Source organism: Vipera ursinii (genome assembly GCF_947247035.1).
Source record: "Vipera ursinii genome assembly, chromosome: 2".
Lineage (NCBI taxonomy): Eukaryota > Metazoa > Chordata > Lepidosauria > Squamata > Viperidae > Vipera > Vipera ursinii.
In genome coordinates this window covers 136,474,001-136,546,089 of record NC_139513.1, presented here as the reverse complement: position 1 = coordinate 136,546,089, position 72,089 = coordinate 136,474,001, and the positions used below count along the sequence as shown (strand labels likewise).

General features: G+C 39.3%; 1 protein-coding gene across 3 annotated transcripts; it reads left to right on the top strand.

Annotated features, from left to right (window-relative positions):
- The first annotated feature begins 27,293 nt into the window (after positions 1 to 27,293).
- Positions 27,294 to 68,507, top strand: IKZF4 (IKAROS family zinc finger 4). Of its 3 annotated transcripts, none has more exons than XR_014491584.1 (8): positions 27,294 to 27,664; positions 42,626 to 42,730; positions 47,204 to 47,464; positions 50,970 to 51,137; positions 61,009 to 61,158; positions 61,918 to 62,049; positions 62,279 to 64,325; positions 64,715 to 68,507. XR_014491584.1 is itself a non-coding variant. In XM_083355455.1 (8 exons), the coding sequence occupies exons 4-8, from the start codon at positions 47,224 to 47,226 to the stop codon at positions 63,025 to 63,027; spliced, it is 1,440 nt and encodes a 479-aa protein (XP_083211581.1). In that variant the 5' UTR covers positions 27,642 to 27,664; positions 37,647 to 37,792; positions 42,626 to 42,730; positions 47,204 to 47,223; the 3' UTR covers positions 63,028 to 68,507. The 3 variants fall into 3 exon arrangements, 2 of the variants coding, with proteins under 2 accessions (XP_083211580.1, XP_083211581.1); XM_083355455.1 differs by adding an exon at positions 37,647 to 37,792 and having other exon boundaries at positions 27,642 to 27,664; positions 62,279 to 68,507; XM_083355454.1 differs by having other exon boundaries at positions 62,279 to 68,507.
- Positions 68,508 to 72,089: the final 3,582 nt, after the last annotated feature.

Genomic DNA, 72,089 nt, shown 5'->3' with positions numbered 1-72,089 from the left:
TTGGAGTCAGTGGAACTTTATATTTAGTAATCTATAATATATATGGGGTTGATCTATAAACATTTTTATTGTAATTGTTATTCAGTAAATGTTTCAGTTTTATTTTTTGTACACTGTTTTGGACAAAGGATGATGGAAGAATGAAGCCATGTCAAAGACCCAGAGGGTAAGTTATAGGTAGCAGCTACAAATCTGAATGTCTGAGATTTTACTAGAATCTGGATTCATGCAAAGAATGAGGGGTTTTGTGTGTTTTATCTATGCTAGTCTCTCAGTAGTATCCCTATTATTATGCAGAATGCGGCCGCGCGAGTTGTGATGGGGGTTTCCCGATACTCCCATGTAACACCTCTACTCCGCGAGCTGCATTGGCTTCCGGTTGCCCTCCGGGTGAGATTCAAGGTGCTGGTGATGACCTATAAAGCCCTGAATGGCTTGGGTCCGGGATATCTGAGGGAACACCTGCTGCCGGCATCAAGCTCCCTTCGTCCAGTGCGCTCCCTTCTCAGGGTGCCACCGATAAAAGACTGTCGGCGGATAACACACGTGGGAAGGGCCTTCTCTGTGGGTGCGCCTGCCCTTTGGAACCAACTGCCCATGGAGCTTAGGACTGCCCCCAACCTTCGCACATTTTGCCGGGACCTGAAGACCTGGCTCTTTGAGCTCTCCGGCCCAGGCTGAGAATTTTTAACTGGGGTTTTTAATTTTAGGGATGATTTAATCTTTTTTAAAATTTGTTTTTAACTTTTGTACTGGTTGTTTTAAATGTCCTGTAAACCGCCCTGAGTCCTTCGGGAAAGGGCGGTATATAAATTTAATAAAATAAAATAAAATAAAATATTCTGTAGTCAAAACAAAGTTATGAAAAAAGAGGGAGATAACAGCGAATTCAGAAAAGAGCAAAGATTTACAGAAACCAAAAAGGAGAGGAAGGACACCAATTTCCCAGAAAATAACAAACCGAGGACTTGAGCATGTTATGTGACCATGGAATGCTATCTTCTAGTGACAATGCATCTCACAAATGAGAGGGAATAAAATATCCTGGAACAGGAGTACTGGTGTTTTCGTCTAACAGTTTCTGCTTGTGACATCTCAAAATGCAAGAGCTTTTGTAGAACCTTGATAATTCCATGTAATGCTGTTTCATTTTTCTGCTTCTTACTTTCTTTCTTCTAGTCACAGTGATAAATATGACAAGATGCTTGTTGAAAACAAAAGTCTGAGCAGAGATTCCCTACCATACTGACCATGGTCAGCCAACGGCCCCCATTTTCCCCAGATTGCCACCAAAATGTGTTGGGACAGTTATTGGAAAAGTACTTTTTTTTAAAAAAATGGATAAATTAAGAGAGAGTATATTTTACACACTTACACATAGTGTCATTACTGCCACTTCCTTTCAGGGCTTGGAGTCCCAAACAAAAGAAAACAAAATGGTTAACCACTCTGCAGTGTTCAGTTTTTCCCAAGAATCAGTGAATACTCAGAATTGTTTATTTTGTATTGCCCATTTTTCCGGTCCCTGAAAGCTTCAAATCTTAGTTGAAATCACATGATCTATGCCTGTCATGATGCCTAGACCTAGTGTGTGTAAACTAGTAGAGCTGCCTTCCAGTTTACAAAATCCTTTTAGCCATTGGCCTGCCTGCCTTAGAGAGCTGTCTTTTCTGCCTTCTACATAGGAAAATTTTACAAAACTGGCATTTCCCCCCTCCCACAGGATTGCTAACCTGTATTTTCCCCCTACCTGTCCTTATACATAATTGCTTTGGAATTCTCACAGAAATAATCCAATAATTGATCAGAGCTGTTATTATATAGACATAATACAATGACTTCTTGCTGAATTCCCTTTATTATATACCCTAAGGTATAATACTTTTGTGAAGGTATAATACTTTCTTTTTCTGAGTATTTGCAATGTTCCTTGCTGGCGTCCAGCAAATTTTCTTCTTTGTTTTGGATTGGCCCCATTTTTGTGACACAGAATTTAGCTGGTGTGGGTTTCCTGGGAAGATGAAAAGAGCATGAGGAACTGGGAAGGTGAACTACCCTCCTTTTAAAAAATTCTCTCTTTCTGGGAATTGTGTCTTGCAAGTTGATGGGCAAGTCGCAAGAAAAGATGAAGTGTGTGTTTGATATGGAAATGCCTGCATGAATGTTAAAATAATGCATTACTTTGGCAGTGGTCCATGCATCATTTTTAAATCATTATTATTGACTTTATTCTCCATACGTTTTTCACTTCTTACAGAAGACCAAGACATTCGGTGCTTAATCCTTTAGGAATAAACGTATCTTGTGCAAGTGATTTGAAAAATTTCTATGTATTTTTCTTCAGAGAATAACTTTTTAGTGTATGAATCTACAAGGCAGACCTAAGGGAGATACTAAGAGCTCTCTCTGAAATAACCATAAGTGCTAAATGAAAAAGGTTCTTTTTAATATTAAATGCTTGAATTTTCAACAACTCTTAAAGTCATTCGGACAAATGAGCATATCATAGGTGTGGGTTACAACAGCATATAGTGCAGACATGTCAAACTCGTGACGTCACGTGACATTGCGCGACGTATCAGAACTTTTTCCCATTGCCGGCAATGGGATGGGCGCGGTTTCTCCGTGACGCTCCGGCCCGTGGGCTGGCAGTTTGACACCCCTGATATAGTGCTTTTGAGGTCTATAATTAATATGCATGTAATTTTTAATTAGTTAACTAATGAAGCTGAACATCTATGGAAGAGAGCTTTTGATAAAGATTACTACCACTTGGCCATAAACCATGTTAGTATCCATGCGGTTAACTAAGTATTCAGTAATGATTCACTCTTTGGGAATTATAAAATGTGTTAAGAAGAGCATGTGTTGCTGATACTGAGTTTTTAACACAAAGTTAGAAATAGTTGTTTAATTGAAACCTGAAGTTTGAGATTTTTCAGAATACAGGTAGTCCTTGACTTACATCACTTTACATAGTTACCATTTGAAGTTACAGTGGCACTCAAAAAAATGACTTATGACCATTTTTCACATTTATGACCGTTGCATCATCCCCATAGTCACATGGCAGACACCTGGCAACTGGTTCATATTTATGACAGTTGCAGTGTTCTAGGGTCATGTGATCACCTTTTGCGACCTTCTGACAAGCAAAGTCAATGGGGAAGCCAGATTCACTTAATTATTGTGTTACTTACTTAACAACTGCAATGATTCACTTAACAACTGTGGCAAGAAAAGTTGTAAAATGGGACAAAACTAACCCCCCTTTGTGTCAGAGGCACACTTTAAGGTGCTTCCTTGTTGAAGGGATTAGCTGGTGACATCACTGTTGCCTGGGGCATGCCCGTGGGGGCTCCTTTCATGTACCCGTCAAGGAACAGGAGCGAATGATGGGAGCTCAACCCCGCCACACAGCAGCACTCAGGTCTCAAATGCGGCTTGCTAACCTCCAACCCAGCATCCTAACCATGTCAGCCACTGCACTCCTGGCAAAACTCCCTTAACAACTGTCTTATTCAACAAGAGAAATTTTGGGCTTAATTGTGGTCATAAGTTGAGGACTACCTGTATAAGTGATGGGAGGCAGAGAAAAAACTTATCTACATTTGCGGTCATGTAATATGATTTGTGGTCATGTAGTATGAGCCATTGATGGCGCAATGGTTAGAATGCAATATGACAGGTTAATTCTGCCGACTGTCAGCAGTTTGATCCTGACCGGCTCAAGGTTGACTCAGCCTTCCATCCTTCCGAGGTTGGTAAAATGAGGACCCAGATTGTTGGGGGCAATATGCTGACTCTGTAAACCACTTATAGCTGTAAAGCACTATGAAGGAATATACAGGTAATCCATGAGTTATGAACATTCTGTTAGTGTACGTTACGCAATAAGCACCTCCTAGTGTTTACGAGCAAATCCCAAAATTATGAATGTTTCATACCACGGCAGTCATTTCATCCTTATGAACGACTGCAGAAGCACTGCAACATTAACCCTGGCTATTCCCTCCCCCCCTCCCCCCATCTGTGTCTCCTTAGGCACTAGGCCTGTGGATACCTACCTTGAGAAGATCTAGACAGTCTTCGTTTGCAGAGAATGGAGGCCTAAAGTACTGCGAGATCAGTAGCGTGAGATCTCATGCTACTGATCTCGCATGATCTCACGGTACTTTAGACCTCTGTTCTCTGCAAACAGAAGGCTGGATGAGATCTGCAGCAAAAGACTGGACAATCACTTAAATATGAGCCAGCAGTGTGCTGCAGCTGCCAAAAAAGCCAACACAGTGCTAGGCTGCATTAACAGGGATAGAATCAAGATCACGTGAAGTACTAATACCACTTTACAATGCTTTGGTAAGGCCACACCTGGAATACTGCATCCAGTTTTGGTCACCATGATGTAAAAAAGATGTCGAGACTCTAGAAAGAGTACAGAGAAGAGCAACAAAGATGATTGTGGGACGAGGCTAAAACATATAGGGAACGGTTGCTGGAATTGGGTGTGTGTAGTTTAATGAAGAGAAGGGTCAGGGGTGACATGATAGCAGTGTTCCAATATCTCAGGGGCTGCCACAAAGAAGAGGGAGCCAGACTGTTCTCCAGAGCACCTGAGAGCGGGACAAGAAGCATTGGATGGAAACTAGTCAAGGAGAGAAGCAACCTAGAACTAAGGAGAAATATCCTGACAGTTAGAACAATTAATCAGTGGAACAACCTGCCTCCAGAAGTGGTGAATGCTCCAACACTGGAAGTTTTTAAGAAGAGACTGGACAGCCATTTGTCTGAAATGGTACAGGGTTTCCTGCCTTAGCAGGGGGTTGGACTAGATGACCTCCAAGGTCCCTTCCAACTTCTTCTTCTTCTTCTTCTTCTTCTTCTTCTTCTTCTTCTTCTTATTATTATTATTATTATTATTATTATTATTATTATTATTATTATTATTATTGTTATTATTGTTATTATTGTTATTGTTGTTATTGTTGTTATTGTTGTTATTGTTGTTATTGTTGTTATTATTATTATTATTTTGCAAATGGAGGGAAGGCCTGAAACATTAAAGCCTTCCCGCTGTTTGCAAAGCCTTTTGCTATCTTTGCAAAAAGCCTTTGCCGCTGAGAACAGCCCCGGATTGATGTGCGCATCACTCCTGGCCTCTTCTTAAAGGCCTGTGCTGCCAAGAATGGAGGTTGGAACAACGCACATATCAAGGCAGGGTTCTGTTCTCGGTGGCGAAGGCCTTGAGGAAAGACCTTTGTTGTCAAGAACGGAGGCCGGGAGCGATGTGTGTATCAAGCTGGGGCTTCATTCTTGGCGGTAAAGGCCTTGTGGTTCTCAGTGGGTCGAGAGGAGGCCTTGGGAGTTCTGAAGCAGGTGACCTGTTCCATCACTAGGCCACCCATGGCCTTCTTCACCCTGAGATACCCCATGTGCACTTAACAAATCTTGCATTCGATTCGATTAGCGAATGCGTGGGCAAAAGCAGGGAGTGATCCAATTCAAGATACGCCATTCACCCCTACGAATCCTTGAGTTATGAATGGAATGGGCAGGCTCCATTGCATTCATAACTTGAGGACTACCTGTTATATGTCTAAGTGCTATTGCCAGTGCTGCTATTCTTCCATGTAACAAGAGTTGAAAAACCCTGGGAACGTAATCTTGAAACATGGAAAAACAATTCAGAACTCTAATAAAAGTATGTATTCATCTTCAAATTTATACAAAGTCCAATTCCAATTCTCTTTTAATATCAGTTCGATTCATAAGCATTTCCATGCATACAAGTGCCACGCTGGCCATAATAGGATGCCTCTCCTCCTTATTTCTTTCTCTTCTTTTCACTAAGATTCTCTGTGCCACAGTTACAAGTTCATAGTGAAGAGAATCAACACGTGCTAAATATTGGGAAAACACTGTATTTGGCACCGAATATTTATTTACATTAGCTTTTTGTTAATTTACAAATAAAAGGGATATTTTTAAGCTAGAAATATTTCTACTGATCCAGATTTCCCCTTCCTCTGAATAGTTGGTTCATCTGACTAACCTCCCTTTGCAACAGGAGTGGAAAACCGATATTCATAAAGGAAACTAGGCTTCTGCTGATGGAAATGATGGTTGAGGAAAAACCAGTAGAATCTTCCTAGATCTGACTAAGTTTTCCCATAACTCATTAACCTTCAAGGTGTTAATTATTGTCTCCAATTCCCAGGCTGCCACCAAGTCCATGTTTTCACTGTTCTACACAGTTTTTGAAATTCTTGTTTTGGAAATAAGCAATTGGCTTTTAATGGGAATTGGGCACTTAACTCCTTCTTTTCCCTGCCTTTGTATCTCAATGAAAGCAGCATATGACAGAAATTTGAAGGAAAAAAAGTTGCTCTACTCCTCTTCCCAAATGCACAATTGTCAGCCTTTTTGGTTCCACTCTTGATATTTTTGTAATCAATTTCTTCGTTATGTTCTCCAGTACATATAGATGAAGAGGTATGTGAATGTATGAAGATGTAGAAGTGACCTGGAATAAATTTAAAAATGCAATAGTAGAGGTAACAAATTCAAAACAGAGAGAGGGGTACAGAGATACAACAGTGGATGACTTGGAGGAAATTCTTCTTCTCATGGATGAAAGAAGATCTTATAAAAATAAAAACAAAGAAAAATACAATGAATTGCAGAAAACAATTAGAAGAAAAATTAGACTGGCAAAAGAAAAGTGGTTTGCAAAGAGATGCAAGGAAATAGAAGAGACAGAAGGTATACATGATAATTTCAATTTACACAAAAAACTGAAAGAAACAGCAGGCCTCTACAAAAAGAATACCAACAACTTAGTTGACAAAGAGGGGGAAATTATCTTAGATGAGGATGAAAAACTAAAAAGATGGAAGGAATATATTGAAGAACTTTTTGAGTACACCAGGAATGATATAGATATGAGAAGTATAACAACTGGACCAAACATCACTATGGAGGAGGTTGAACATGCAATAAAAATTCCAAAAACAAGAAAAGCCATAGGACCTGATGATATCCCAGTAGAAATTTTAAAATTGCTGGAAGACAATGGGAAGAATTTTTTACTGCAGCTCTTCAGTTGATTATGTGAAACAGGAAAGATACCAAATGATTGGCTAAAATCAATCTTTGTGACAATCCCCCAAAAAATAAATGCAAAGAAGTGTACCGAATACAGAACAATAAACTTAATGAGTCATGCCCTGAAAATATTCCTGAGAATAATTCACACAAGAATATACAACAAAATTGAGTGTCTAGGTAACACAATTTGGTTTCAGAAACAATCTGGGTACACGAGATGCGCTATTTTTTTTAAATCCCATTTATATCCCGCCCTTCTCCGAAGACAGGGTGGCTTACAATCTAAGCACAAATGTGCTTAGCAATAGCTTTCATTCTATGTATATGCCTGCTTATTAGGGCTTTTGCCCCCCCAAGCGGCATTATTACAAAGTCAGCTTATTGCCCCCAACAATCTGGGTCCTCATTTTACCTACCTCGGAAGGATGGAAGGCTGAGTCAACCTTGAGCCTGGTGGGACTCGAACCTGCACTAATTGCAGGCAGCTGGTGTTACTTAAGGAGGCATTAGCCCACTGCTCCACCAAGGCTCTTATATATTCAGCATTCAAGTTCTTATACAGCATTGTAAAGATGTCAATCACACTGTTTACATGTGCTTCATTGATTTTGAAAAAGCATTTGATAAAATAAGACACAGCAAACCATTAGAAATCCTGAAACAAGGGGGACTAGGTGACAAAGACATCCAAATCATAAAGAATCTATATTGGCATCAGGTAGCAAATGTGAGACTAAGCCAAAAATACTCAGCTGATGCAGAAATACGAAGAGGGGTCAGACAGGGATGCATTCTGTCTCCACTGTTGTTCAATATCTACTCTGACTCAATCTTCAACGAGGCACTGGAGAACATTGATGCTGGTATCAAAGTAAACAGTGTTTGGATCGACTATTTAAAATATGCTGACGATACAGTTCTGCTTGCCAGTAAGCATGAATACCTTCAGCTCCTCATCAACAGAGTCACAGAAATATCTGAAAAATACGGCTTAAAGCTTAACACCTCAGAAACCAAGATCATGGTCATCAGCAAACAACCCATTAATTTACCACCAATAAATTCGGAAGGAATACCATTAGAAAAAGTTGAAAGGATCACACACCTCGGTTCTAATTTACATGAAAGCTGGGACATGACCACTGAAGTAAAGACCAAGGATAGAGAAAGCTCGAACAGCATTCTTCAAAATGAAAAAGGTCTTCTGCAGTCACGACATAAGCCTAAGATTGAAAATCAGGCTTGTCAGATGTTATATTTTTTCTGTCCTGCTCTATGGAGTAGAGAGTTGGTCTCTTGACAGAAGGCCACCTGAAGAGACTAGAAGCATTTGAAATGTGGATTTACAGGCGGTAGGATGTTACGTATAAGCTGGGTTGACAAGATCAGGAATGAGGAGGTGATAAGCCACCTGGGAAAGCCAAGGGAAATCATCAAAACAATTAAAAAAATGAAAGTTAGAATATTTTGGACATGTGATGCGACACCCAGAAAAATACGGCATACTCCATTTAATCCTCCAGGGAAAGACTAAAGGCAAACGAGGTCCAGGCAGAAGAAGAACATCATGGCTTCAAAATCTAAGGGACTGGTTTGGACAAAACTCAGCAGCAGTTTTTCATGCGGCTACTGATCACCAACGTCTGATAAAGGATATGGCACAACAAGAAGAAGTATGTATAGTAATTCTTTATGGCTAAACTGAAAGCACACCACTTCTCAGCCTTGCTGTGAAGAGCGCACTAATAGGATATCTTAAAAGCCTTGTGTGGAGTTAAGGGAATTTGCTAAATGCCACCACCAAGACTAGGACCCTTTTGGAAACCCAATGAAAATGTCATATTTTGAGAATTACTTATGGTCTGGACAGGGGTCTGTTGGGAAAATTGAATTATGTGCCTTAAGTTAAATAAACTTTGATCAGCCAATCCCTTTTAATTGAAAGAAACAAAGCTCTGGTTGAGGGCTGACTATCATATTATATTTTGGGGCTAGATAATTTATGTGACATAAGATTAGAGAAGCTGATTTTAAACGTGTATTGGAACTGGTAATGTGTAGTCTCAGGAAAGAGTCAAAACTTGGACTTTCTCGGTGTAGCAAACAAGCTGGATTTAACTTGCTGCTATTTTTTGTGGAGCACTTATATTGTTGCAAATCTGTGACCTTCAATAATGGTATTGAACATTATAGTATATCAAGTGCCTTCCTAGGCCATGAAGAAAACAGCCAAGTATCTGTTGATCTGAAAAGGCAAGAGAAAACCTAGAATTTAAAATGCAGGAGCATAGATTTATATATTTTATTTTTTTTATTTTAATTCCATTTATATCCCGCCCTTCTCCGAAGACTCAGGGCGGCTTACAAGCTTAGCAGTAGCCTTCATTCTATGTATATGCCTGCTTATTAGGGCTTTCACACATACCCCAAGCGGCATTATTACAAAGTCAGCTTATTGCCCCCAACAATCTGGGTCCTCATTTTACCTACCTCGGAAGGATGGAAGGCTGAGTCAACCTTGAGCCTGGTGGGATGCGAACCTGCACTAATTGCAGGCAGCAGGTGTTACTTAAGGAGGCATTAGCCCACTGCTCCACCAAGGCTCTATAAAGGTTTGGTATTTGTGTTCTTCAGTCGACAAATATTTTCTGTATATATTGTTTTATTCTTGGCTGGAATAAAGATACTAATTAAGCCAATTCATGCCTGTGGGCCTTTTGCTGATTAATTCAGTTCCTGAATAAGGGATTAAGTGTCTGGAAAGCCCAGCTTTATAGCTGAGTCTACTGTAAGCCTGTCACTTGCCTTTTCTTCCAGCCATTCAATTATTATATTCTGGTAATGTCATTCATCTCATCAGGTCTCCGTTGTACTTATCGTTTTAGCACTTCTCTGTTAAGAGCACAACCTCTTACGATTCTTTTCCCATACTCTGAATGTTAGTGCGTATACAATGAAGGCCACTAGCTTTATGACCCATGTTCTTATTTTTCTTTGACATATTTAAGAGGCCCCATTTCAACAACACTCCCATTTCCCAGAGGGCACAAGTTCTTATTTGACTTTTGGACCAGAGTTTTGTTTCTGCTTCTACAGACGTGTTTAAAATTCTCGTAATCAAGCTTACCATGTGTTGTTAAAATATTTTTACTAGTGAGGCATAACCCATTTCATGCCAGCTGTCTATTAATTAGGTAATTCAGATGATGGGCTTGGAAACCAAATCTTCCCCACCAATGCTATTTGCACTGGTAGTTAATATGCAGGACAGGTGGTCTTTATTTAACAACCACACATTCATTGACCAGACTTAAGACAGTGCCGAATGAATGGTAGCTATGACTGGACCTTGTACTGTACTTATGACTGTCACAGTGTTGTTGCAATCATGTGGTTATGATGTGCAACTTTTCTTGTCAACTACTCACAAGCAAAATCAGTGGGGAAGCCAGCCGAAAATCAGAAGTCACGGTCATAGGAAGTCTTCACTTAATGTCTTAGGTAGCCTTATTTAACAACAGCAACTGGCTGCTGCAATTTCCATTACTGAATAGTACAGTCATGTGCTTTTTTTAACTTATGACAATGTCATTTAACAGTGGAGTTTCTAGACACAGTGCTGTTAAACAAGGCTACTTACAGTGTATTCTTTCCCTTTTTATTTCTCCTCTATTCGGTAGAAGAATGGTTATAATAATTACTTGGAACTCCCAGAAAACTTGTGTGAGCCTTACTATGTAGAGCACATTAGAGAATCAATTCCATGGGAAGACTAGAACTATGATTTCTTGACATAGGCTACATTAGCAGAATCTTATTTGTGCTTTACCTTTCCCCCTTCTTACACTCCAGTGAATCAGGACAGTATTGATTTCAACTGCTTATCTTGTTGCCAGGATTTACAGAACATTTCAGCCCTCTTTATCTAGGTAACATTTCTTGGATATTTCCGTCAAGGTCCCTTTCCCATATTCTCTCTAGGCATTAGACCAGGATGTTCCAGTCACTGTAACAGTGACTAGATTTTAATTGATTGCTCTGCCAAGGAACAAATACCGTAGAACATTATGCAGGAGTAGGTGAAATATGTAGCAGTTGAACTTTATTGAGTCTTGCTTGCAGTTTGCAGTAATTGTTTTTATTATTTTCTAGTATCTGTAGTACAACTGTTAAGAGCTATGTCCTTGATTCTCTCTCTGCCTACACACATCTTCTGTTTCAAGTATTCTCTGGTTACAACTGACATAAGGTCTTGCTTGAGCTTCCTTCTGAGATTTTCAGAGTCTGTGGTGATGTAATGTTCTTTGCAATATTGCTTGTCTCTCCAGGAAACGTTCATTTTTATTCCTCATATAAGTGACCATGACTCTTCTTTTTGACTTTTTAATAGGGCAATTTGCTTCCGCTCTAGAGGTACACCAGCCTGTTTTCCATTCTGCAATATCTGTTTTTTTTCTTTGCCAGAACCTCAAAAGCTGTTTCATCTGCAAAGACTACAATTTTTTCCCCATTAGTACAGAATATTTTCTACATGTCTTGGATGTGCTTGTTGTTATTAATAATAATAACAACATATGAAGGGACCTTGGAGGTCATCTAGTCCAATCCTCTGCTCAGACAGGAAACCCTATACCATTTCAGACAAATGGCTGTCCAGTCTCTTCTTAAAAACTTTGAGCGTTGGAGCATTCACAACTTTTGGAGGCAGGTTGTTCCAGTGATTAATTGCTCTAACGTTTAGGAAATTTCTCCTTAGTTCTAGGTTGCTTCTCTTTTTGGTTAGTTTCCATCCGTTGCTTCTGAGTATTCTGGACCAGATGAAGTTTCTGGATGATCTTTAAGGATAGCCTCATGGAGCGCATGTTGCAGTAGTCCAAACAGGAAGTGAGCAGAGCATTGTGACCATTAGTAAATTCTTCTGGTCTAGGAATGGATGCAATTAAAGCACAAGAGTAACCTCTGCAAATGGCTCCTCGCCACAGCTGCTACCTGCTTCTTCAGCAGGAACCACAAGTCCAGCTGGACTCCCAAAGTGGTTGCTTCTACTACCCTGTTTCCTTTGTGGAATTTCCTTTTTCTGAACTGATAAATCCCTATCCTTTCTTCATAGCTCAAGTGTGGCTACTTGCTGTTGTCAGTCTTTTGACTTTTTCTTCAAAATCTGCTACCTTGCTATCAGTTTGAAGAAAATATGAGCCATGTTTTTCAGGCTGGAAGATGAACATATCTCATTGCGGGTCATAAATTCAGACTTTATATATATATATATATATATATATATATATGTGTGTGTGTGTGTGTGTGTGTGTGTGTGTGTGTGTGTGTGTGTGTGTTTTGGGTTTTTCCCCACGTAGAATTGGAGGTATTAGGGCAACGTTTCGACGAAATCTCATCCGTCATCCTCAGGCTGGTGGCTTCAGCTTCGTTCTTCTGGGAGAAGTTCTATATATATATATGCATTTTTCTTTTATTTTAATAGAGTGCTATTCAGTAGTAAAGCTTTCTCTTCTTGTTCCTTTTTCAGATTAGTCGGGTTTCTTGTTTAGTGACTCCCTAGCAAACTTCTGTTAGCCCTTTGTTCACTTCCACACTGAACTTTCCCTAGCACCAAGCTGCCTTATATTCCTCTTGCAGTCTCTGTTTACTCAGCAGGAAGCAGTCACCCAATCAGCCATGAGGGCCATTGACCAGCTCTTAAGTCCCGCTCCCTGCAGTCAGCAGCTCTTCAGGCAGTGACCTTTTGCCTTTCACAGCTCAGCCTGTAGTTTCTCGGAACAGGCAGTCCCTCTGATTATTCCTTTCATCCTTCGGAGCTGCCCAGGCAAACTCTTGTTAGCAGTACCTGATTGTCTGTCTTTAAATAGAACAAAACAACAAATTTAATAAGAGGAAACTGTCTTGAAAAAAATATATACAGGTCGTCCTTGACTCACAACCATTTGTTTAGCAACCATTCAAAGTTACAACAGCACTGGAAAAAGTGACTTGTGTGACCTGTTCTTGCACTTACGACCATCACTCACTTTTGACCATCACAGCATCTCCACGGTCACATGATCAAAATTCAGAGGCTTGGCAACTGGCATGTATTTAGGATAGTCGTAGCCTCTCTGGGTCATGTAATTGTCATTTGTGACTTTCTATCTAGCCAACAAGCAAAATCACTTAATTGCTGCAGTGATTCGCTTACCAACTGTGACAAAAAAGGTTGTAGGTTTGTTGTGACTCACTTAACAACTGTCTTGCTTTAACGAGTTATTTAACCATTCTACAACTGTGCTTTTATAGAAATAGTTTAATTACTAAAGTAATCAGATACATCTAACCTATTTTTGACACATTAAAATCCTTAACTGGTATAATTCGTTTGGGAGTGCAGTATACATTGTCCTAAAAGCCCTGTGATGATTCATGAAAATACAAAGAAAAAATAATAAGCCGCAGTTTTTCAAACTGAATTCTGCAGAGCTCTAGAGGTCCATGAGAACTCAGTGGGATTATTCTGTGAGATACTCAGAAAACAAAAAGTTCATTTGAACATATCTAATTTTTCTGTTACTAGAATTTTGCCTCTTGGAACAGTTTTGGGAATCTTTTTAAATCTGGTTCCATGGATTGAAAATTCCATAATACAGCACACTAACATTCTGAGGTCAAACATGGCAACCTGAAGTTGTCTTGGCTGTGTACAAAGTCTGCGTGCATACACACACACACACACACACACACACACACACACACACACAGAAATATTTTGGGAAATGGAGGGAAAAAAATCTCAAACAGAAATTGAGCAGAAACCAGTTTTTAGAAAGGCAGATTTGGTAATTCATTCAGGGAAACTGGGGCAGGAAGGCTGGAGCTGAGGCGATTAGAAAAACAAAGACTCCAAGGACAGGAACATGACTTTGAGGACATAATAGGATTACCCCACCACTAATAGAATATCAAAAGAGCACACTCAAGCTCAGGTCAAGGTACATTGCACAGCAACAGGAACAACCTCAAATACAAAGCCCAAAGAAGGTATAAAAACCCACCCACTCCCAACTCCATTTTGTCAGCTACCCCAGAAACATGCTGTGTCACTGACGTTTCTGGCAACTAAACAAGAACCTTCTTTCCCAACCAGCCTCCACTTTATTTCCAGTGTCTTAGCCTCCATTTTGTTTACTCTTGGCTTGGACTGGACCTGAAGATTTTTCTTTCATCAGCTGCAAATTGCATATTAGTTTTTACTTGTAATTAAATAATCTGTTTAATTTTGCCCAATAAAAGAAATGTGCATGTTAGTGTTGCCTAGAGGTTGGATTTATCAATGTGCCCCTTTTGTATGTAGAAGATGTTATTTTTATATGAAAGTGGTTTGAATTAAAAACAAAATTGTGTACATAATTGCAATTCAAGTGGCATACATGTAGTTAGTTAATCATGCCAGATGGCATCTGATTCAATTTGTATACAGTATACTTGATTAAATATCTTCAGTGATTGCAGACCTCTGTTTGCCACCTGAAATACAGAATCACTTTGATATTGAGACAAAGCAGTACATCATGATAATGTTGATAATAACGATGATTATTATGGTTTCTGAGAAAAACCTTTAATATTATTATTGCCCTGTGTGTTTTAACTACTAATGTTCTTCCAGTTCTACTATACCTTCACCATAGTGAAACATCTGAGTATAATAAACAAACTGATCTAAAACATAATGTGGTTCCTTTATTGTTTGAATTGTGATTTGTTAATTATACTTTGAGGATTAGTAGTATGTATGATTCAGGCCACTGTAGTCCGTTCTACAAGTTACAGGTGAAAACTATGGCTTAGCACCGTTGAATGCAGGGCTATACTTGAAATATATTTTTGTATATAGTTTGTGCACAGTACTCATGCACAGCTCATACACATTTTTGTCAACAAGTCTGCTTGATGCATATCTACTTTTGACATGCATCGTGGTGGTATAGCTTTTCATATGGTCACATTGCTGTTGGCATAGTAATATTACACTGCAAGATTTATTGCTAGGGTAAGGATTTTTAAAATGTGGAAGATTTGGTAAGTCAAGACACTCCCTAAATATCTGTTATAAGTTGCTTCAACATTCTGGGCTTTTATATGCAGGGATAAAGATAGGGAAAACTAAGATTTCAACAATTTGGAAAAGGCATCTTGTGTTGGAGTTTGTCATTTCCACCCAGAAAAGATGAAATCCAATATAAATGTAAAATCCCAGATTGGGAATAGCATGGTGCATCTCATAACCCACACTTTTTTTTCTTCAGATCCATAAATCATTTTAGTGTAATTGCTTTTGGCCTTGAGCTGTTAAGAACTTCAGCTGGTGTAGAAGGATTGGAATGTATAGGATTATCTAATTGAATGATATCTTGTTTCTTCAAAAGCTGATATATTGGCTCTTGGGACCAAAGTCAAAATGCTGGTCTTGGTCTTCATAGCTTTATAAAGCTTGCAGGGGTGTCAAACTACCAACCCACAGGCCAGCTGCGTCATGGTGAAACTGCACCCACTCCATTGCCGGCAGTGGCAAAGTCTTGACATGTCGTGACATGTCACGTGATGTTGCGAGTTTGACACCCCGGCTTAGAGGCTGTTCTACAAGTCCTCCCATCTGCAGACAGGAGGCAGATAGTCTGTCATCCAAGGTAGATTTTGTTTCAATTTATCTTGCATTCCCTCCAGAAGTTCATAGTGGCATAGGTAGCATTCCCTCTTCCAATTTTTCTCAAAAATTTGGACTAAGTGATTGGCTCAAAAACTACTCGGTGAGCTGCTATAGCTGGGAGTGGGTTGAATCTGGGTTTTACTCTCTGTAAAATCAAAAACCTTGTTTCAGGCTGGAAATATATTCTTCATTTTGTCCATTTTGTAAAAGTAAAAGTTGTTTTACTTTTATAATTTCTTTCGTAATAATTTTACTGAAAGTTTTAATTCCAACAATAAAAAAATACAAGCTAGCAAAAAAAGAAAAAAAGAGAATGCAAGAAAGCATACAAATAAAAAAAATCCCCCAATAAAGAAACTTCTCACTTTCACCATAACAAGTATAATAAATTTCATAATCCACTTAATTAACAAATAAAAAACACTGCATCCCATAACTCATCTCGTAACAATAGGTAAATCAAATAAATAACATCAAGCAAAAAAGTCCAGACTTCTAAAATTTTATAACATGTATAAAACTTAATATTCTATATCTCAATTCTTAGCTGTAAATAAAACTGAATTTAAAAGCCCTAAAATGGTCCTATTTCTAGTGTAAACAAAAAAACCTAAAGCTTAACATGACAAAGAGGGGCCATTTCTCCTTTTAAAAAGACACAACATTTTTCCATTCCAAATGCCAACAATTCCAAAGAAACCACTCCAAATAGCAACATAGCCCATTCAAATAAACATTCCATATCTCAACTCTGAACTATAGACAGATCCACATTTAGCAAACATAAAATAATCCCAGTATCCTAGTATAAACAAAATACTAACATTTAACATAAGAAATAGGGATAATTTTTCCTTTAAAAAGAACAAGTTCACAACATTTCCTTATTAAAGACAGATGCAGAACCAGTTTAAATGTTGTCAAATTATGATACATTATGTACTTCTAGGGGAAAATGCTTTAATACCATATTAGATTTAAATAAATCCAATATAAACCCAAATAAATGAATCCAATATAAATCTAAATCTACTGCTTGGTAAGCTAGAAAAAAGTGGAATACACAACATCACCAGCAGATGGATTTGTAGCTGACTGACAAACCATACTCAACAAGTAGTCCTCAATGGCATTACATCCACATGGAGAGAAGTAAGCAATGGGGTCCACAAGGCTCCGTCTTAGGCCCAGTACTCTTCAATATCTTCATTAATGACTTAGATGAGTGAATAGAAGGGGAACCCATCAAATTTGCAGATTACACTAAACTGGTAAGAATAAATTGACACTAAACTGGCATTTAGTTGCCCTGGGGATCCAAAAAGATCTTGACAAACTTGAACAATGGGCCTTATCCAACAAAGTGAATTTTAATGTGGAGAAAAGCAAAGTTTTACATTTAGGCAGGAAAAATCAAATATATAAGTACAGATTAGGCAAGACCTGGCTCAAAAACAGTAACTGTGAGAGGGATCTTGGTGTCCTAGTGGACGATCACTTGAATATGAGCCAGCAGTGTGCAGCAGCAGCGAAAAAGCTAATACAATCCTGGGTGGTATAAACAGAGGAACAGAATCAAGATCACGCGAAGTATTAGTATTGCTTTATAAAACCTTAGCGAGACCACACCTGGAATACTACAACCAATTTTGGTCACCATACTAGAAAAAAGATGTTCAGACTTCGGAAAAAGTTCAGAGAAGAGCAACTAAGATGATCAAAGTCCTGGAGACTAAACCATATGAAGAATGGCTGCAGGACTGAGGTTTGGCTAGTGTAAAGAAAAGAAGAAATCAGGGTGTCATGATAGCAGTATTCCAGTATCTGACGAGCTGCCACAAGGAAGAGGGCGTCAAATTATTCACGAAAGTACCAGAGGGCAGGACAAGAAACAATGGCTGGAAACTGATCAAAGAGGGAAGCAACCTGGAATTAAGGAGAAAGTTCCTAACAGTGAGGACAATTAACCATTGGAACAGCTTGCCTCCAGAAATCATAGGCGCTCCGTCACTGGAGGTTTTTAAGAAGAGACTGGACAGTCATTTGTGTAAGATGGTATAGGTTCTCCTGCTTGAGCAGGGGGCTGGACTAGAAGACCTCCAAGGTCCCTTCCAGATTTCTACTTTACTCTTCTCTACTCTATTCCTACTCTACTCAATATACCACATTTTTCCCGTCAAGATATCAAGAAATCCAAAAAGAAACATCCAAAATGTCGTGTCCCTTCCTTTTTTAAAAAAAATACAGAAGTCTTTCTCTGTAATCTATATGGTTGTTGATCTTTATTATGAGATTCTTCGATATGTTAAACTGCCTCTTTTGTAAGTCCAGCAACAAGAAATGGTTTCAGTTGCTCTCTAGGATTGCCACTTTTATTTCCTTCTTAATTTTTTAAAGCCTCATCCAATTTTTTTCTTTATATTTGATGACAGATTCTTATTTAAATTCTTGTTCCTATTCTTGTGTAGATTTTGTTACATAACTTTTTCTGTAACATCTTCTTGGAACAAACTGTAACATCATCTTCTAGGAAGACACAATATAGATAACATAATAGATTTAAAATCCTGACACTGTTACTTGTGCAGTTCCTCAAAGATATGCCGGAATATGTCTCCATTAGCAAAAACATTTTTTCTTTTCCACAAACATGCATTTATTCTTTAAAAATAATTTCAAAGTCTTAGTGTTCCAAATCCGTATTCAACGTTTTTCGAGCCCTTATTCCATTCAAAACTTTCTGTAGCCAAAACCTTGTCTTGCTTTTTGCTGTTTATTTTAAATTCTCAAAGATTATAATCTTTATTTTCTTATTTTAATGATTAAAGGCATTCACCCAGTGTTTACAGTCTTGTCACTTTGAAAGTGTCTGATTTCTTTGAAGTAGTTAATAGGCAATTTCCAAAAGCAGTTAGCAAGAGAAATGTGAACTTATTGTACTTTAATAAGGCTCTGTTTGCTGCTGGAGCAATTCTGGTGAATTCCCTGATATCCTGATTCTTCCTCTCCTTTCTGGAGATTGTAAGGATTCACATTACTAGGATATGAAGGAGAAACTGTAAGGAGAACACTTGGGCAATCTTACATCCTTTCATTATCCAGAGAGGATCAAAGGAACCAATCATTTTGTTGGGTTCCTATTTGTGGCTGCAAACATTGAATTCTCCTTTTGCAGAACTGTTTTCTGTATGCCATCTTCCCCGGAAGTCTTCATTTTTCTTGAGGATGAATCTTTTTTTATATCATAAACAAGTATAATAGAAAATATTATATAAACCTCTAAAGAGGAAGTAGACTTATCTGACAGTGGACAGGAGGTGCAAAATACCTAAATACGATGTGTGTGGTATGTTTTATATTACACTTATATATTAATAGGAGAGCAAATAAAAGTTATATAGATTTCACAAGTTGCAATGTTGTAAATATTTATTGCTAAATCTGAAAATCAAATAGATGTGTAGCAGACACTCTGGTGGTATTGGCGTTTTCAATACCATAAACCTGTAAGACATCACACTCATCGGCTGTGGTTTGTACAGTACACTGCAGTCATTGCAGATTAGTTTAGAGGGGTATGCAGAACATGCTCTGACTCTACTTTTTAAAATGATTTTTCAGTTATTTGGATTTGGGCAAAATGATTGGTGAAATCAGCTGTGCTCCTTTTCATTTTACCTTATATCTAGAAAGGAAGAAATAACTAACTGAATTCAGGAAATAATAAATGTTTTATTAGGAGAAGGAGTTGATTTAAAAGATGATCCGATAATACTGGTCTGAAGAAATGCACATGAACCTAGGGCATTATTTTGAATCATTGCTTTTCCACACAACTTCTTTGGTGTTGCAAACTTACTGCCCATAAATTATAATCCCAGAAGCAGTTTTTCACCTATCACCTACATCAGTTGCTCACCAGAACAATTAGAGGCTGATAATGTGTGTGGCTGTAAACTACCTGTTTTCCAAGTAATTCTAGACAATTTGTTTGTAATGCTGGGCAGCTGGGAATATCGGGGAGTATGGAACGGTCCTCTCCTGGCCTTGTTTTATTTTAGATGAAGTATGCTGTTGTGAAAAAGAAGAGTTTTGCCAGCCCATGCTGTAATCAGAAGACACTTAAAGAATCCCACCCAGTTAAAGGATGCTGCAATCCAGTATGATACTGGTACCCAGTTCTTGGCAAATATTATTCTTGTTTGAGCTCCAAAATATGCAAATTGCTGAATAAACCAGTTTTTCAATTAAATTCCATAGTTTTAGTCACACAGTTGTGCCGATGGAAGAGAATTGTGGCTCCTGCTGATGTGACCAGGATTGTTTGTCATGTTGCCATGCAACGTCTTTGCCTTCATAAACTGTTTACAAACATCTTAGGGTTTTCTTGAATTGCTACACCAGTGTGTGTGTGTGTGTGTGTGTGTGTCTGTGTGTCTGTGTGTGTGTGTTGTTTGAAGCTGGCAGATGTAGCTTAGCTCTTGGCATTGTGTTCCATCCCATTCATATGTTTCCTTTTTAGCAGGATAGAGCTTTAAAGGGGGTAAGGAAGCTGGTTTTATTCTAAGGAATATTCTAAGTATTTTCCTGATGAGATTTATTTGTTTGTTTGTTTATTTGTTTGTTTGTTTTGGGGATCTGGAACTACAAGGCAACTACATTGAGGTCTGTCTAGGTCTGGTTTCTCTGCAGTTTTTCAGTAACTGCTTTCCATCAAGAAAACACTGATCTTTCTTCCTTTTGTAAAGATTGCAAATCAACAACATCGTGCCAAAGTTTCAGTGTACGTGTCTTATTTAAAATAATTGGGTTACTTCTGAAGGCTTTATTCCCCAGGTTTTGTCACTCCGGGAGGAAAAATTCATTATTTCAAAAGCGAAAAGAACTTCAAGGGCTTCTAATGCCACTGCGTTCTACTTTTAACGTGTTAATGTTCTCAGCTCCCAGGGCCTGGAGGGGATTCTAGACAGTGGTCCTATTTCTTGCTTGTAATAGGCAAAGTCTGAAAACTTGTATTTGAGCTTTATATCCCAAGGTAGCATGAATTTTACTTTCCCCTGGAGGTAAAATAATACCACAGTGTGCATCTTTTTAAATTATCAAAGTTTGTTATAAAGCATGTGAAAATATGGAGATCTGATCTGCTTGTTCTGAATGGATTAATTTAACCATATTAGGCAAGCATTCTTTCTCTGCAAATTGAGTGGATGTAGTGAGGAGAGGTTTGGGAAGACGAAGAATAGATGGGAAAAGTATCTAAAAAACTGAAAGATTTTCCAGAAAAAAAGCTAATGTAGACATAATTAGCAACTGAATTTCACATGTCAAACATTCAAGTTACCAAGTTGCTAAATTTTTTGTCTGACTGCATTTGACATTTCAAATTAATCTGGAACGTATTGTCAAAATAATCAAAATTGCTTTTTAAAACTCTAGAATGTATAAATATTTGTGAGCACTTCTATGCTGTCAAAAATGTCATGTTCCCATAGTTACCCAGTATTAGGTACTTATGGTCCCACTCCTAAAACCAGTTGCAGTTAAAGCATTCTTTTATATATTATCCTAAGGAATCTACAATGTTCCAGTTTGTGATGATTCCAGCAAAGCAACTAGACAATAGAGAAAGCTAGTAAATGTCACAGTTCCTCTTTTCATGCTGAAATAGTTTGTTAACCCTTTTTTTAAATCAAACTGTTAGTAATCCAATTACAACAGTCAGAACACGTTAACTATATATGGAAGAGAAATACATGCTGGAGAGCGGTATCTCATATTCTGAAAACTTCTTCAGGAAAGTTTGCATATTTTATTCCATTCTGATGTTCAAAAATTATGAAAGCCAGTGAGTTTCCAATAATAGTTTTTAGCCTAGGAACACACTTAATGAAAGGTCAATTTTTCTTAATGGGACTTTCATTCATACTCTAATAAATACAGGCAATTGACAGCAAATTGTATACAAGTAGTCTTCAGTTAATGATCATTTGCTCATCGACCATTGGGAGTTATGAGGATGCTGAACAAATAGTGCTTATACCTAGTATCTGAAGTTACAACCATTACAATGCCTCTGCAGTCACGTGAGCAAAATTCTAAATAGATTTTGTGTGTGTGTGTGTGTGTGTGTGTGTATATATATATATATTTGCAAAACAGCTGTTAGCCATGTGAGGGCTTCTTCCAAAGGCCACATGCGGCCTTCTTATAAAGCTTTGGTAGCCTTGTGAGAAGGCTGCATATGCATCCAGCAGCTGCTTCGTGAAGAGTCATGCAGGTGTGCCTCAACAACAGTGGAAGAGAGGGAAAATGGTGAAGGACATCTGGGGCCAGCAGAGATGATGGAGTGCAAGGCAGCCAAAAGGGCAGAAGTGGGGGGAGTTAGGGTTAGGGTTAGGGTGGGGGAGGTTGAAGTGTCCCTGTGGTTGTAAATACGGCTGGGCTGCCATGTGTCCAAATTTTGACCACATGACCATGGTATACAACCTAATTACTTAGTACACTGCACTATGCCACAATGCCTTGTATGACTCCAGCCACTGTAATGTATAAATTAGGTTTTATAGCATAGCATCTTAGCTCAGCCAATTGTATTTAACTCATTTTACCATAGCTAAGCAAAAACATGGCTTTGCATACTCTCTCAACCAGGTCTGTGTCTTTCTTCAGGAAAGTTACATTCAAGAATGGCAGTTAAAATCTAGGGTTGCTGTTTGATTGATATCCTCCTTTTCAATTGTTACAGTCCAGAATTTTGCTATATGTGTGTGGGTTTTGCAATAAAATATAATTATGGAGCTAATTCTGTGTTTTTAATCACAGGCTTCCTATTTCCAGATGCCATCTTTTTACTGTTTCCTGTTTATTAAACTTTTAAGATTAACCTTTTAATGACCTTTTGAATAGCTTATTTTGTCCTGAATGTAAGTTTCGGTGTTGACGGAAGGGAAAATTTAATTAAAATGTTGCTCTTATTTTTATTTATTCTTCAACTCTATTAACAGTGATAATTAAGAAAATTCATGAGACCTGATAAAGAAGTTAGTTGATATTAATCCTTCAACTGTGATTAATAGCAAGTATAACATAGATTTAGAATGTTTAAAAGTTTTAATAAAAAGACAAGTTTTATAACTAAAAGACTAAAATTACATTAGAAAGGACTGATAAATAGTATTCAGCAAAGACACACAGCTGAGTATAACCTATACTAAATGCTTCTGTAGAACCTCTGGTTTTATTCAATTTCTAGCTAAGGCTTTCCATTATAAAAAAAAAGAAATAATGTAGAAGCAATGCTTATTGCCACTTGTAATCAGATTTTTTTTCTTCTGTGGAAGTAGGGAGGATTATTGAGAATTAAACTATATACTATATTGACTCCAGGCAACTATTTACATTGGGAAATATTACTTTTGTGCTTTATAGGAATACTTGTCAATTGAATAAGACACACAACTGTACAGATTCCACATATAGTTAAGTTGTTAATAATAACTCCGAACAAATAGTGATATGCATTTGGTTGTAGTGAATTTTATACTTTTATTTTTAATTGTTTTCATATCCCTAGAATTCTTCAAATTATATTTTTCAGAACATGCACTAAGTCTTGATAGTGCATGTATGAAAATGCATTAGGCTAATAATATGAGTTCAGAATGGTAATGTTTATTGTTTTCATTCATTTTTCACTATTAAGTGTAATTAGGGTAAAGTCATTTAACATATAAAATGTTAATTAATTTCATATGGGGCTAAGTTCCAGTATTACATATGGCATGCTTGACTGTTATTCTAGAATGAACTTTGAAAATGCCTGTTCCTAGACTGTTGCTGTTAGTTTTCATTCTTATTGCCAAATGGCTGCCTTCCTTCTTTTCACTGGTGCAGTAAATCTATGTTTTTATAATTAGCATTTTTAATTTAAAACAGTGCAGTATCATGACAGAGACTCACTTTTCTTTAAAGCAAATTGCAATGAACAATTTATTTATTAAGCAAATTTATATAGCCATCCAACTCATACACAATGACTCTGGCAATGTACAGTCTTAAAAATCCAGTTAAAAATCTATCTAAACCTTGACCCCATCCCATGGCAGCAACAATAGAATCAGACAAGCCACTTAGTCAATTCTAAGTGGGGTCCCCAAAGCCACTGACAAAACCCATGTCTTCAAGGCCTTGTGAAAAAGCAACCAGATGGAGGCCAATTTTATTTCTGGGGGAATAAGTAAATCACACAACTAGTGCAGCTCCCACAAATGAGGTAGCACATGAAAATTTGGACCTGCACAAAATCATATGGGCTACTGCATTTTGAGTCAACTGAAGCTTTCAGATGCACTTCAAGGACAGCCCCATTTAGAGGACATTACAATACTCCAAATTGGAGGTGGCCAGGGTGTGGGTGACTATGAGAAAGACCGTGTGATGGCTTCCTTAGGTGCCAGCTCAGATGATGAGGAAGAGCCAGTTTTGGGGACATCTGACAAGGACTTTGGGGAGCACCAAGGGACATGGAAGGTTCTGTGACAGAATCTGATGGTCAAGGCAATGTTCCCCGAGAATGTCAGAGGAGTCAGAGAGCATGGCCAGATAAACAGCTGGCTGCGCAGGCCAGAGAAGAAATGCAGCTGCAGCCAATCAGTGCGGACGACTAGATGGTTGCATGGGGTGGAGAAGAGGCTCAGCTGCAGCCGGTCAGTGGAGAAGAGGCGTTGCCACCCCCACCTGATCCCAGGTCACACAGTGGAGTGCAGAAAAGCGCAATGGAAGCCAGCAAGGCTACTCATGAGGAAGCAACCTCACCCATCCTAATGAGGTGCACTGGTCAGTGCCTATTTACCTCAGTGCTTGGAGCCTAGTCGTTGTCAGAGACAACTATTTGTCTCATGAATTAACCCATGAATGCTCTTGACTTGTTGCCTTGAACTCATTAAGACCGTATTGCCATCATTGTGCCTCGAACCCCCTGAAGTCAAGTTGCCTTCATTGTGCCTTGCACCCATTGAAGCCAAGTTGCCTTCATTGTGTTTTGAACCCATTGATAACAAATTGCCTTTGTTGTGCCTTGAACCCATTGACACCAAGTTGCCTTTGTTGTGCCTTGAATCCATTGAAACCGCATTTGCCTTGGCCACGCCTTGAACCCCAAGCATTGTGGGGGCTGTCATTCTGCTGATATTGCTCCTGTGCCTTAGGCATGAATCCCCCCCATTGCCTTTGTTACATCCAACTTGCTTGGAATGGACGTTAAAAAGCTGCACACATGGAGTTGGAACCTGGGTTGGTTGTGTGAAATAAACATACTGTGTGTGTGTGTGTGTGTGTGTGTGTGTACGTACTACAACAAGAGAGACCCTCCTGGCCATGAGTGCCCTGTTGCTCCTCAAGCAGAGTCCAGGAGAACCCCCAGATTGTGCAACTGTTCTGTCTGGGATAGTCAACTCCATCCATGGTCAAAGGTGGTAATTCTCCAAAAACCAAAGAGCCCCAGATTCAAAACCACTCTCTATTGCTAAGGTTCAATTTTAACATTGTTCCCCATCCAGACCTCAGCAGCTTCCAGGCACCGAGAAAGGGTGGTTATGGCATAATTTAACTCACCATGGGCAGGAATGAGCAACTGAGTATCATTTTCATGATATCTCATCTCATGATGATAGATGATCTCACCCAGCAATTTTATGTAGACATTAAAACAGGACTGGAGAAAGCATTGACTTTTGAAGGACCCTGCAAAGCAGTGGCCGAGGGTTAGCATTCTCCCTCCTGATCAACATCAACTGGAAGTGACCTCAAAGAAAGGAGGTAAACCAGGACAATACTGTGCTTCCTGTTTCCAGTCCTTGTCAGATGCCAACAACCAGACCTACATGTGTAGAGTTCCAGCTACTACTTTATTATGTTCTGTCTATGGAATTTCCCCAGTCTGGCAGCTCTCCTTTGAGAGCAATTAGATAAGGATGGACCGGTCCTGGCCCTTTTACGGTTGCACAGTGATTAGCTGCACACCTCCTCACTGCCAGACTAAGTCTTCCCAACAGTCCCCAAACCCATTTCAAAAGAAAACCATAGTTGATGGTATTGAAAACTGCTAAGATGTCAAGTAGAAGCAAGGACGGATGTACTACTATTGTCCTGCTCTTGCCAGAGATCCCGAAAAAGTGTGATCAATGTCATTTCCATCCCATATTCAGACCTGAATCCTGACTGAAAGGGGTCCAGATAATTAGTTTCCTCAGTATCCTTTGAAATTGCAATATGGCCACCTTCTCGACAACCTTCTCCAAGAAGGGAAGATTAGAGGCAGGATGAAAATTGTTCATCAGTGTGAGATCTAGTGATGGTTTCTTAAGAAGGGGGAGAACTACAATTTCTTAAAGGGCTAGGGCACCACCTCTCCTTCAGATATGTATTAACTACTGCCTGTACCCAACCACACATCATTTCCTAGGAAGCTTTTACCAACCAAAAGGGACACAGGTCCAAAGCACAGGTGGTCAAGCTCACATTCCCAAGAATTCTGTCTACTTTCTGAGGAGCAAAAGGGTTAAACTGTGTCAGGCACAAGCAAGTAGACCTACCTGTGTAAGGAGACAGCTCAGTTCTGAATCTCTTGCAACTGTGCAAGGACTCAAAGCTAAATCTGCCCTTGAGGCCTCCCCTCTGACTGAGCGGGTGTTTCCCAACAAACTATTCCCAGTTAACTGGGCAAGCACCCCCCTGGGCATCTCCATCAGACCAATATCCATGCCAACATCCAATTAGGAACAATTCAAGTGACTTTGATCTGCCAGAAAATCAACAAATTCCTTAACACACCCCTTCAGGTGGACCTCTGGGTGTTCCTTCCCCAGAAGAATCAGGTTATCCTGAAGAGGTCCACCAGGTGATTATCTGCAGATGCAATTTGCATAAAGTATTTCTGCTTCACTGCATGAATTGCCATGAGGTACGTTTAATAGTTCTTATCTGTGCTCAGTCGAGTTCCTTCTTCATCATCCTCCACTGGTACTCTAGATGTCACTTGATCTGCTTCATCTCTCCCAGGTCTTCTGTATATCACCTGGCCTGAGAAGATCCACTGAAACCCCGTTGCACCATACACCGCTGCTGCCGTCTTCCATTCACCAATTGTTACTGTACCTTGCTACTGAAGGATTTACTATTAGCAGTGGCCATTTGATCAATGAAGGCTGAACCCAGCATTGCTTCATCCTATAAGATTGACAGTTCTTCCTTGCAACTTTTTAAAGGAGCATTCAGCTTCTATTTTGTCAGCTAATATTATTTGACAGCTTCTTTCCTTGTATGGATGGCAACTAATTTCAGACATAGTAACAGACAACAGAAGGAATATTTAGTACATGTTTATTTAATATGCAAGTTATTGATATGTGAACGTACAGACATGGATATAGTTTTTTATTTCCAGTAGAAAATGTTCGTGTTTGTGCATGTGTATTAGAGAGAGAGAGAGTGAACATGTTATAAGTTGGCATCTGTTTATGCAGTTCTGGATTTCAACTGTGTTTGTGTTTATGGGTGAAATATATTCATTTTTTAAAAAATGGTTTGGTGTCCAGTTGCAAATAACATTGCAGCTGTAACGTGGAGATATATATTAATACAGTGAAACTAAAATGATTTAATTAGCTCTTGTATGTTCAAATAACATCATAGTTGATCCAGGAGGGAGAGTTATTTTGCACAAAAAAAAATCCAGCTCCTGTTTTATTTTGTCTGGTGCTCTGACAGACCTCTGTTTTTCTTTTTCTTTTTCTTCTTCTTTTTCTTAGCAAAGTATCTTCAAGATGGAGATAGAAGACTGCAATGGACGATCTTACCTATCTGGTATGGAATCTTTTGCATTTCTCTGGTTGAAATTGATGTTTTCCATGTCATCTTTTGTCTTGATTTCTTTTCATTAAAAATACATACCTTTTTACCAGATTAACCTTCTACTTCTGGCACTTTTATACAAGAATATTCAAAATGACTGAAGGTTGAGGATCCTCATGACTTCTTTCCCAATGTAAGGTGGGAATTAATTCCTCCGTTTGTTGCTCTCTTGAAGATCTGGGGATATAAATATTGGAGAATATGTTTTCTTTCTCCACCCTTTTTGCTCTTGTCTGTGGTACTTGCTCCAAGGAACAGCTGATAATAAAGGTTAGGTACTTTAAGTTGGTTGAGTTCAACAGCACAAATATTTTAGGGCAAGGGTCAACCTGGGTATGTGAATAGATACTTATAACTTTATTATTTTTATTTAAAATAAAAATTTAGCTTCTCTTGTAATTGATTTAACAGATTAATACAGAAGCATCTATATTTCTCTATGACACACTTACTGGTTTTTTAAATATTGTGATAATCATATTTGAGCACAGTTTATGTTTATACATTTTATTTTATGTATTTAAATGCATTCTTCTGAGAAGGGGTCTTTAGGTTTCATCACACTAAAGGAGTCAATTGCACAAAAATAGTAACAATCTCTAGCTTAGAAAATTGTAAATTTCTTTCTTGCCTTCCTTGTGAGGCTTTTGGTACTCTCAAGGCTTCGTTGTTTGCTTGTAGATGTTTTGTTACCCAACTAGATCACATCATCAAGATAAGTGTGGAGTTTGCTGCTGTTTTTTTATATATATATAGTACCTTGCCCTGCCAGATTTGATGGGAGTATGATTTTCTCCTTGGTAGTTCCTCGATTAGAGCATTGTTTTTGGCCAAAACCTGCAGGGCAAGCTATTGTAAATAAACAAGTTGTCATGCTTCTGATAGATGAGACCAGTAAAAGCAGAACTCCAAGGCAAGATATTTCCTTAAAGAACATGTTTATTGGCTACAAAGTATCTGCACAGTCAAAAGTGAAACCAAGTGTGGAGTTTCCTCCCAACCGTTAAATATTATAAAGTTGAACTTCCCACCCTAGCACTATGTCATTATCCACGTTCCCCAATAGAATACTTTGGCAGGCTTTCTAATGGAAGGGAAGGCTCAGCCCACCAAAAGGCAGCTATGACCTTGGTTCCCACGGGACAAATTATTGTTTAGTCTAACCTTAAAACCACTCATTCCCCTCTCCCAGTACTGTGGCAACCAAAAACAAAGACAAAATGGCTTCAGCCAAGATCGCTGCAGTGTTGATAGTGATAGCAAATCCTAGTTGGTAACAACATGTCTGCAAGGAAACAACCAGCTCAGAGAGTATCAATTAATTCCATGGTTGTATCCCGAGCTGTGGATATTTTCATCTATTCGTTTCCCGTCCTTCCTACACCCTTATTAAACTATGGTCAATGCCCCAAAGCATAATTTGACTCAGGAGATTCCATTTCGGTCTCATCTTTTTCTTGGCTCTGTTGTCTTGAAGCAGTATGCCAAAATTGGAGGGGCAAGGGATGGATGAGGTGATCTTACTAAGGTTACTGCTCAGTGATTGTGCTCTGAAGAGCAGATGTGGAAAAATACTGGAGTTTGTCCTGAACCTGCTGCCAAATTTGGCATATATTTTTGCTATGAAATATAGCAGACTTGCAACTTGGGCCACTAATTCAGAGCAATTAAATTAGTTCTTTGTCTGACAACCTCCTGTTCTAGAAATGATAGGTTTCTCAGTGTTTAGTAGCTGAGAATAATCAATTCACTACAAATTTAAATTAAACCTTTGTCCACCAGAATTACCTGGCTGATTCAAAGAGTTCTCATTGAACACAATCTGTTTTCCAAGCACACTTAATATGTTTCACTGAATGTTTTGTCAGTTTGGTCATTGGCTGCATTTTTTTTACTATGGGGTTGATATGGAATTCATCTCTATGTGTGAGCAGGAGCACCCCTTTACTCTCCTTTTTAAACCGTTTGTCTTATTAAATCTCCTGAGATACTTTTTGATCCTGTCCCTTAGCAGGTCCTAGGTAGTCTATGAAGTGGCTGATTAATGGAGAAGGACAACATTTTTAGCTGGTATTCCCTTTGACTTTTCTTGTAGGTCTATACGTATGTTGTATATAGTATGTTTAGGTGTATCACGTATGGGTTCACTCTGAGAGCGGGCAACTAAATTTCATTTTTGATGTGTGTCATTGTGCCCACAGTAAAAAATGACAATAAAGGTTATCTTATCTTATTTTGGGCTAACAGCAGCCCAATACTTTAAAACGTTTGGAAGGGTTACCCCCATCCATTGTATTGTATTTAAATAAATTCTTTTAAAAGCAATTGCAGTCCTTGAGACATAAAGGGTTAAGGGGATTTAATTTAATTTGACTTCTGTTATGCATGTAATAGTTTATTTTACAGATGCAAGACTGGAAGTAAATTCCTTTTACTGATGGAAAGGGTGGGAATAAATTTATTAATATTGGTATTAAAGTTGGGACAGGTAGAGCAAATAAATATAATAATTTTAAAGGTATATAAATATGCTAATACTTTAATTCTGTACCTTATTTTAATTTTAAATATGTAAATGTACTTGGCCTAATTTGGCCTGGCCTTACCTGTAAATAGCTCTGGTTTCATGAAATCCTTTTTGTGGTTACAGTAGTACCTTGATAGGTTCTGAAACTTCCTAATGTGCCTATTGGCTTAAAATTATCAGCCTGGTTGTTTATTATCCAATTCCAGATCACACTTCTGAGATTTAAGTTGAGATTAAAAAAGTGACTGGTGCAAAGTCTCCAGGTACCTTTCATGCCTGAGTGAGGACTAGAATTCTTGGCGTCTTTGGTTCCATCCTGGCACCTTAGCCACTGCATCAAAGTAGTTCTCAGTTTACATAAAAGTTGATAATATTTACATAAAAAGGGAATGTAGAGAAGATAAAAAGTGTACTTCTTGGCCAAGCTGATGAATAAGATAGACCAAAAGCTTTCCCTTCATACAGCGTTTACAAAGGATTTAAATGGTGCCAGGAACACAAATGAATATATTAAACTCATTGATGTAATTAAAAACATACTGTACTTTGGTTGTTAGAGGTAAAGTGTGGACAGATTGACTTTGGAAAAAAGAATATATATTTTGATTGGACAGAAAAGCATCACAGAAGAGTAATTTTGACTAAAAGAATCAGAATTACTTGCAGAATAATGTTTATTGATTTAAATAGCAAACAGATGGAATATGGGTCAAATGCAACCTTTGGAAAAATAAGCTGGCTGTTTTTTTTAAGCATTGATGTAATAGATGCAACCATTTGGCAAGGATTTTGATTACTAATGAGGTGTCTAATATAAAAATTACAGTAGTTTAAAATCAAACCCAATAATTTATTGAACAAAAATTCAGAAAGTAGAACATATTTTTATAGACAAAGTTTACTGATGAAGTTACTGGTGGATTAATAGTTTCCAATAGCATAAAGAATTAAATTGATGCCATATATTCTACAGTGCAAATTGTTGATATAAAATAAGAATTATAGCAGGGAACTATTGTACTGCTGTGAATATGCAATCTTTTGGAAGCTGTGTGATGGTGCCTTAGAGCTGAATATTTGAGAGCTACCTTAATGAATTCCTGTCAAATTAAGTGTGTGCTTTGTGATTAAAGATGCAGTAAATTGCCTTATCTAGTTACCTGTCTAAAGGTATCAAGTTAGTATGATAAGAAATTAGTAATCTGTAGGTTACAAATCCTGGTAATTAGTAGGCTAATTGTTTGTAGAAGTGAACAATTAGGTGTAACTCTTTTATGAAATACTGATTACAGGCAGTCCCCAGGTTAAGATCCAGTTCTGTTCCCTAACTCTGCTTTTAACCCAAATTTGTATTGAAGTTGGAACAGGTTACTGTACCTATTCTGCATATCAGAGATGAACAACAACGACAAAGTTTTTTTGTAAAATTTAAACTTACAACTTTTTCATTTTACTAAACCACCACTGACATTTGCATCATTCTTTCAGAGATATTTCCTTACCTAAATAGAAAAACAGAATGACCAGGCAAAAAAGCAGTGGGAGCAACTTCCAACTGCCATTTTCCCCATTGAGGTTGCTTGTAGGAAGCTGACAGGGAGCTTGGAAATCACTCTTCATCACCTCCTTCGCTGACCCATGAAACTACCTGATACTTTGCTGAGTGGAGGGTGTATAAAGATAGCCTTCAACTGTGCGGAAAACTGCACCACATTCCCTATACTAGAATGTGCCCCAGGGCCCCTCCCTTCAGACAGACAGTGGCCTCATCCATCAATAATTGTTGCCCTAGACCAGGAGTAGGCAACCTTGGCTCTTTTATGACTCGTGGACTTCAACTCCCAGAATTCCTGAGTCAGCCTGGCTAGGGCCTAGACCAGGGGTAGGCAACCTTGGCTCTTTTATGACTCATGGCTCAGGAATTCTGGAAGTCCACGCGTCATAAAAGAGCCAAGGTTGCCTATCCCTGGCCTAGACCAGTAACGGCACTTGAAAGTGCTACGTCTGGGCCTAAAGTCAAGGCCCATGCCTTGTCTTCAGCCTTAGAGTCACCACTATTGCTCTAAAAGGCTGCCTCACTCCGTTCTCCAGGATCTGCTGCACATCATACACCTTCAAACGGTATTCTTTTCTGTTGGGAGGGCTCCTGCAGCCTACCTGAAGTCTTCATTCTTTTTTTTTTTATTGAAAAGTTTTAAAATACAGTTTTCCTTTAAAAAACCCCCCTTCCCCCTCCCTGCTCCCCCCCTACCTCCCCCCAACCTCCCTCCCTCCCCCCCCTCCCTCCCCCCCCGACTTCCCAGAGCTAAATACAAGGTATATATATATATAAAGGCAATCATAAACAACCATATACTAACAACTATAAATTCTAAAATCCATCACTCTCTAGCTTATATAGGATAAGACACACCTTAGCAATATTAAATATATATAAAAAACTAGAATAGAAAAAGAAAAAAAAACGAAAGAAGACTTATTCGAATGCTACATAAAACTTCTTAACCCTATACTTGTTCTGGATAAACTCAATCCATTTTCTCCATTCCATAATATAACGTTCTTGCGAATGATCTTTCAAATAGGCCGAAATCTTCGCCATCTCTGCCAGGTCGGAAACCTTTAAAGTCCACTCTTCTATGGTCGGCAGTTCCTCTTTCTTCCAATATTGGCCTATCAAAAGTCTTGCCGCCGTAATTAAGTTCAACATCAGCTTGGTGTCCACAACTGTAGCGTCTGCAATTATTCCCAACAAAAAAAGTTGCGGGCAAAACTTTATCCTCTGTTTAAAAATCTTCTGCATATTCCACCAGACTTTTATCCAAAAAGCCTTAACCTTCTTACATGTCCACCATATGTGAAAATATGTTGCATCTTCATCACCACACCTCCAACATTTAGGCTGATAATTCGGATACATACTTGCAAGCTTTTTAGGATCTAAATGCCATCTATAAAACATTTTGTAAAAGTTCTCTCTTAGATTTTGAGCTTGAGTAAATTTTACGTTCCTCACCCAAATCTTTTCCCACGTGTCCATTGTAATAACTTCCTGGATGTTTTGGGCCCATTTTATCATACAATCCTTAACAAGCTCTGTTTCCGAGTCAATCTCTATCAATGCAAGATATATCCGTTTAATATGTGCTGGTCCCTGATTTCTAATCTGCTTTATCAAATTTTCATCAGTCATTGTAAATCCATTTTTCTGGTCTTCTTTCCACCTGGCCCGTAATTGAATATATTGAAACCAAGTTTGAACAACCTTCTCTTCTCGCAAGAGGCTATATGATTTCAAACACCTTCAAAGTCTTCATTCTTGAAGTGGCTTCAGAGAATGCCCTTCCACAGCCTCGACAGCCTTCGAAAAATTGTGTGAAACTACGGCTGTCTGAGGCGATTTTTGGAGGGCTTGGAGACCATGTGAGAGTACACTCCATTCTCGTGCAGCGTCTGTAAGCATCCAAAAATTTCACAACAATGGGATGTGCTTTTGAGAATATTTGCTGTTGGATGTTGGTGAATGCTGGATGCTGGAGTGTCACTGAAAACTTTGTGGTTTGTCGCCTTTGACATGTATGTTATAGGTTCACCATCACTGCCCTATACCTTCCAATTTTGCCCAACTGAAGGTTACAAACACAGAGATACTAGAGTGTTAGTTGTTTTAGTAGTATATAAAACTGAATTACGGGGAAGACAGACTTCCAGCAAAGAGAACCCAATTCAAGAAGTACTGGCTGGAATTCAGTCTCTCACCAATCTGAGAACAAAGTAATCTGACTCAAAATGGCAGATGATGTGCTTCCTTGAGAATACAGACCACTGAAACTGCACAGTTTCATGAACCACTCAAAACAAACTGAATACAATATTTAAAATGCATGTACTACTTTGTGACTCTCATAGAAGCATTGTGCAGCTTCAGCAGTTTGTTGGTTCATGGTAGGAGAACACCGTTTGCCATTGTGAGCTAGATCACATTGCCAGTCAGCAGTCTGCCATTTTAGGTACTGTAATAGGTCAGCCTTCCGCCATTTTGTAAATACCCATTTGAAAATGTGGACTAACCATCTAAATTACTGCAGGCTAGATTTATAATATAGATTTTGATAGATCTGCTGGAGATAGGTCATGGGGATAAAGTGTTAAAAGGCTGTAGGCCGACCAAGCTTTTACTCATTGATTGTTGTAAGAAACTGGAAATATTTTAAATCCTACTGGTTTAATATGATAGATGCTCGTTTGCTAGATGGGAATTAGTAAACAAATGTATTTATATAATATCAAACCACTTTAAGAACCACTGTTTGCTGTGGCTAAAAGCTTGTACACACACTGATTTTAATCAGTAAAGACGTTATGTCTGCCTATTTGGCCTAACTCAAATATACCGGTACATGTGCAGTCCAGTATGTTACAAATTATTTGGATCCCCTTTTTCATTGTGTTCTTCCTGTATTATTTTTGTCACACTACTGTGCCATAAACATTAAGAAAACTAAGATCATGACATCCGGCCCTCTCAATTCCTGGCAAATAGATGGGGAAGCAATGGAGGTAGTGACAGATTTTATTTTCCTGGGCTCCAAGATCACTGCAGATGGGGACTGTAGCCAAGAAATTAAAAGACGCTTGCTCCTGGGGAGGAAAGCCATGGCAAATCTACACAGCACACTAAAAAGCAAAAACATCACCGTGTCAACAAAAGTGCGTATAGTCAAGGTGATGGTCTTCCCAGTTGCAATGTGTGGCAGTGAAAGTTGGACCATAAGAAAGGCTGAGCGCCAAAGAATTGAGGCCTTTGAACTCTGGTGCTGGAGAAGACTCCTGCGAGTCCCTTGGACTGCAAGGCAATCAATCTGGTCAGTCCTAGAGGAGATCAACCCTGACTGCTCTTTAGAAGGCCAGATCCTGAAGCTAAAACTCAAATACTTTAGCCACCTAATGAGAAGGAAGGACTCACTGGAGAAGAGCCTAATGGTGGGAAAGATTGAGGGCAAGAGAAGAATGGAATGACAGAGAATGAGGTGGCTGGATGGAGTCACTGAAGCAGTAGGTGTGAGCTTAAATGGACTCCAGAAGATGGTAGAGGACAGGAAGGCCTGGAGAAACGTTGTCCATAGGGTTGTGATGGGTCGGACACGACTTCGCAGCTAACAATAACAACTGTGCCATATGGATCAGTAAACAGCTATAATATGTGAGGGGGAAAAACTAGAAAGAAGGAAATTATTTGAGGGATCTTTCCCATTCCAAGAAACGTAATTGTTTGTGGCCTTTAAACTGCACTTTTGCAAAACGAGGAAAAGACATTCAGGTATTTCACTAGCAAGAAAAATTGTTTTTATTCTCAAAAGGAATAAAAAACCTCCCACGTTATGGAAGCATATGTAAAATAAGTCTCTGCCTTCCCTAAAAACAAGATCAAGATTTGATGGCAGCATAATATATTTGCATAATGTTTGGTAGATAGTGATAGAATTGCAACTATTTACTGATGTATCAACATATACTATATTTCAGTTCTATGTCTTTTTTCTGTTGTATTTTTTCAGTTATTTTAAGCACTTGTTATATATTTTTTGGATTGTATATATTTTTGTGCTTTGTTCCTTTGATTTCCCCCCCCCCCTCTATTTTAAAAGCAACAAAATACCTTTAAAAATTCTAGGAATGTTTTAGAGAGCATTCAAATCGTGGCATCTGTCCTGTCACCACAAAAATTTGCAACATCATCCTGGTTCTTAGCACTGGAAGCAGCATATCTTTTCTCCTATCTGTTTGCCTCTTTTCTGGGCCTTCCATTTTCTTTTTAAAAGTTTATAAATTGCAAATTGTATATCCCTTCTCTTTCACATTCTTCCTATGTAAAGCATTGAGGGTGACTCACTGAAGAAAAATATTTCCAGGACAAAAATTTCTAGTGTGTCTTCCCCTTCTAGTCAAAGAATATTTAAATCCCATATTAATAAATCCTGTATTAAATATTAGAGCAGACTTCTACTTGTATCATAAGAATTTCCCTTCTTTGCATTGTAGCTTTTCATGTGAGCCATCACCAAATCTGCTCCAGGGGTCTTTTAAGCTTCCAGTAGGAACAATGAAGGCTGGAGAGGATAGAAAATCCGGCCAGTTCTGCAAGGGGTCTAGAAAAGTCAAAGGATTATGTAAAAAAATTTTTTCCTGTTTCAAATTCTCACTACTGATAATGAGAACTTAGGAAGTAAAGGCTTGTTCTGAAATAATTAAAGGTGAATTTTAAATTGATTAAAATTAGGTACTCTGACTGCTCTCTCTGATCCATTTTAAAAACTGTCCCTGATTAATTGGGAGAAAGATCTTTAATGTTATTCCTAATAAAACATACATAAAAATAAGCTTAGAAGTTATCACCTGGCAAAAATTAAATGTTTCTTCTCTCTTATACATGGAGAATGAATTCCTTCAAAGAAAATGCTAACTGTTGCATTTTTGCATAACTGAAAAATTTAAAACATTTCTTTTAAACAATTTTTAATATGTAAACTGATTACATTTGCATAACACTCATATATGATCCTTTTTTGTTTTGGGGATTGGTCTTTTTAAAAAGGTTGGGATAAAAATGTAATATATATTTCCAATAAAAAAGCACAAAAGCTTGATTTCCAGAAAGTTGATAAATTCTCAGTAGAGGTAGCAAAAGGAAACACATCTTTTTCGTATAGAATTCAGAATAATAATAGATTTTTCTTAAGACACATCCAGTAAATTTGGGACAGTTTTCAAGGTTCTTTTTAAAGGCCGAATAGTAATTTATCTCTAAAGGTATTTCTGACCAAAAGAATGGAATAATGTATTTTTTTTATTTCTTTACTCCACTTATTTGATATTTCCCCTTTCAATTTATAATAGGAAATGTTCTATGTATGTATTTCTTCACTCATTCTCACCATGCACTGCTAGTTTGGATCTGGCTACTGCTTTGTCATGATAATGAGACCAAAACATAGAGATGTGTTTTAAGCCTCACTGGACTAGGTCTGAAGCAACTACCAATAGAATTTTCCTCAAGTGAAACACTGAGAGACCATATTTCAGTTTATAGTGTGCTAAAAAACTCTTACGTTTTAAAAGTGACACATTCTTTCCTAATAGAGCATCCATGACAGTTGCCCAAGTGATGGCAAGCAGATAACTGATTTTTTGTTTTGGTTGTTGTGGTTACCCTCAGTTAGTCTGGTCAAGATTTGTTTTTGTTTTTTAAAAAAAAATCCCTGAGGAATGCCACCCAGAAGCTGATTTAGGAGACAGGACATAAAGCATGGCTGGAAGAAACCTTAGTCTCAGCCCAAGGGGACCGAGATTGCAGCCGTATAGATTCCTGCTTGACTGTAAAATGACGGCCGTTTCTCTCACTTCCAGGAATCTCTTCTTCCTGGAAGGTGAGTGGCTGAGTTCACCCTACTGCCGAGATGCAGCCACACACACTCACAGCCTGTATTCCACTGCTGTTTCCAAGGAGTTGGCTGTGATAACACTCCAGGGTATCTTCAGCAAGCTAGAATAATGTAAGTTAATCGGGGAGGGTGTCTGGTCTGGAATAACTCCATGCTGCTTCTGTTTTTATTTACACATGGCGCCATGGGGAGTGTTGGTAGAGGGTGTTTTTGATGCCATGCAAAACAGTGGAGGAAGCCAATCACTTAAACAGAGACAAATTGATCTCTAGAATTCCTGATGTCTGTGCAACGCAAACAGTGACAGCTTGGAAATACATCTGCGGGCTTTTGGATATGGATGAACAAGGACAACAAAAAGAGCAAGATGTGGCCAGTTTCTGTTTATCAAAGGAACTGCTAAGCCTCAGTTAGAGGTTCCCATTTTTCCTCTCCTCCCTTCCCCTCCCCTCCCCTCTCCTTGAATCCTGTGGAGAGGTTGGGCCAATATTCACAGTGTATGTTACGATATGGTGCAGAAAAAATCCTTGGTCCAAGTAACTTGATGGTACGAGGGAGAACAATTCTTAGTTCAAATTGCTGATAGTTTATGCTGGCTATTTTGCGTAATACTATCAGTAGCTTCTAATTCAAAACATTATTAGTAATATGCCACTATTTCTGGGCTTACACATAGATGGAAATGCCCCTCACACCTTTCTGTTTAACCCTCTGACAAATCAAAGTGTTTAGACAATGGTTGAGAGATGATCATCTGGGTATAAAAGTCTGAATTCTAGGGAGAAAGGGACAAAATGTTTAAAAATTCATAAATACTTAGTTGTACTAATATGAATCTTGGGTCCTAGCTGATATTATATGTTTTCAGAAAATCCTGGAACATGTTAAATAAACCGAGTGTTAAGAATACAGATGCAGAAGAAATTACCTGTTTCTCTGCTTAAAGGTTTCACCACTCTCTCCAGATTTGAGCTGGTGTTCAAAATATTGAATGGTTTCCAGGAAATGGGCATACTTAAGGGGTACTGAAACGTGCAAAAGTGGTTGAGGAATTTGTTTTTGTTTGGAGAGCAATTTCTGGGTTATGATGGAATCTGCTATCCTAGATGCATAGCAAGCACCAGCAGGGAAGTTGTCCGCATTGTTATCTATATATACATTTGTATTATTATCCTCAGTAGTAAGTTTAGAAACCACCAGAATAAATGTAAGGCTTAAAGAAAGTATATTATTAATAGGTAAGTGTTACATTTGGTATTAAGGTGCCAGCTGGCAATTAAGGAATATTGCTCACTTTACTGTGAATTTTTTCAAAAAGGTTAATCTACGCCCTTGCAGTAGCAAGAGTCTGTCTCTTGCTTAACTATGAACTGAGTTCACATAATATATAAAATAATGTTTCCTGGGTGACTTTATATTTGTGCTAGAGCATTTCAGGCAGACTAAATATTTTGCCATCAATAAACATTACAGTGCACACAGCATTAGAAGTCAAAAGAGTTAAGCTAGTGTGGTTATGCTAGTATATTAGTTCTTCAGATATACTTGTTTTAGTTAGAAGACCATTTATTTGATGCCCAATCTGCAGTTTGAAATGTAATGACAGCTTTTAGTGGTTATAATAAAAATGAAGTATAAAGTTTTACACCAGAGTGTACATTTATAGTTTTGTCTAAATGTTGTGTGCTTTGCTTTCTCACCTCTTATGCAAGGAGCTTTTTCTGTTGTAATAATCTTGGTTGCTCCTTCCTTGCTTATCAATTCTGATGCAATGACACTAGTTTTTCCTAGATTTCAGTTTACTGATTATTGTAACTTAAACTAGCTCGATCCTAATTGTTAATAAATTGGATTTAGTAATAATTAAGTATAAAAGTGCTGGCTAGATTAGAATTTCATTAAGACATAGTCTGGAAACCCTTGTTTAAACAAACCACAATAATGTCTAAACCACAGCATTTAAAACTGTGTCCCTTTTTCAAATTGCCTTTAAATTAGGCCTATCTAATTTCTTCAACTTTGCTTTATATGAGATGATTTAAGCATCGTATTGCATTTTAGTCATTTAAATTTAATATTATCAGCCTGTGTCACCCCATTCCTCGTCCAATATATTGTTGGCTTCTCAGAGGTCACTTTATACATTCTTAATCACATGTAGTTAAGGGAAAATATGGTCAGGAATCATTTTTACCTTGCAAAATGCTTTGAAAGTTCAAGGAGACATAGTATATGGTAGTGGTTTCTAAAATGTCCGTAACACTCTTGCTGAGTGAACTCCATTACTGCATTAATGCCAAATCTTTTAGATTAGAGAATTTTGGCAGCTAAAGCTTAGTGCTGCAAGAGACTGATAAATTCTGAAATTCCATGAGTGCTGGAAACTTGACTAAATTTGGCCTGGCTTTTAAATGAATGTAGGAGCAGGTTGGATAAAGGAGTAATTTGAATGTGCCTCCTTTGTTCTAGGACAGGGGTATCAAACTGCCAGCCCGTGGGCCAGATGCATCATAGCAAAGCCACGCCCACCCCATTGCCGGCAATGGCAAAAAGTCACAATACGTCACGACACATCACGTGATATTGCGAGTTTGACACCCTTGTTCTAGGATCAATAAGATTTTCTTATGAATCTCTGTTCTTCAGAATCTCTTAACTGGTTTGATTGAGAAATACAGCTATAACAATACCTGAAATTTACAGAGGCAATTAATTCATATCTAAGTATCCTAAAGATTATTCCTAAACTGAAATGTTATTATAGAGACCCAAATTGCTAACAGTTGGATACAATCTCACAAAAAACTGAGAAAGAAAACGCCTCACAATTTGTAAGCATTTATAAATACATATTGAGACAGATAAGCACCCACCTGCCGCCAAATGTGAGTGCAACAGAAGAATACTTAACATGTTTAAGGCATTTTAAGAAGAATCACAGTAGGATATCTTTTGAATAAAAATGGAGATTTTTTAAAAAAATTATATACAAGTAATCCTTGACTTACAGCCATTCATTTAGTTACCATTCAAAGTTGCAATGGTACTGAAAAAGTGTCTTTGACTCGTCCTCACACTTACAACCATTGCAGCATCTTCATAGTCATGTGATCAAATTTTGGGCACTTTGCAAACAGCATGTATTTACAACAGTTGCAGCATCCTGGGCTATTGTGATCACCATTTGCAATCTTCCCAATCAGTTTCCAACAAGCAAAGTCATTAGGGGAAGCCAGATTCATTTAATGACCACACGATTCACTTAACAACTGCAATTACTCACTTAACCATGGCAAAAAGGTCGTAAAATGGGAGTGACTTATTTAACAACTGCCTTGCTTAACAACAGAAATTCTGGTTTCAGTAAGTTGAGGACTACTTGCATTGGGCTTTTTAGAATATCGAAACTCAGAAGTAGGCTTACAGGAAGAGGATACCTAAAACAATTAGAACATTAGCTTAATACTTCACATTCTCATGAGTGTGTGTATGAGCAAGAAATATATGGTCTATATAGAAATTTTACAGGAAGTACAAAATGATATTATACCGGCAGTAAATTACAAGTAGGCACAGCTAGGCAAGTATTAAAAGGGTATGTTCATTGTAAGTTTTTTTCTTTTTAAACACAAGCACATTCATATGATATAATGATGTGTAACTGAAGAAATTAAAGCTTTTTAAAGTAAATACAGTATGTCTATTGAGAATTTCTCTTTTTATGGTAAATGACAGCACGTCAGTAGTATTCTAATAAAGAAATGAAATCAAACTTCATTATGATGCACATTTTTGGACTGTTGATACATGTAAAATGTCAGATTTCCAAATGAACAGAATATTGACATGAGAATGAGAACAAATAAATCCATACACTAAAAAAATAAAGAGATTTGATATAGGTGCACCTTGAGAGAAACAAAGCTGACATCATAGCTTAGTTTCGCTAAAAAGGCAAATTGTCTGATGTTTTGAACATACTGAGGACCTAGCAATATACAATTGTATGAACATGAATGCCCAAAATCTCATTTATATAGTTGAAAGTTCATATCAAAACTGAAGTGTCTCTGTCTAATCATTGGTATGATATATAGATTTTTAAAGGAATCCCAACTGCTGCTGCATATATAGATTGCAAGCATTCAGCTAGTCTAGAAGAACCATAGTATTTTAACAATGCACATTCAACTTGGCCTTGGTGGAGCAGTGGGCTAATGCCTCTTTAAGTAACACCAGCTGCCTGCAATTAGTGCAGGTTCGCATCCCACCAGGCTCAAGGTTGACTCAGCCTTCCATCCTTCCGAGGTAGGTAAAATGAGGACCCAGATTGTTGGGGGCAATAAGCTGACTTTGTAATAATGCCGCTTGGGGGTGTGTGTGAAAGCCCTAATAAGCAGGCGTATATATAGAATGAAGGCTATTGCTAAGCACATTGATTTGTGCTTTAGATTGTAAGCCGCCCTGAGTCTTCGGAGAAGGGCGGGATATAAATGGGATTAAAATAAATAAAATAAAATAAAACAGCTCCCAGGATTCTGAACATGTTTGTGAATTTTCAGTCTGATTAACATGAGCATTATAGTCTTCATGTAATGTATGTGGTTTTACCAGTATCTGGTAACTCCCGAACATTGATCAGATCCAGATCAGCAGTGAGTGAGGGGTCCAGATGATCCTCTAATCATCCAAATGATATTGTATGACAATACAGTATGTGTTGTTTTGATTCTGATAAGCTTGGATTTTGCTTCCTATATTATTCACTAGGAGCATCAGTAGTTAATTTTTCTGTTGCAGATTGCAAAGGCTATGTCCTCTTCAGTTACATAAGGAAATACCCTCTACTATCCTGATCATGGAAGAAATATATTTCTTGAGATATCCTTGTAACAAATTTCCCATATTTACCTCTGCTTCTTTCTTCTTTTTTCCTTGCTAAAGGTAGTGGAGATTCCTCTTTGGAAAAGGAGTTCACCTCCACAATTGTGGGGCCCACAGTGAGCACACCAAACAGCCAACACTCCTCTCCAAGCAGGTCCCTTAGTGGTGAGTACACAATATCTGATTCGAATAGGGTATTCTTGAAATGTGTCACACTGATTATGGTCAGAGCAGAGACTTTTCTTTATATAAGGCAATAATTGTTTTCCCTTTAATGTTATCTGAAAAGGCCTAGATAATGGCCATCAGTTTGAAAATGTGCCTGGCATTTATTTTGCATGAGACCCCAGTTTAAAAAGAAAACCCGGAGGAATAGCAGAGTGAGGCTTTCTGGATTTTTCTGCAGACAAAATAGTGGTTTTATGGCATATTTTGTCTGACAAATTGAGTCATTCCACAATTCGTATACAGTTTATACAGTTTCCAACAATGAATTGGAAATACGGCAACAGAACCCAGTTCTAGCCATTTAGACCCAGTTCAGAATTTCTTGCAATGCATTCAGGGCCTTGAAGGCTAGTAGTTTTTGCTAGCCTCTCCATTACTTGTGCAATGAAACATATAAGGAATTCTGCATATGTTTTGCCAAAGCCCCCAAAGATACCTTCCCCTTCTCAGGGAGAACCTGGCTGGTGGTGCTGCGTCTAATTTGTCTTGATTCGTTGCTAGATAAGCCAACAAGCTCATGTCTCAATGGAGCAGAAGTATTGCATAGCCTGTTTTGCCAGCCTGACCACATACTACTATTCTTCTGTAAGGAAGATTGAAGAACAATAGCTAAGTTATCCAGGAGGGGGAAAATGCATCCAAGGAGATTGGAAAAACATCCACATTCAGCCAGCATTAATGTATCTGAGCAATTCTTGTCCCAGTGAGAAACCTTGTACTTCATAATTGTGCACAGCCATGTCTACTTCTCTCTCTCTCTCTCTCTCTCTCTCTCTCTCTCTCTCTCTCTCTCTCTCTCTCTCTCTCTCTGTGTGTGTGTGTGTGTGTGAGAGAGAGAGAGAGAGAGAGAGAGAACAAAATCTCTTTAAAATCTTATTTTCTGGAACCAAAAAAACCCACCTGCTCAACATTTTAGTTGTGTACCACCCAGTTGTATTCCATATTTGTAAAAAGATTTCTTAGGCAACTCTGCTATTGAGTATGTCCTTATTATACAAACGGGAGCAATAAAGTCTCTTGAGTTACCTATTGGTATTAATACTAGATGTAGATGTGTTCACCATTGGTCTGTCTCTGTGTAGATAGAAGGTTATCACTTTGGAAAGACATTAAATCTCATTATATTAAATCTTATTGGTTCCCAGTTTTTCCTCAGCACAAAATTGGTCTGTGTAGCACTAAAAGACAGAATTGATTAGTCTCTAGCTTCCTTCAAATGTGCTGAACTGCAACTTCCATAATCCCCAATCAACATCATAAGTGGGTAGCTTATTGTAGGGGTTGCCCTCCAGGAAACTAACCAGCCATGATCTGAGTCACTGTTTACTCTTTCTCATCATGTCACATAGAAGAATCTATATTTGTCCAATTCTTTTAGGAGTACTTTAAAGGAATGAAAAATATGAAGACTCGGGTTTATTTGACATAAAGGCCTAGTTGCAGCCTTTTAATTAATGCCAAGATATTCTGAGTTCACAGGCAAATTCTATAACTAGGCTGCTCTCGTTGTCTGTAAGTACTACCTGTGTATGCCCATCAATACACTTGTGCCTTTTTTTCCCTTCAATTCACATGATAAGCTACAACAGAGCTGGAGGAAGATGTGCTGGCAGTGACCTATATTCCTAACTATTATAGTGCTCTGTGGAATGCCACAAATTAAGTAGCTTTTAATAATTAGATGGTAGTAGCCACTTTTATTTTAGAGGCTACCTCACAGTGTCTATGGGTTTTCCAATACATATAAGGGTAAAAATGCTACCTTTGACTCCAGTCAAACTAGACATAACTGCAGCAGCATTAGGCACATATGTCTGAAAGAAGTTAATTACTTCCTATCTGAACAGAAAAATAACTAAACCTCTATCTTCTTATAGTGCTAGGTGCTATTGTTCCAAGCAGTGGTTTTCTGCCTCATACTAGGCAGTAAGGAGAAGTTTAGATCAGCTTCCTTTTTTATTATAAGAAGCTTCACCTTCATTTTTAACTCAGCAGGTCAGACATACAGAAAGGAAGCCGGGGTAATCAGTGTGGTAGAGTATCTGCTTGCATCTCCGCACAGATGCAGAAGAAGCTTTTGTCTGAAACCCTGTTGAACTACTGCATATCAGCAGTGACAGCTCTGAACTGTATGGACCATTGATCTAATAATTTAAGGCTTTTTACAATCCTAAACAAACTTCCTCATGATATCTAGTCTGGTCCTTCTTTTGGCTACCTTCCACAGCACAGATCTGGAGAAGATGTGAATATTAGATTTCATCTTTATAAAGGAATAATGATGAAATGGAATAACTAAGCAATTATATATCATAAAGTAGAGACAGGAACTCCTCGTTTTTCATACTGCAGTTTGGGAAGCTGTACTGTGGTTAAGTTCCCTGCCAAAATGCAAAGTCCCACCTGATGTATCCGATTCCTTCAATCTGTCCCCAGTAGAAAAGCATCTATGTTCAGTGTCTCGGAATGGAATTCCCCCTCTCCAGTTAGCAGTGATCCTATCCACATTGCTATTTGGCTGGTAGGAAAAATTGGGTACAACTTTAAGGATCTCTGAAGACCATTGTATGTCTCTTAGCTTGTAGACTGTTTGTGCTTAAAGCTCTTTTTTTCCTGTTCTGTGAACATTCCAGCATTGTAGCTACCTGTCCACTTGCTTTAATGCATGGAAGACAAAGAACAGTTGTAGATGATACCTATGAAATGCTTCACATTCGTATAATGCAGGGGTGTCAAACTCAATTTCATTGAGGGCCGCATCAGCGTTGAGGTTGCCCTCAAGTGGCTGAGTGGGTATGGCCTACTGGGTGGGTGTGGCTAGAGTGCATATGGCCTACTGGGTGGGCATGGCCAGCTCTACATCGTTCTCATCAAGGGTGGCTATGGGGGCCTGGGTAGGAGTGGGACAGATCTGAGGGTCTCTGGCAGGAGGAGGGTCTCTGGGCCAGGGCCAAGGCAGCGGGGGCCGTTCCCTCACTGTTTCCAGGATGGCTTCACGGGCCACATGAAACCACTTCACGGGCCAGATCTGGCCCCCGGGCCTTGTGTTTGACATGTCAGGAATGGTTAATCAAATATGAAACAAATTCCAGATTTCTTTATACAGAAATAGTCTCTGCAATCTGACCCTGGGTTTTCCTGCTTTTAAATATGTAATATATTTTATCTTTTGAAAGCACCTCTTGGACATAATTTGATGATATTGGATTTGCTAGTCTACTGTTTTCTCCCATCAGAAATTAGCACTATGCTCTAATACACGTCTTTCTTTAGTGAATGCTTCATGTTAGTGACCGTTTGCAGTTATGACAGTAGTAAAAAAAAGTGACTTTACAACCAATCCATTTACGACCTTCACAAGTCTGTAAAGCAAAGCAAAGCTTAAGTAAAGTCATAAGCAGCCGTGGTTTTACTTAGTGACTGCTTTGTTTAGTGATCAAGTTGCTGGTCCCAATTATGGTTACTAAACAAGGACTGTCTGTAATACGCTAATAGCCTAAACAGCAAGGACTTCTTGTGGCACTTCAAAAATAAATAACTTCATTATAGCACCAGATTTTCTACATATGTCTCTGTCATTAGATACATGTAGCATTATATACTGCTCAAAAAAATAAAGGGAACACTTAAACAACACAATGTACTGTATTTAATAGTAGGATGTCTTATTTTGTGTTCCCCTTTTTTTGTGAGCAGTATATTTACTGGTAGAGTGGATCTCCTATGGAAGAAGAAGGTGCTATTCCTCCTTTCTTATATCAAGTTGTACTTTAGTTGTAAATAGTGCAGTTTAACCTTTCTTAGTTTCATGTTCTTAAATTTTATAGTTGAAAAGTTCTAATATCGTAAGATAAAGAGGGGAAAGCATTATTTCTCTTTAGTATGCACTACATCAGGGGTATCAAACTCAATTTCATTGAGGGCCGCATCAGCATTGCGGTTGCCCTCAGGGGGCCGGGTGGGTGTGGCCAGGGTGGGCGTGGCCTACTGGGTGGGTGTGGCCAGAGTGCGTATGGCCTACTGGGTGGGCATGACCAGCTCTACATCGTTCGCCTCAAGGGTGCCGATGGGGGCCTGGGCAGGAGTGGGACAGATCTGAGGGTCTCTGGGCCAGGGCCAAGGCAGTGGGGGCCGTTCCCTCACTGTTTCCAGGATGGCTTCGCGGGCCACATGAAACCACTTCGCGGGCCGGATCTGGCCCCCGGGCCTTGTATTTGACATGTCTGCACTACATTAACAATTGTTTTTTATCTAGTCTCAAATGCCAAAGGTCCTTTAGTAATTTTTTATTTTTGCTCAGTATCAAAGGTTCCATCACCCAGAGCCCTTATACTGTTTTTTCAATGCTTGCTATTTGCAATTTTTTAATAGTTTTTTTTGTTCTTCCCCCCCTTCCCCCCCCCCCCACAGCAAATTCTATCAAGGTGGAAATGTACAGTGATGAAGAATCTAGCCGGCTGCTGTCGCACGATGACCGGCTCATTGAAAAAGAGGACAGCGTGATTGTAGAGGATTCCCTCTCTGAGCCCCTTGGTTACTGTGATGGGTCAGGACAGGAACCGCATTCCCCAGGCGGCATACGGCTACCCAATGGCAAACTGAAATGTGATATCTGTGGAATGGTGTGCATTGGCCCAAATGTACTGATGGTGCACAAACGCAGTCACACTGGTGAGCAGACTTCTAGGAAACGTGAGCAGTAAAAGCTGGTGCTTAGGCTTGTCCTTTGCATAGTTCTTTTAAGGTTAAATAATCGAGACCCTGCTAGTCCTACTCAGGCCTTTTAAGGTGCTTTTGTAATGAGTTGCTAGGGACTGAAGAAACTCAATAACTGCAAGTGTAATTATGGAATTACGACCCTTTCCTTTGACAAATCTTAAGACCTGTTGGTGAGTTCATTATTAAAATAGAATTTGAACTTGGAAATCTATTGGTTCGTACTCTTTGCCTCTGAATGACGCTAGCTGTTAATATAGGTCAGAGTTGAACAGTTTGCAGCCTTCATTATAGTTTAATATGGCCTTTGAGTTAATTTTAAACCACTATTACGGTTTACCTTTAGCCTAAGTGTAGAAATCCTTTAGAATTACCTATAAACCTTTGTGACCTACAGTGAAATTAGAACTTCATTTAAGTCCTGGTAATAGATAAAAAGAATTGGATGTTTTTTTTAAAAAAAGAACACTGTACTGTGCCATATCTTTATTAAAAAAAACCTTCAGCCAATACAGTATTCACTATTTTTGGAAAAAGTCTGAGAAGTCCAGGAAAGTGAGATCTCTTAATAGAGTTCAGCTGACTCAGATGTTCCAATCAGATGATGATCAGTGAGTTTGAAGGACCCTTCCCTTTAAAGAACAGACCTGCATTTGTTGCTATCGTCAGCAGTATATTTTTGGACCATAAAAAAAGAATTGTCATGAATCTTGTAAGGGCTACAACACTATTGCCAAAGAAGGAACTTAAAGTCAGGCAGTTAATATACAAATGAAGAAAATGCAACACATTTATTATTCTTTAAAGCGGTCATCCAACTGCTTCCAGGTGCATTGTAATCCTGGGGACTGTAAAGAATCCCAAGGTAATGGCAAAAGATCTTCAGGTCACTCTTGCAATGTCTGTTGACAGTGTTCACAAATCTACCATAAAAGAAAGAAAACACTGCTCCCCAGAAAGCACACTGTTGCTCATCTCAGATCACCTGAATGATCCAGCACGCCACTGTTTTAATGTTCTGTTAGTAGATAAGAATTAGTGGAATTTTCCGACATTAATGAGAGACATTATGTTGGAGTGTCACAAAAAGAACATCCCAACCATGAAGCAGAGCGGCAGAAATAGCATAATCTTGCAACCTCAGGAGCCAGGCGGCTGACAAGCAATGCTTTAACAATGGATGTTGGCTTATACCAGCAAATTTTATAGGTGATTGTCAGCATACCCGTCCATGAGCTGAAATGAGTGTGGGCCATACAGTAAAACAGCAGTCCTAATCACATAAATTAATCTACAATAGAATGGCTGAAGCAGAAGACATTTCATGTTTTCAAATGGCCAAGTCAAATTCCTAAATTTAACCTAATTGAAATATGACAAGACCTGGAGTGGGCAGCTGATGCAGGATTGAAGTCAAACTGAGCCAAAGTATCTCCAAGCCATTGTTTTGGTCAACAACATTGGGTCAATTTCCAGTGTTTGGAAAGGGAAAATGATGTATTCAAGTAAGTTACAGGTAGTCCTTGACTTACAACCATCTGTTTAGTGACTGTTCAAAGTTACAGCAGCACTGAAAAAAGTGACGACAATTTTTTAGACTTATGGCTATTGCACCGTCCCCACAATCACACGATCAAAATTTAGACACTCGACAACTGACATGTATTTGTGACAATTGCGGTGTCCCAGGATCATGTGATCACTTTTTGTGACCATCTGATGAGCAAAGTCAATGGGGAAGCCAGATTCACTTAACAGCTCTGTTACTAATTTAACAACTGCAGTAATTCACTTAAGAACTCTGCCAAGAAAGGTCATAAAATGGAGCAAAACTCACTTAGCAACTGACTTGCTTAGCAACAAAAATTTGGGGCTCAATTGTGGTCATAAGTCGAGGACTACCTATATTGCAATTAAAAATTCTCATGCACCTTTCAGCCAAGACAGTGAATATTGGCTCAGTGAGTTCAATAAAAGCATGACAAGAGCATTACTTTGTGTGTGGGTTTAAAAGTACAAACTTTCGACTAACGTTTTAGATAATAGCTCAGTTCATACCTTGTTAAGAACTATTTTTTCTTTTCCTCCAGCCAGATACTTGGAAAAAGTAGATACTGGAAAGAGAATGAGTGAAAAAGAAGGGTATAAACAGTTTTAGAAATGAGTGCTCCTATCACTTCACTTTGGATTCTTCCACTGTCCATTGCCTAACATACTGAACTGTCCCCCAGCAAAATACTTAAGGCATAGGTGGAAAAGGGCATTCCAGACAAAGATCACACACAAAGAGAGGGCATTCAATAATTGCTGGTATTATGAAAAATAGGGTAGGTCAAAAAAGGTAATAATATAATAATATTATGTACATATACAACTGTTAATGATGTAATGTAACTTCAGAGGAAGAAGTGCTAAGCTTGTAAGCCGCCCTGAGTCTTCGGAGAAGAGCGGGATATTAAATGGAATTAAATAAATAAATAAGTGACGACTTGAAAATTTATGTCTTTGACAAAACAATTCTAAAACATTTGACCAAATGATTAAAAGTCCTTTTCTTTGTCCCTTGTCAAAAAAAAGGGGGGGAATCAAACATTGGGAAACACGATTGCTGCAAATCTTTTAGAGATTTATTCTAGGCTTGTTCACCCTGCATGCTTAGAAAGTCCACAGTTCTTGATGTCTTGATAGATTCCAAATGTTGCGGTAGCTGAGAAAAACATTAATTTTTGATAAAATAAAAAAAACCTTATTTTAACATTAAAGACCTATATTTTATCACCTTTTATGCATTTTTCTCAGCTAATAGGATTTTCACTCATTATTTCAAAGGTTGTATAAATGATATAAATTTCGTCGAATTATTACAACTTCTTAAAAATGGATTACTGATTTAAGAGTCTCAAGTTAATTACTCCAAAGCATTTTATGGATCTGGAACTAGAAGCAACAATAATATAAGAAGTAAATAGTCCATACAACAAATGCTTGAGTTGAATGTACTGCCAATAAATGCTCTGAGGTAAACCTTTCTAGGTTCTAAGCTCTGCAAATGTTAAAGAACAGATTTGATTCAGAGGGACAATATGATGAGACACTCTGTTTTGGTCTCTAAAAGGAATTCACAATCCATTTTGTAATAAGAGTTATTCCAATATATAAGCTTTATAATGGTTTTTTTTTAAAAAAGAATAGGTTGACAAAATGATGAAAAGTCCTTGGTACATTTTTTTCTGGCAAACAGTACAGAAATGTTTTCCATTGCCCTCAGAAGAGGGACCTCTTTTTCAATTTTCTAATCTTTTCAAAAATTAATCAGGCCTGACCATGCTGACTGAGCTGCTGAACTTAGGCTAGTGCTAAAAGGATGAGGAAAAAAATATTTTTATATATAAGATAGTTTCAGCTAGACCAAGGAGCCAGACAAGCTTCTCTGATGACCTGCTTATGATATCCCTCCTAGGTGAGAGACCATTCCATTGCAATCAGTGCGGTGCCTCCTTCACCCAAAAGGGCAACCTCCTGCGCCACATCAAGCTGCATTCAGGCGAGAAGCCCTTCAAATGCCCTTTTTGCAACTATGCTTGCCGGAGAAGAGATGCACTCACCGGTCACCTCCGCACACACTCAGGTACCGTGTTTCCCCGAGAGTAAGACCTACCCTGAAAATAAGCCCTACCTTGATTTTTGGGGGAGGGGGCTAATATAAGCCCTACCCCGAAAATAAGCCCTACCTTGATTTTTTTGGGGAGGGGCTAATATAAGCCCTACCCAAAAAATAAGCCCTAGTTTTGGGGCGAGGCGCACAGCTAAAAATCAAGGTGGGGTGGAGCTGCCCCACTCACCCCACACCTGCTTACCGTTGCAACCAGGCTTCCCATGAATCGACACCTGCCTCGCCTTGCTGGCCCACTTCTTCTGCAGTGCCTCCCAGCCTGCATTTTGCCATCAGAGGCCTTCAAGAAATGTCTCTGCAGCTGAGAATGGAGCTCCAGGTTTCCCCCGGCCTGCATTTTACTGTCAGAGGCCTTCCAGAAAGGCCTTTGCAGTGAAATGCACAGGGGGACGGGGTGGCACACGTGTCAATCCAGAGCTCCATTCTCAGTTGCAGAAGCATTTCCTTTGTCCACAGAAGAAGTAGGCCGGCTGGGCAGGGCTGTCTGTGCCTCTGCTGTGAGGTGAAACCGTGGAAAAGACACACCCTGAAAATAAGACTTGGTGCCTCTTCTGGAGGCAAAAAAAACCCCAGGTCTTATTTTCGGGGAAACACGGTAAGTATCCAACATTTCTCTCAGAATGGGACAGCTCACTGCAGTCAACTCGCTGTGGCCAATTCACCAGAGCCAATTCTCCACGGCCAACTCAGCATGACCAACTCGCCATGGGACAACTCACTGCAGGACAATTTAATAATTCAATTTAATTATTTAAAATAAATAAAAACATTATTTTAACTTCACATTTCATTCGGTCCCTCCTTTTGCATCCTTTCTTTAATGATTCTATTCCACCATTTCTTTGATATTAGTGTAACTTGTCTCACAGCGAGTTGTCCTGCGGCGAGTTGGCTGTGGCAAATTGTTATAGAACCCATTTCTCTTGGGTCAGAATTTGTAGAATATTTTTTTAGACTGGGAGACTGGTTTCTTGCTTTGCTGCCAATGTTACTTGATATTAAATTTAAGCAAAGTCTTACTGCCCTCTAATTTTGGCTCTGTGCCTCTAGTGCTTCCCATTAAGTTTGACACCTTTCTCAACCACAGATACTATTTACATACATATCTAACACTTCCTTCCAAGAACTCATTGTAATGTAGATAGGCTCTCAAATCCAGTAGTGGCTATGCTCAGCCTTACTTAACATAGAAAACACATTAAATCTTATTTTTAAGGAAAAGCTCTAAATTGAACCAGGAAATCTTTCTGCTAATGACATCGCTTTAGATAAAACAGTGAAAATCTCTGCTATGTCATAATAACTGACAAATTGATGATGCCGACGACATAAAGTTTTTCTAAATCACAGTCCATGAAATGCATACCATAAAGTTATTGAGATCCACAGAAGCTCATACAGTAATGAATTGTTAGCTCTCAGTGTCCTACAAAAATGCTTTCATTTTTTAGCAGCAATAAATGTACATGGCTACTCCTCTGGAAACCTGTTAAAAATGGCTGTCAAAATAACAATGAGTTGAATTTATATTTCTTTGTCCAATAGATAAATGTGAGATGTTGTCATTGAATAAAATAAAAAATGGTATTGATTGTTGACATGGGAATGAGTGAAAGGCTTCACAAAATTCTTCTCAAATATATCAGTTTATGTTTTTAATTTAATAACAGATAATTTTTTTAAAGAGTGAAATCTGTTCATCTATCAAGTTATTATTGTTTTTTTTTCTTTTCCTTGGTTTATATGGATTGTGTTGGGGCTTTTTAACTTCATAAGTGTTTTTATATATTTGTTATACTTGTCACTTCATTTCAAGCATCACATTGGAGAAATGATTGTTAGATTTGTCATTATTATGACAGTTTCTTTAGTTCCCCAGATCCATCTAATGATTTTCTTATCCAGACATATTACCTGTTGTAAGACAGAAAGCATTTGAGTTGCACAGACCTATTCTTTGTGTAATAACAATGTCTCTGTTGTAGAGGACCTTGCAGAATTGGTCCAATAAAAAATAACTGAACTTTGTCGTATTCACAAAATCAACATCTTGAGCACTTTTCTCTGTTATATTAGAGTTTTATTGACTAAAATTAGGTATGTTCCAGTCTCTCTTTTATTATCTTGATATGAGTAAGCTACGTGACATTTTCCAGAAAGTTTTAATTATCTCTCTTGATAATTGTCCATATTTCCTGCTGCTGCAAGAGTTCAAGGATCCTGAAAGGCATTATTAGGTTGCCTAACTTTGGCGATCATGCTTCGCAGTTTTATATGAATAATATATATGGGACACTTTACATTGCTCCTATGGCCTTTCTTAATATTTTAGTAAAATTCACAGTATCCAGATTCACTTGGAATCTTAGTTATTCTTATGTTCTTATTATTGTGAAATGATCTAGTTTCATTAAATTTAAAGGTATGCAAATTTTCCATTAATGGCTAATATGATTCACAGTTAAAAACAGTAACATATCTGATCTGGAACAGGAATAGAGTCATTCACCTTATTACTAAAGCTAATCTATAATTGTTTAAAATTTAGACCTGGTTATGCAGAAGGGGTATTATCTGTTGCCAGTGAATAAAGCTGGATGAACAGCCAAGTCAGAACGTTCATTCATTCATTCATTCATTCATTCATTCATTCATTCATTCATTCATTCATTTTATGACCCTTTAATCCCTTTATTTGGAGTGGAATTGGGGTAACTGAATGGAACTGAGTGTTTATGGGCCAGATACCCTATGTGGAATTTGCAGCAGATATTTTCTCTTTACACCCTGATAGAGAAACATCTGCTGCTGCCTAAGATTGAACTCTCAACCTTCCAGGTGGGAATCAAGCATCTTCACCTCTAGGCCACTGCAGCACTAAATAAAATTTGTTTGTTTGTTTATTTATTAAAATCATATCCCCCCATCTCCTCTGTTAGGTGACTCTGGGTGACATTTCAAGTCCAATTAAAAGTTGAAATTGAAATGTATATTTCTAACTATATATTTTAGTCTTATTTTTAGGAAAATGAATATAGCAGCCTCTGTTACACAGCTGAGGATAGAATGCAAGTGGCCATACATTTATAGAGCAGTCTGTCTGGTTTTTTCAGATCTATACTTCTGACTCTAGTTGGGATAGTGTATTTGTTGCATTCTGGGTTTTATGATATTCCTCGTGTCTTGATTGATTTGACTGTCAATGATTTGTAGTACAAGTAGCTATATACTTGGAGAATCAGAAGTACTTGATCTTCCTGAAGAATGTTCCGTTTTACACCAAATCAGTTGTCACTATGTCTAACCAGTTTCCACTTGGATTGATCCAGGTAACAGCAAATCCAATCGTCCTGGATTTTTTTCACACTTTGGCCAGAACATCTGTAGTGTGCTTAACATGAATTCAGTACTATTTAGAGTGTAACAATTGGCACCTAAAAAAATAGCTGAAGTTTTGGGTTTGTTTAGTAGACATTAACAGAAAGGTGTTGACATTTGCTATCAAGTGATTTGCTGTCTTTGTGAAGATCAGTTCAGCATTGTTCTGGAACATCAGGAAAAGTGTATGTCTTTTGTGAGTATTGGCATATTTAAGTCAGTATCCCATCTTCAGAACAAGACTTGCTCGCCTACTGAAGGGACAAGCTGCAATTGGTGGACTACATTAAATTGCTTGTAATAGTGGCTATTAGGGACGCGGTGGCTCAGTGGGTTAGGACGCTGAGCTTGTCGATCAGAAGGTCGGCAGTTTGGCTGGTCGAATCCCGCGTGCCGCGTAACAGAGTGAGCGCCTGTTACTTGTCCCAGCTTCTGCCCACCTAGCAGTTCGAAAGCACGTAAAAATGCAAGTAGAAAAATAGGGACCACTACGGTGGGAAGGTAACAGCGTTCCGTGCGCCTTTGGCGTCTAGTCATGCCGGCCACATGACCACGGAGACGTCCTCGGACAAACGCTGGCTCTTCGGCTATGAAACGGAGATGAGCACCGGCCCCTAGAGTCGGAAACGACTAGCACGCATGTGCGGGGGAACCTTTACCTTTACCTTTAATAGTGGCTATTAACAAGCAAATTAATGTAGAAGAATTGTATCATTTAACATGGTTGGGAACATAATTCCTGTACTGCTATTTGTGATTTTACTGTCAGCTTCTCCATTGATTCTGCTTGTCATAAGCCAGCTGTAAAGTACACAAATGGTAATCACATGACCATGGGACACTGCACAGTCGTAAATGCCCACCAGACGCAAAGCACTCAAATCTCAGTCATATGACCATAGGGATACTGTGTGAAGACTGGTCATAAAGTTACTTTCTAAGTACCATGGTAACTTTGAATGGTCACTAAACAGGACAGTTGTGAAGCTAGAATCTCCTGTATATACAAGGTAATTACAGGTAGACTTCGCTTAACCGCTCATTCAGTGACTGCTCAAACCTAACAGTGTTGCTAAACAAGTGATACTTACAACCAGTCTTCATCGTTGCAGCCATCACAGTGTCCCTGTGGTTACCCGATTACAATCCAAGCTACTCAGTGACCAGCTCGCAACTCCAACATTACAATGTCCAGCAATGATTCATGATCACCATTGGAGCCTTTACTGCCGGCTTCCATAAAGCAAAGTCAGTGAGGAAGCTGGCAGGAGGTTGCAAATGGCGACCATGTGATTCATACGATCCCCTTAACAATGGCCACCAGAAGTGCTGGAACTGCTGTTGCTAAGTGGCATGGTCAATGGGTTTTATGACCACATTGCTTAGGGACAGAAATTCCAGCTCCAGTTACTGTTGTTAACCAAGGACTACCTGTAAACTGAAAGTTGGCAGCTGTGCATATACAGTTCTCAGATAATCTATCTGAATAGATATGTTGATACACAAAACCCCAGTAATACTTTTTTGCATGTCAGAGGAGGAATTCTATTCCCAATCTTTCTTTTTCCTTCTAGAGTTATTTCCAAATGAGACTTACGGGGTCTTATTTAGCTCTACTGAAAAAGAAAAGAAACTAGCTAACAATCTAATTTAGTCGGTGGCCAACTATGGGAATGTCTGTATGGGAAGCAAGAAAGCAGTAATAGATTTTCAACTGTAGTCTTCAGCAACAGATAGTGAGAAATATATGGCTTCTGATGTTGTAATTAATATCTAGTCATCAGGACCAGAAATCCTGATAATCTTATCCTCCATGAATGTCTGATCTCTTTTTAAAGATATTAGTACATCTTTTGGTAGCAAATTCCATATTAAAGTACTGTGTGAAAAAAATACTTCCTTTTATTTGTCCATAAATCTCCCACCATTAAGGATCGTTAGATAACTCCAGAGACAAAGCTTCCTTTCTGGTTTTTTTCCATATATGTGTAATTTTCTACGGCAAAAAGGTCCAGATGTTGTAATCTGTAGACATAGAGGAATTACTTCACTTCACTTTGTTCATGTTTGTTTTCATTTTGGGTAATCCAGCTCTGTAGTAATCTTGTTTTACATTTGTCCCAAATTATTTATAGATATTCCAAGTTTAGTCACCCTGTAGATCTGTATAAATGCAGAGTGATATTGACTGCAGGGCTTCATTTTTTCCCCCCCTCTAATAATTCCGTGCATTGCTTTTGGGGGTGATTTACACTGAGGTGTATTTTAGATTTTTTAAAAATATTTTTTATTAAAAGCATTTAAAACTAACACAAACTAATAAAAGAGTAGAAGCAGGAAAGAAAAGTAAAAAAAATGGGAAAGGAAGGGAAGAAGAAAGGATCTCCGGTCCTTTCGTCGCGACCTCAAAACATTTCTTTTCCATCAGGCTGACCTGGACTGACGATAGGGGTTTTTTAAAAAAAGAAAATGTTTTTAATATTTTATCACCGGGGCTTGTTAGTTTAATCTTTTTTTAAAAAAACATTTGTATTATTGTGTTTTATTGTTGTTAGCCGCCCTGAGTCCTTCAGGAGATAGGGCGGCATATAAGTCCCAATAATAAATAAATAAATAATAAGAAAAGGGAGTGGATTTTTTTGGTAGCAAATAGGTGTGCAGCTATGTAATATATAAGTATTTTTTCCTGTCATCCAGTCTTTTTTTCTAATCAAAACCGCAAATCATAAGGGCATTTTCTTTCCATTTCATGCAAAAAATCCATAAGGGGTTTCCAGTCAATCATAAATGTAGGCTTTTTTGTTTTTTCTTTGATCAAAGAAGTTACTTTAGCCATCTCCAGACATTCCATCATCTTCACCAGCCATTCCTCTGTTGTAGGTAGTTTTGAATCTTCCCAAATTTGAGGATATGTCTCACTGCAGTTGTCCTACATAAAAGCAAAGTTCCATGACTTTTTTCTTGTTGCTTGTCCATTCATTCCAAAAGAAAATCTCTGGTTTCAATTGCATTTTAGCTTTTAAAATTGTGCTGCTGCACATTACATTGACCATTTTATCCAGATCCTCATTACTACCCCATATTCCCTTGCCTGGTAATCACCACCCAGTTCAGATACCATCAGGATATATGGGAAAGTCCTTGGGTTGGTTTTGTTTTGTTTTTTGCCATAATAGACATCTCTTGCTTACACTGAGTTGCCATTCCTACTTTAATGCTTATTCCCTAGTTTCAACAGGTAACTTTGAAGGTCTAAGCTACATTTTTTGACTGAATCACTTTAAATCGGTGGGTATCATCAGCAGATTTACCCCGACTGCTTATACTGAACTTCCAGTTATTTATGGCTGTATTAGAAAAGACTGCTGCAAACACCGTGAAGATGATATTTAATTCCTGGCAATCTCTGAGTTTTAGTAGTTTAACACTTTACATTGAAAAAGCATATTTTGATAAATCACCAGTTACATCCTAGAAGTCATGGTCTATTCATTGGGAAATTCAGCTTCAATAGAAGAGCCATTGCTTCTAGTGTTTATAGTATCACTTTGTTAAAAAAAAAGTACAAAGAAGTAAGTTATTCCTATATATGAAGTTGCAATCTGTTCAAACTATTGATTTACAGTACACTCACCAATAGTATTTCTGCAGAGTTTGACTCTGTAAAGAAGCTGTGCTTTCTTTTCCCATCCTTTATTTGAGGGGTGTCAAACTCAATTTCATTGAGGGCCACATCAGCATTGTGGTTGCCCTTGGGGGGCTGGGTGGGTATGGCCAGGGTGGGCGTGGCCTACTGGGTGGGCGTGGCTGGAGTGCGTATGCCCTACTGGGTGGGCATGGCCAGCTCTACATCATTGGCATCGAGGGTGCCTATGGGGGCCTGGGCAGGAGTGGGACAGATCTGGGGGTTTCTGGCAGAAGGAGGGTCCCTGGGCCAGAGCCAAGGCAGTGGGGGCCGTTCCCTCACTGTTTCCAGGATGGCTTCGCGGGCCACATGAAACCACTTCGCGGGCCGGATCCGGCCCCCGGGGCTTGTGTTTGACATGTCTGCTTTATTGCATCACTGTATTTTTTTCTCCACTAAACTTCCAGGTGTTTAGTGACAAACACAACAGTCAGTTATAGATATGGGAAGTAAAACATAATAAGTATTGGGATAGTTAGTATATAAAAATAATAAAATCATACATCAGCAGGTTATTAATGGAGAAAATAGCAGAAGAGGGAATAGCAGCATCCTTATCATTGTTTGGGGTTCTGCAGCTGTAAAAATAGCTTGTCCACCTGGGGAAGGTAAGACAGGAATAATCTATCATCTCCCTTCCCATCCACCCTATAACATGATATGCTGTCCTTGAGTGAGGCCGTTCCTTTTATCTATGAAAATATGCCTACAAAACAAAATCGAGAAATTATCACCCAGATCAGCACATGTCATCATTTAGAACGAGGTCCAGCCAGGATGAATAGACTGGGGTTTCCTCCTGTGTGATCACCTCATTTCAAAAACGTTCCTTTTCCCCCTCTCTGTAGGTCAGTAAATGTTGGAGCTGGTTATTTTCATTTTACCAGTTTTGCTACAAATTCAATTCCTAAGCCAATGTCATAGTTATCGTAGTCTTTCTCTGTTCATTGCATCTTTTTAAAAGTAAGTTGGGAAATTTTATTTCCTGTTTCATTATTTTATTATTTGTTCCAGAAACTAGGCCCCAAGAAGAATTTATTTGAATATTAAAATTAAGAATGGGTAGGTTAGAATGACTTCATATATGTTTTTCGCAGTGAATCAGCTTCATCTCATATGAAGTTTAGGACCGGGGATTCACCCCCAATAAACAAATAACAAACACTCAAATAAATACAGTGCTTAAAAGTTACTTACACAGTAGTCCATGGACCTCTTTCTCCTCCTCCTACTAGAAGTACCAATTGCCTAGAACCGCTAGAAGGAATCTGATATTGTTATGGGGAAATGGTTATTACAGTATTTCTCATGAGAGGGATTGGAACTGAAGTCTTGTGTTGCTCTCAAAAAGATGAAAAAGAAATAACTCTTTCTTTGCAAGGTATGAAACTGGCAAGACAGGAACCAAAGGTTTCCAGGCCAGAGAAAACCAGATTATCAACTAAAATCAAGAGCTTTTCAAGGTTCTAAAGAGATCAGCCAAATATCAGTTGGCATGGAAATGTGGAAATAAAAAGCCTAAAATTGAAACTCTGGAGCACAACCTTATGTGTAAAGCATTGGCTTCTGTATTCTGCAGTGTGCATATGGTTTTATTATTGTCAGCATTACAGAGTCAGTTTTGCCAGGTAGTTTCTATGAGAAAATAAGTGTCTGGACAAGCCAGATTCACAACTGCATTCTCAGTAAGGAGCCTTGGTGGAGCAGTGGGCTAATGCCTCCTTAAGTAACACCAGCTGCCTGCAATTAGTGCAGGTTCGCATCCCACCAGGCTCAAGGTTGACTCAGCTTTCCATCCTTCCGAGGTAGGTAAAATGAGGACCCAGATTGTTGGGGGCAATTAAGCTGACTTTGTAATAATGCCGCTTGGGGTGTGTGTGAAAGCCCTAACAAGCAGGCATATACATAGAATGAAGGCTACTGCTAAGCTTGTAAGCCGCCCTGAGTCTTTGGAGAAGAGCGGGATATAAATGGAATTAAAAATAAATAAATAAATAAAAATTCTCAGGCAGTGTTCGTTTTGTCCTTACAAGGACCATGCAACAAAAATCCATGTTATGTTTATCGTGCAAATGGGGAACCAAGTATAACTCTCCAAGTATATGTGAGACAAAAACACCTGAACTTTCTGAAATTAGTGTAGTGCATTGTTAAGGTGAGAAAAACAGAACTTTAAAACTGACATTTCAGCAAGTGGGCATTATCTGTTGCCCTAACTATCTTCTTCAAGAATCACTGGCTAAAAATGAGCCTATACCTTTACTCCAGAACATATTACACCTGCCCAGAATGTTCCTAGCTGATTTGTATACCAAAACATATGTAGCTCAGTCAAACGTCTTGATACCTGTGATTCCTTCAGAAGTTGTGGTTCTGAAGAAGTTCCTTCATAGCTGTGATTGCCTCCCGAAGTTGTGGGTGCTCCATCACTGGAGGCTTTTAGGAAGAGTCTGTGCAGCTACCTGTCTGAAATAGTATAGGGTCTCCTCCTTAAGCAGTGGGTTGGACTAGGAAGACCTCCAAGGTCCCTTCCAACTCTGTTCTGTTATTCTTACTCCTTTCATTCTGTGTCTGCACCAGTTTTTAGTAATCAGGAACATAACTGAGAAGTTATACCGACAGGGTAGCAGGTTTACATCATATACCTCTGGTCACAAGCAAGCTGTCCACACTTCTCAATTCTTGCTGATCCATAGTTTACTATGATAGTTCAGAAATATAGTTTGTATTATAGGGCTTCTTTTGTTTCTCTTTTCTTTTTAGTCTCTTCCCCCACAGTTGGCAAGCCCTACAAATGCAACTATTGTGGTCGCAGCTACAAGCAGCAAAGCACGTTGGAAGAGCACAAGGAACGCTGTCACAACTACCTGCAAAGTCTTAACACTGAACCACAGTTGCTGGCTGGCCAGCAAGGTAAGCCTGCTGCTAGGCTGGAACAGAGACCCATTGGTTATTATCTACTAAGGATTGTCTACATTTGGAAAATGTTGCCAGTGTTAAAAAAAATGGGAGGATCATTGAGGATGGCACAGGCTACCTATAGCTCAATCTTCCCACACTGAGGTTTACCTAGTGGGTTGAGTTATGGCTGCTCCTATGCCCAGGTATAAATAGCTATCAGTACAGTTGACTGAGAATGATTGCTAAATGAGGCAGTCATTAAACAAGGACGACTTGATTGTTGATCGTGAATTTTGGAATTTGGAAGCCTATCACATCTGGAAACTATCAGTTTGAAAATAACTGGTCCCAGTTGGTACAGAACCCCTTTTCCAAATGCCTTTTATAGTCACGGTAGCTTCATTAATTTATAAATCAGGACTAAGATTCTCATTTCTAGGACAGATGGAAACTAGCTTTAGTGGCCAAACATGCAGGATGGGAGACAGGAGGGGTGCTAGTACCTAAACACCATGAAGCAGGAGAACAGAAGCTAAATGGAATAATCGTAGACGTAGACAACAGGCTCTAATAGGGTTGATTCAAGTTAGCACTGGCTGCAAGTTGTAACCTTATCTGTTTTGCTGTGAGATTTTTTTTCCTCCAATAAATTAATTATCAGTATAATTCATTTATGGCTTTCATAATCTTGCACAGATATTTTTAAAAAGGAAGATAGGGTAGAATTAATATGGACAACCCAAAATGAAACCAATTTTGTTTTATTACCAGGTGACGAGATGCGAGACTTGGAAATGGTGCCGGACTCCATGCTTCATTCCTCAGCAGATCGGCCAACCTTTATTGACCGACTAACAAACAGCATCACCAAACGAAAACGCTCCACACCTCAGAAATTTGTAGGTAAGGTGCATCTCAAGCATTTCTAGAAAAAGGGCTGGGGTTCTTGTGAGCCAAGACTTGTTGGATTACAATACAGGATGTCTTGGGTGCTTCTCCCTTTACTAAAGAAGTCCCATCTGTAGGTTGTTGTAATGTTGCTTTCTATCAGCATTATTTGTCTTAGTCTCATCATAGGTTTACCATCTGATACTAGAATTTGTAATCTGACCTCTTTTCTCCTATGCATTAGGAGAGAAGCAGATGCGGTATAGCCTCTCCGATATGGCATATGATGTCAACTCCAGCTTTGAGAAGGACGTGGAGATGGTGGCTGCCCACCATCCCATGGACGCTAGCTTTGGCAGTTCATTGTCGTTCATGGGAGCAGAACACTTGCGCCCCCTCAGACTCCCACCCACAAACTGCATCTCCGAGATCACACCTGTCATCAGCTCTGTCTACACTCAAATCCAGCCCCTCCCAGGCAGGCTAGAAATTGCAAGTGGTCGGGAAGCTGCCGAAGGGCACGAGGACCTTTCTGATGGAACACAGATTGTGTATCGGGCATCACGGGAGCCAAGCATGGTATCGCCTAGCAATGGTTGCCAGGATTCCACAGACACTGAGAGCATCCATGAGGAGAGAGGCTCACACCAGCCCCTGCTGTCCAGCATTGGGAATTGCAGCAGCAGCCGGCAGAGTCCAGCCTACGCCAAAGAGGACCCCAAATTGCAGGAGGGCATCATTCCCACCACTACTCGGTCAACTCCCAGTTCAGCCAAAGAAGCCCTGCGTGTGGTGAATGATGAAGGGGAACAGGTAAAAGCCTTCAAATGTGAGCACTGCCGGATCTTATTCCTGGACCACGTCATGTTCACCATCCATATGGGCTGCCATGGCTTCAGAGACCCTTTTGAATGCAACATCTGTGGCTATCACAGCCAAGACCGGTACGAGTTCTCTTCCCACATAGTGCGAGGGGAACATAAAGTAGGCTAAATCTTATTCTGTCCCCTTATTCATCTCTCCCCATCACTAGTGCTCTATCCTAGTTGGGCGTGGAACTGTTCATTTTTTTTGTACTCCTTTGCACTGACTTTGGCTAAAAAAGAGAAACGTTTAAAAAAAAAAAGAAAAAAAAGAACCCTAATTTAAAAAAAAAATATCCAATGAACTTGAGCCGGGGAGGAGCTCATAACATTTTGCCTTTCTCTATGGTGTGTTATTTAAAAGTTGATAATTAATTTTAAATTTTTTTGTTTTTCTCTCACATTTGTAGTTATTTATTAATTCCTTCCTTCCTTCCTTCCTTCCTCTAAATAGATTTTTCACTCATTTCACCTGGAATGTGTCCTCTTTTGAGGAGCAAGTAAGGGCTGGCACACAGACCAGCAGCAAGCTTGACTCTAAGGTTAAGGTCTCTTCTTCCATTTGGACATTTTTTTGGTTTTAGTTCCCATATTTCTGTTAAGCTACCATGTTAGGTATTAAGAACCTCAGATCAGGTGCTAAACACATTATAGAGCTTCCCCCTTTTAAGGGGCTAGGAAAGCCACGGCCTGAGGTATATTACTGTTCAGATGAACCGTATATATCTTCTTTTTATGGGTGGCTGTGAAATGGAGCGTTATAAAAGTATCATGCTAGGAACGCTAAGGTCCCAGAACTTAATACCTCTGTGCATCTACTTAGCTTTGAACTGACTTGTATTATTTCCTCTATTGGGGCCCGGAAGGTATAGCGAATTTTGCATCTGTTGTTGATGAAGGAGCTACAGTGTTTCAAGGAAGTTGATAAGCACTTTGCATAGGAAGAATGCGGCCTTTCCACATTGAACCGAGAACCAGCATTGGGGAAACATGTGCTGTTTCCAGGATGCAGTGAAGGAATCTTAACATCTGGTTGAAATCTGTGATGCTTCTAAAGAGTCTGGGATGTCTTGTCTTCTCTCCAGATAGGTTGTCTGAGCTAATTTTCTTTGCGCTTCCGTGGTTAGCACTTAAAGAATGACGATTGCTAAAAGACTGTAGAAACAGGGTAGGCAAAATGTAACTTTTACAATGCCCATCATTGTCTCAGTACCATCTGAGCTGGCTAGGATTAATGGGATTTGTAGTACAGCCACATTTGGAGACTCAAAGATTGCCAGTCCAAGCTTTGGAAGAGGTAAGCCTCCTAGGTGAGTGAATGTCTTCTAACTTTTCTCTCCCAATGTGCAGGTTCTTTAGACATCATTAATGAGCCTGGCTTTGCTGAGTAGGAATTGATTTGTAAGATGGAGGTATTTTCATTGGGAGGTAAGAATGATGCTAGCAATGATTGCTGGAGTCAGCTTAGGAATTTCTTTACATCTACTAGAGCCAAAGGAATGAGGAGTAAACTGCCAGTGTCTCTGTTCCAGTGCCTAACTTACACCTCTTCATTCAGATTCCCAGCATCAATTATTGCTGAGCAGTTGGAACTGGACTTAGTTTCCAGGTCAGTTTAGCTGTCCTTGTTTGTGTCAGTCAGTTCTAAGCCTTATGGATCTGTGTCCAGAAAGCGTGAGCAAGATCTGAGAGTAGCAGCCTTGTGGTGAAAGTTCTCTATATCCATGGAATAGATCACACTGTTCATCCCAAACTTAGGGGACCTAAGGTTTGCAGTGAGAGTTTCAGTTTTCTTACAGAGAAATCTTTTTTTTCAGATCAAAGGCAACAACCTCTAAACTGATTTTGCTGAAAAAGCAAAATAAATGAAGCAAGATCTGCATAGTGACAAGTCCTGTTTGTTCACAGGTACATGGCCCAGGGTGTCAGAGGGGATCATTAGATTTCTGCAGCAAGGGCCCTGCAAGGACACTTTATTATGTGTACTTTTGTGTCTTAAAATCTTTGATCATCATCAAGGGCAAAAAAAACTCCATTCTATAATTGGTTGCAGATTGCTGCTGATAATAGGCTGTAGGCAAGAGATAAAACACCACTTGTCGGTATTATGCAGTCATTTCCACCTCCCCAGTCTGAGTGGAAATCTTGTTGATAATTGTTTTTTTTAAGAGGGTAATCACCAAATTAGAAGGGTTATATGCTAAGCCAATAAAACTTGAAGCTTACCTTTTTCCGGAACTTGCTCCATCTTTATCCGTTGGAAACAACTGACGGAAAGGGGTATATGATTAAAATAGTCTCTCTAGTCTTAGCTGGGCAGTGGATGTGACAAAAAGGGGAGTGCTTTTGGTTTAGAGATAAATCCCTTATTGCATTTACTCAGCAGCAGCCCAGGGAATTGCTTCCTTGCAGGATAAACCAAAGGCAGTTCTTTTTCTACTTAAAAAGCAAACCTCAAGCTGCAACATTTTGTTCATTTCCCTTCTTTATTGCTTTTGTAATGTGAAATACAGAGCTGAGCTTTTTTTAAAAAAAAAATAAACAAACAGGCCAGGCCAGTTTGTCTAACTGGAAAAGCCTGATTGAATGAGATGTTTTGGAGAATTGGCCAAGGAGATGGGAGTGGAACTTTTCTTTAAATACAGTACCCTGATCCCACTGTTCTGCCATATTTAAAAATGTTGACCTTTTCTGGTACAATATCACTTTCCCCCTTCAGCTTTCTCTTTCTCACATTCAGCATAGGAATGGCATCTTAGAGGCTTGGGAGGCATTTTGAGCTGGTCCCAGCAAAGTATATATTAACTTCAGCAGGAGAAGTGAACTATACAATTTTTGTCATTCTGATTATACTGTGCAGTACAAATAAAACATGGTGAGACACTCTGCCAAATTGTTAAGGGAGTCTGAAAGTCCAGTTCCTATGGGGTATTTTTCCTATTAGAATCATACTTCTGGCTCCTTTAGTTCTACTGGCCCTAAGGTCAAGGATTTTTTCCCCCCTCCTATTGATGTGCTCATGTCTTCTATTGATGTACATTTAAAGTAATTCAGCATTTTTTGTGACTGTTAAATTAAATAGTTATTTCATGTGACATAGTTTTCCCTGTAATAATTTCCATGATTTCAGTGCTCATTAGGATCTTGTGTGTGAATGAAATCCTAGAGGGAATTATGGGAGCTCTCCTTTGAATGGGAAAAAAAGTCACCAGAACCAGCTTTTTTACACCTTGTAATTTGAATGTTTAATATAATCTTGCTCTGAATGGTGAGATTCCTTCACCACTTACTTTAAAACCATGAAGAGTTTTTTTAAAAAATTTAACACAGTTTGATAAGATTATAATTGCGTTGAATTCAGGTGTTACTCATAGTATTTGGGCTGTGCTCCAAAATATCAGAGAGAACATATCTTTAGGGTTTTTTCATAATTACTGTTAACATTCTGGGCAAACTTATGAGAATTTCTGTAAAAGCAAAACATTGGACATCAAAGACATATTTATTGGATATAGTAAAATTTCTAAGCTGATTTCCAATATTCCCAACAACCCACGCCTCCACTGTATTTATTGCCCATTTTGTGAGTGTGGAGATGTATGGGTGTGGGTGTCATAGATACATATGCACACCACACACACATTTGCACTTCTTTCAGAGCAAGTTATCAAAATATTTGTCCTTGGGAAAGAATTGAGCTACTCAAATAATTGTCTTAAGAATTTTAGATTCCTCTGTTGATAACTTTTTCCGTAAAAAAATTAATTCTGGCAGTAGAGTATAGCCTGTTCATGTAACGGTGCATCTGAAGAAAGTCCAGATGTTTAACATCCAGGTGCTTAGTGTCACAATGGAAGTAGACCTCTGAAAAAGGGAAGGTGCAGATAGGCCTATATAATAATAATAATAATAATAATAATAAAGAGAGCAGTCCCTAAACTCAGTTGTATGCATGTATCTTTTCTCATGTGAATCTAGATCTAAATAGGGCATGTATAGTAACTCCCCAGTTATATAGATAGCATTTATCCCTGGTGAGATCAGACAAATAGCACTTCTCTCTAGGTACTTGAGATTCCTGGGCTTCTGGTATGGTATATGTACTCCAGAGGACCGGGATAAAATCCATTTTCTTTAGCTGGAGAGCATTATATTGTCTTTAATGAAAAGCAAACATACACACATGAATTAGTAGTTACAAAGTCCTATAACCAAATTCCAAAAATATCCAGTTCTGCAGAGAATGGATGTCAACTAATTATGTAATCAATATTTTAAGCAAAACTGGAAGTCAAACAGCAAGGTTTATATTTGTTTACTTTCCACATACTGAACTGAATGTGCTGTATGATGCAAGATAAATACTTTTTCAACAGATAGAAAATTAAATTTGGGTTAAAGGTACTAGGAGTGTGACTTTTACTGAGATGTCTCCTTGATGTCTGAACTTTATTATCAGTGCCCTGATATTTTCCATGTGAGATGCGAATTACTTCTAATTTCAATAGACAAAATTATGGAAAGATATCTTTGTTCCCCCAACGCGGACTAAATTTTCCGTCAAAGCAATGTAAAACATATTGAACCAACTGACCAGATATGCTTTCCATCTGAAGATATTTGTCAATTGGAGAAAAAGCATTTATTGGCTTCTTGGAAGATGGCACTGAGAAGAAAATACACTTATGAAGTTTTCTTTATTTATGTACTGATCCTGAAATAGGTATGAAACTTTGACAAGAAAGAAAGAAAAGCTTAGATAGTTGGAAACTGACTTCTTGAAAGCCAAAGATGGCCCTTGGGTGCTTGGCCTCACTTCATTGCCACACCGATAAAGCACCTAAAGTGTCATTTTTACTGGGTTTTTAAAAATCTATCCTTTGTGCCTCCATACAAAGTCCACATTCGGAATTGCTCTGCTTCCCGTTTCTCGTGGGAATAGGATCACTCTATGCAGGAGCCAATTATTTTTGTTTAAGGGGAAATATTAAGACAGTTCTAGATCTAAATGAAGATGTCCAGGACATCATTTGTGAACTCTGTCTACTGCACTGTGGAATGGTACTAATCTTTCTCTGCCCTGCTTCAGGGAACAAGAATCCTGCTTCGGACTTTACATATTACCTCCTGCTTGCCCCCTTTTGTGAAAACAGGTTTGTTTTTAGAGAAACAAAGCTCTGAAATTTCTAAGAAATCAGTGTTCCTTTTTATTTTTTGCTTTCACCTGTATGAAGAGCCTAAAAAACAAATGTAGGAATTTTGTAAAACTCCAGGTCTCTTTAACTTGTGTAAATATATATATTTTTTAACCAGATGTATGAAGAACAAAAAAGATGTGCAATATCCCCAACCCGCTACAATATTCTTCACTTGTTTCTAACAAGCTTTCATTTGTATATTGTTATTGGGTTTGCTGGTGTGGCGCTCTTCCCCCCCCCCTTTTTTTTTGGTGGGGTTAAACTTGCTTTTAAATAAAAGAAAAACCTCTTACTGCAAAAGCTTTTTTGTATTTGTAATATATTGTAAGTACATATTTGTGTAATGGAGATTATACTACTGTTAAGTTTTGTACTGTACTGGCTGAAGGTCTGTTATAAATAAACATGAGTAATTTAACAGTCTGGTTCCTGGCTGTCCTTAACTAATATTACTAATACTTGGGCTGGCTCTTCACTTTTAGATCAACATCCTAATTCAGTGCCATGTTAATACCTTGCACAGGCTCCCTCATTCCTGCCAATAGGTGAGCAGAAGAGCAAATCAGAAGAAAATTTGCTGTGATTCTCTTGCTTGTAAAGAAATCAACAGCGTAGCCTTTAAAGAAGGCAGCCTTTTTGCTTGGGAAGAATAAGCTGAATGCTAAACATCTACCGCAGACATGTCAAACACAAGGCCCGGGGGCCAGATCCGGCATGTGAAGTGGTTTCATGTGGCCCATGAAGCCATCCTGGAAACTGAGGGAACGGCCCCTGCTGCCTTGGCCCTGGCCCAGAGACCCTCCTTCTGCCAGAGACCCTCAGATCTGTCCCACTCCTGCCCAGGCCCCCATAGGCACCCTTGATGCGAACGATATAGAGTTGGCCACGCCCACCCAGTAGGCCATACGCACTCTAGCCACACCCACCCAGTAGGCCACGCCCATCCTGGCCATACCCACCCGGCCCCCTGAGGGCAACTGCAATGCTGATGCGGCCCTCAATGAAATTGAGTTTGACCCCCCTGATCTCCCGTATATATCCAAGGATTGACTGTTTTCCATGGCTGCACGGAAACAAAGATAAAATATAAATCAAGGGTGGTCAGTCTCTTTTGGCAAGAACACCATCTTGCTCACCTGACCAGCTGTTGGTCTACAGAATGCTTTCTGGTAATATCCCCAGAAGGCAAAACCAATGCTGCCCTTTTTTCCCCCCTTGTGCCTTAGGAAGAAGGGGAGTAGGAGGTGAACTGCTTCCAATGTGACTTTTCAAAATGATATAGGGAATTTGGTGGAGAGATCTGAGGGAGGACATGGCTATGATTAGCCTCCCAGAGACTTTTCCATGCTTGTTCTCATCCTTTTTTTTTAATTCTACATTCCAGGAAATAAGCTATTTTGCCATTAGACTTATACAGCATGATTTTGAATGCACTGGAGAACTGCATGAAGGCTATACCCCCACCCAAAAGGAATAAAGATGAACCCTAAACACCTGGCTGAGCCCGGAGGGTGGTGGTCCCAGGGGGTCATCGAGCATGGCACCAGCCTAGACCGCAGTCCGGGGAGGGAGTGTGGCTACTGTTATCAGATAATCTCTGGCAGCCTCCAGAGGCATGGCCCCACAGGTCTCTGGCGGTGAGACCCTTTTTCTTAGGTTGGTCTCAAGGGATCAAGTAGGACTGCTGCTCCTGTACCAGCCTCCCTGCTGCGTGGCAGCTTCCCTGCCTATGCTCCTGGACCTCACCGCAGGACTGGCAATGAAGGTCCCCAGGCTTATAAGTCTGGGGGACTTTAACCTGCCATCACTGGGCATGGGGTCGGAGGTAGCCCAGGATTTCATGGAAACCATGACTTCCATGGGCCTGTTCCAGGTTAACCAGCATCCGACTAGGAATAGTGGTCACACATCCGATTTGGTGTCCTTGTTAGAGCAGTGCCTTATGTGACCTGGAACTAGTGGAGTTGTCTTTGGTCTCCCTGTTAGGGCCTCTTAGATTGGTCCGCTCCCAGCAACTAATGGATCCAGATGGGTTCCAGAAGGAACTGTGGGTTATAACTGCAGATCTGCTGCGCAGCCCATCCGAGCTCTTAGTCACTGTTTAGAATAGAAAGGTGACTGAGGCTCCGGCTAGGATTGCGCCCATGCGACCTCTCCTCATCTGTCTATCCTCCGTGGTATACAGAGTAACTGAGAGGGATGAAGCTGAAGAAGAGAAGTCTAGAGCACCACTGGTGGAAGACAAGGGATGAACTTTACCGAATACGGGTAAAAGATGCTATTAAGGCCTACCTTGTGATTCATGCAGCGAAGTGTAAATACTTCTCCACACTAATTGTGTCTGCAGATAATCAACTGGTGACCCTCTTTAGGGTGATCCGTCCCCTCCTGGGGAAGGAAGAGACTGAGGTCCACATGAAGGGATGTGCTGAGGAATTTGCAGATTTTCTGAAGACAAAATCATTCGACTTTGTTCCCAGTTACATGCTGGCATGGTTGCTGGTTCGCTGGAGGCCCCCGAAGCTGGTTCTTGCCTGTTATCTGGGAACTGTTTGACCTTGTTGCTCTTAAGAAAATGGACAGGATCCTACGGAGTATGCACATAAGCACCTGTGTTTTAGACCCATGTCTCTCCTGGCTTGTGAAAGATTCCTGGGAGGTAACGTGCAGGTGGACACTGGCAGTGATTAATGCTTCCTTACAGGAGGGGGTAGTGCCCCAGCACTTTAAGGAGGCTGTGGTCTGCCCTCTTCTCAAGAAGCCATTGCTGGATTTCACCCTGTTGGATAATTTCTGACCTTTCTTCAATCTTCCCTTTTTGGGGAAGGTTGTTGAGAAGATGGTTGTGCCGCAGCTCCAGAGGTTTCTGGATGAAACAGATTATCTAGACCAGGGGTCCCCAACCCCCGGTCCGTAGCATGCCAGCAACTGGTCCACACAAACAAGCAAAGCCCCATCTGCGAGATGCAGGCAGCACACAAAACCATGCACCCTCTGGTCCATGGAAAAACCTCTCTCCACGGAATCGGTCCCTGGTGCCCAAAAGGTTGGGGACCTCTGATCTAAACCCCCTAACAGTCAGGATTCAGGCCTTGATATGGGACAGAAACAGCATTAGTCATGCTTTTTGATGAACTATGGCAGGAACAGCATTGGGGTAGTGCATCCATCCTCGCTCTACTTGACCTCTTGGTGGCTTTCAATACCATCAACCATGGTATCCTTTTGGAGTGGCCTCGGGGGTTGGGAGCAGGGGGCTTTGTGCTATCCTGGTTTACTTTCTTTCTCTGTGGCCACTCTTAGTGTTAATAGGAGGTGAGAGATCCAGCCCTCACCCACTGCTTTACAGGGTCCCACAAGGCTGGGTATTCTGTCCCCGCCTATTCAACATCTACAAGAAGCAGTTGGGTGAGATCATCCATTACCATGGACTGAGATATCATTAATATGCAGATGATACTCAGCTGTATATCTCAGGCCATGGTGAGCTAAGCAATACCATCGCCTCCCTCTCGGAGTGCCTGGAGGCTGTAAGGGGCTGGATGGGGAGCAACAGGTTGAAACTGAACCCTGGCAAGACCGAGTGGCTCTGGCTTTGGGGTTCTTTGGTCCATGGAGAATTGCCACCTTTGGTCTTGGATGGGGTGGCACTGCCCCAAACAGACCCAGTGCATAATTTGGGAGTTCTCCTGGACTTGCGACTTCTACTCAAGGAGCAGGGAGCAGCTATGGTCAGGAGCACTTTTGTGCAACTGTGGGTTGTGCGCCAATTACACCCTTTCCTGGACCAAAAATTCCTGCTCATGGTTACTCATGCCCTAGTCACCTTCCATCTTGACTATTGCAATGTGGTCTATATGAGGCTGCCCTTCAAAAGCATCCGGAAGCTCCAGTTGGTGCAAAATGCAGCACATGTGTTGGTTTGCACGTGTGTTATCTCTCCTGTGGGAACTGCATTTGTTACTGATTTGCTTCTGGGTGCCATTCAAGATTC

Coding starts and splice junctions, on each gene's coding strand:
- IKZF4 (XM_083355454.1), top strand. CDS start 27,625: ATGGAGATAGAAGACTGCAATGGACGATCTTACCTATCTG. Junction 61,159..61,917: donor GTTGCTGGCTGGCCAGCAAG/GTAAGCCTGCTG, acceptor TTTTATTACCAG/GTGACGAGATGCGAGACTTG. Junction 62,050..62,278: donor CACACCTCAGAAATTTGTAG/GTAAGGTGCATC, acceptor CCTATGCATTAG/GAGAGAAGCAGATGCGGTAT.